Source organism: Nicotiana tabacum, chromosome 5 (genome assembly GCF_000715075.1).
Source record: "Nicotiana tabacum cultivar K326 chromosome 5, ASM71507v2, whole genome shotgun sequence".
Classification (NCBI taxonomy): domain Eukaryota; kingdom Viridiplantae; phylum Streptophyta; class Magnoliopsida; order Solanales; family Solanaceae; genus Nicotiana; species Nicotiana tabacum.
Genome location: NC_134084.1, coordinates 163,231,829 through 163,303,917, shown reverse-complemented (window position 1 = coordinate 163,303,917; position 72,089 = coordinate 163,231,829). Strand labels below are relative to the sequence as shown.

Sequence of the window (72,089 nt, the reverse complement as noted above, 5' to 3'; positions counted from 1 at the left end):
TGTGTGTCATTAAAAGAAAATTCGAAATATATATATGTGCATCGTTCGGTCTAGGTTGTGATTTAACTTACTTAAATATTTTTGTGATAACTATGTGAAAATGTTATAGTGTGGTTGATTTTAATTTCACTATTTTATTTCATTTTTTTGTTTAAAAGAAAAAAAAAGCAAAAGAGTGAAGGAAAATCGGTTTGGGCCCAAAGAAATAAAACAATGCAGGCCCAAACAGACACTCGAGTCCAGTCCAAAACCGGCTGCCCAAGCAGCAATTCAAACGACGTCGTATAAGGGCGTTCGATCTGAGCCATCCGTCCAGGCCAATCCAACGGCTCAGGACCCCTTTCAACGACCCGTTTTCAAACCCGACCCAATAACCAGTCTGACCCAACCCCCCACTTAAACCAAACGACCCCGTTTAACTACCAAACGACCCCGTCTCATTTCTCAGTATCAGATCTAAGCCGTTGAGATCATCTGATCTAACGGCTCAGATCCAATCACCCTCCCCGTATATAAGCCTCCTATCATACCCCGCACCCCCTATACCAACCCCACCCTTCATCGTCCCCAAACCCAAACCTGAAACCCCCCGAACCCTAGCAGCCTCCCTAGTCTCCTTCGCCATTAAAGCCGGCGGCACGAACGCCGGTGACCACCTCCTGAACACCCTAAGACCCCCTCACTCTCCTGAACATGGATCTACTATCCATTTGCCTCGAATCACTTTCGTTCGTCTCGAATCTTCATTTGAAGATTTGAGTCGAACCCGGACCTATGCCAAGTTACCCCATCTTCATACCAGACACCCCCTGACCTTCCTCGTGACCAAACCAAGCTTGGTTTGGTCCGAATCTACCCACAACTCCCTAAAAATCAGATCTGGAGATCCAAAACCTAGAACACTAATAGCCTTGGAATCCGGTCGGTCTTGACAAGGGTTTGAGGTCTAATAGACCTTAATCAAGGTGTTCTCATGTGAGAACACCCTAATTAAAGTTTGTTCGGCCTCAAGAGTTCGAAGTCGAGTCAGATTTGGGTCCGTTTTGATTTCAAACGTTTTCGATAAGTTTCCTTTTCTCTTTGTTTGGTTCTGATTAAGTTATTAGCATGCTTTGTGGTAATTGTTTGTTATTTCCTGATAGTTTCTTAATTTCTTTCTTCTCTGTAAAGACCTTTTATTTGGTCGATTGTGTTCTGGGTATGATTTAAATGTATCCTATGATAAGCATGTCCGATTAGTATAGTCGTCGCATGAATAAACTTATATAGGTTCCCAGTAATTGAACACAAAATTGTCTGATGCCCTTTAGGTCCCTGAACGTATTGTTTATAAGAGCGACTGATTATTACCTGCTATAATTAGTATAGTCGACTCGATAAATGTCGTTGATTAGTTTCTATAACTAATGAGTCGAACGAGCTAATAATGTCGCATGACTAATTGAACGTTGCCACTAACTGAATGCCCCAGCATTGTTTAAAATGGTTGGTTTGCATTGTAAAAATGACTGAAAAGGTTCAGCCAAGGCAGTCTTAAATCTGAACTTTCATCAGTTCAAAAATGCCCTGAGGCTGCAATAGGCAGGGCAGTAATAATCAAGGTTAAGCAGGGGTATTCTGGGGTGTTAAAAGGGCAGAGAGATTAGTTTAAATGAGCTGACAAGTAGGGTACTAATTTAGGATTAAACTAATACCAATGGGGAGCAAGACATAAGAGTATGGGGCTTGAAATGAATAATAAAATGATGCCCATAACTCTTGATTAAACAAAAGACCAGGCGTGGGGAACAAAGGGGCTGGCACCAAAGATGCTTAGGCATGGGCTTAAAGGGTATGGGTATTCTGCCAATTGTCAGGGCAGGCAGCTCAGCTGCACTGGTTCATTTGGCCTATAAATAGGCCATTTGAGAACTTAAAAGGGGCTGGACTTTTGAGTCTTCAGAAAAAAGAGAGAAAAGGCTGGAATTTTTAGTCTTAAAGCTGAAACTTTTAGTCTGAAGAAAGGTTTACTGAGTTTAAAAAAAGCTGAAAACATAAGTTAGTTTCCAAATAGATTGTAACCAAACACCATCTGAAAGTTGAATAAGAATTCATATTGGTCAAGCTGCCTTGGCCAAGTTCTGTCGTCTGCATTGACTGAGCTGTGTGTTGGTTGCTGAACTGTTGGTATTTGCTGCATTGAACACTCTTTTACTTCTGGTGTTTCATTACTCTTCGTCTGGAATTACTGGTTTGGCATTCGACTATTTGCTGGTTTCTTTTGTTCTGGGAATTATTGTTGGTTGTTCGTGGATAGTGGAAAACATTTGGTTGTTGGTTTGTTGCTGTGCTGTTGCTGTGTACCTGTTGTTGCTGTGTTTACTGCATACTGCCCAGCTGATTATTCCTTTTTCTTTGTCCTCTATACCAGGTACACAATTACACTACTAATGTAACTCGAAAGTTTGAGCAATGAGTATAAAAGAGAAGATCTGCAGATGTTGTTTATATATATGTACTGTTGTGTTGAATGTCATGTAATGTCTAATAGCTCATATTTTGGGATACTGAAGTTAGCTTGCAAGCCTAGTTGATGTCAATGTAGGATATCGAATGATAATTGTATATGTATGCTGTTAGATAAAAGTGGTCTCAATGAAGTAGTTTGCATCTCAGATTTAGTTTACTTTGCCATATATGCTGTAACGTATGCCAAACTTGAAAACTGTACACAAGGGGGTTAAGTTCTTCCTTTTCTGATTAATGGTCTCATATAACAAATAAACTACCTGTTAAGACAAAGAACATAAAATTTGTAATATAAACCTCGTGAAGGTCGAGTTCAGGTCAAAACAGGCCAAGCAGGCCTGCTTCGAGCAAGCAGTGGCCCGGGTTTGGCCCATCACACATGGGTTGGATTTGGGCCCATGATTATTTATTCGACTGACTGTGCATGCAGCCTCATCCCTGATTTTAAAGCATTTCCGAATTCTGTTATAAATAACTTGCAAGCATTAATTAATTAGGACTATCTACTGCTTTCAATTAAGAAAGACAAACACGACAAGAAACATAGTTGCTATAGGATATCCTTTTTAAAAAATAAGAACGAGATGATCCTCGATGAAAACAAACAAAACGCGCAGATGTGGGGCCCTTGTTAAATGTATATTATTGAAGCATTTAGTTTCCAGGACGGGTTGCTTAGCAAATCTCACAACCCTCCTAAAATAACAACACGTTAGTCTCTTTAAGATACGCTTTAATAAACCTTACCTTCTTAAACTCGGGTGCACATTTATGTGACCCAAATCCAAATCTCGACGGATTCAAAATGTATTTCTAATCACGGGTACATTGATTGTGACGTGATCCGAGAGGCATATCCATGACGTCGTGAATTCCTTTTAAAAGTAGAATGAGACGAGCCTCGTCAAATAAAAATATACACAGCTGCGGGGCCCTCTAACTGTATATACATTAAAACACTTAGAATTCGGGACAGGCCATTTAGCGAATTTTTCGGCCTTACCCAAAACAACAACACGCTAGTTGCTTTAGGCACGTCTTAATAATTTATTCTCCTTAATTCGGGTGCACATTTATGTGACCCAAATCCAAATCTCAACCGAGTCGAAATATGTCAACAACCATGGGTGCATTGATGTAACGTGGTTCGAGATATGTTTTCACAACGTTGCAATTCTTGATAAAAACAGTAAAATGATAAAAGCGGTTAAAAGTTAAATTTTGCACATAAGTTTACACTTGTATAAAATCAGATAATCAAGCCGAATATAACAGTTGAGCGACCGTGCTAGAACCACGGAACTCGAGAATGCCTAACACCTTCTCCCGGGTTAACAGAATTCCTTATCCGGATTTCTGGTACGCAGACTGTAATATAGAGTCATTCTTTTCCTCGATTCGGGATTAAAATTGGTGACTTGGGACACCCTAAATCTCCCAAGTGGCGACTCTGAAATAAATAAACAAATCCCGTTTCGATTGTCCTTTGATTGGAAAAAACTCTCTCGCGCCCCTACAGGTGCGGAAAAATGAGGTGTGACAGTAATTATTTTGAATGTGGTGCTTTTGGAGATATTAAGATAGTATTCAACGGATGAGTCTTAGACGGTGTGGTTTATGTTTGGGTCTCATGTGGTGAGTCTGGGTTTAGGATTGCGGTAATACGACAAGGAGAAGTATCAATTCGAAGGTAATTCAGAAGGAACTTGGATAAAAAAGACGGCTTGGTAGTAGGTCGGATCGGCATGGTAAGGAATATGATTAGTTCTTTGGGTGCTTATGAGGTAATGAGTTTTTACAGGTGTTTCATGGCAATGCTCTTGGGTTTTAGGTGACCTGCGTATCCTGGTTGAGTTAGGAGGGTTCAGTCCTGATGGTTTGGTTTCATGCAAATGGAATTCGAAGAGTTCTAGATGGTTTTTACCGTGGTTGGAGATGTATATTTTCTACTGGCGTGAGGAGCATGTGATGTATAGCAATTTTCTTCTATATTGAATCAAATGGAAAGTTCTTGGCTAGTGGAGTACGTAGTTGCTTGTGGTATGGAATGAGTTATGAAGTTCTCATATTTGTCATAGGATGGTATGGAATATGTGGTATGTTGTGTAGGGTGAGATTTGCATGTGTAAGGTCACGGTTCAGTTCTGAAAGGAAGGTTATAAATTCTTATGCAACACTGGCAGTTTCAGATGACTAGGTAAATGATATTACAAATTGGTGCGGCTTGATGAGGGTGAACATTTCAGAAAGGGCGATGTGTTTGAGTTAAGGGCACTACCTTGGTATTGTGGCACTCTCTTGTTTGATCGACTGTTAATATTCAAGTTTGCTTGGTGGCACAAAATAATTATAGGAGTATCCCTCAAGAAATGATTGAGCATTAGAGATGTGTTAGATATCCAGGCGGTAGAGTTGAGATCAGATGGGGTGATTCATGTGCTTCATGGATTTGGGAACTGGGAATCCTCATAAACAGGTTATTTCATGGTGGTGGAATGTGAAGAAGTAGGCAAAGCTAGTCAGATGATAGTATGTGCCAGGATTCAATCATTGTGAACTTTCGAAGAGTTATTTATCTATTGTGGACCAGAGTTGATTTGGGGTTCATTGGTAAGCCTATATAGAGGTGTTCCGTACCGAGTCGGATACGTTGACTCTGAACTGCTATTGTTGAGGGATGTGTCATTCGATTGTTATTGAGCTTATTCGTGTTCTGGAGCGATCAATGAGTTACCTTTCCATGTTTTGAAGAGTTATTATTTGCTGGTTATATGCACATATGGTGCGGTTATATGAGGCCTCATAGCGGAATTTGAGAGGGAAGAGTATTGGGTATTGCTCGGTGAATGGCGTATTGGTTATGTTCTTTTGGGTTTTGTGTGGTGTTATGTCATTTGCTTCTCCGTGGATATGGTGATTTACTTTTAATACTGGACATCAAATTATGCGTGGTTGATGATTTTGAGCATGGTGACTTAAGGTATCTCATGTGGACCAGTAATTGGATAAGGTCGCGCATTAAGAGCGAAGTTATGGGGTGGTAGGATCCTTCGAGTTAGATTCGTGTGTTCTGGTTCTACGATGTGTGATGGGTTCTTAGCATTGTGTTGTGGTGGTACTGGTGAGCTTGCGGTACAGCTCTCTTATTTGTGTCATTTTCCATGATTTGAGTACATTTGGGTTGTTGCTTTTTGGTGCACGGATTGTACGTAATGTGGCTTTAGATCGTATTGATGTGTTATGTCACCATAGTAGTCGTGTTGGATGAGATAAGGTCATTGGGAGATAGAATGAATACTATCGGATTCGATTTCAGCATGTTGGAAGGATAATATCGGGTGTCGGCTTAAAAATTTACTATGGTCCTTGCCGAAGGAGAGAGAGCTCCATGGCTGGTTGATCTGAGGAATAGTTGCGACTTTCTGTGTATTTCATTCATCATTGGCAGTATACAAAAGTGTTGGAATGAGGCTTTGGTTTGATAAGAGGCTTATTACCAGAATTGGGTTGTTTGGGCAACTGTTGTGATTAGAAGTTATCGTTATGAGTGTTTGAGTTGCGTGGTATATCATGTGATTTCCATCTTGAATGGTGGTTATAGCTTAATACAGCGTGTTCAGATTTATTCGGTATGTAGATGTGAGGTTCTAATCTTATAGATAATTTTGGAAGTGAAAATTTGGTTCTATGGTTTATGAGCTAGGTTAGATTGTGAAATTTCAGTTACATTATGCGTTATCAGACCTATATGGGATAAGGTGACGTGGAATCACCCTCGGGTATCTGCATGGTAAGATTATACAGTGATTTGTTGGCGTTTGGAACAACTCTAGGCACGTTCGAGGACGAACGTATGTTTAAGTAGGGGAGGATGTAACGACCCGACCGGCTGTTTTGAGCATTTGCATTTCGCTCACCAATTCTCGTGCATGACTAGCCCCATATGGTGTATTATGACTTATGGTTGGTTGGTTCGGGTTCAGAGTGGTCGTGGAGTGGAATGAGATACTTAGGCTCTTATTTAGAAGCTTAAGTTGGAAAAGTCAATCGGATGTTGACTTATGAGTAGATGGTATCGGATGTGAATTCTGATGCTTCGGATAGCTCCGTTAGGTAGTTTTGGACTTAGGAGCTTGTTCGGAATGTATTTTGGAGGTCTGTGGTAGATTTAGGCTTGAATTGACGAAATTGGAAATTCGGCGTTCTCCGATCGGCAATGGAAGTTAGATAGTCCCATTGCTCGAGGACGAGCAAGAGTCTAAGTGTGGGGTGTTGATGTTTAGCTTTAAGCATATATATTTCTATGTATATTGCCTCATATTTTACTTTTGTTTCGTGAATTTGGGATGTTAAATACTATGATTTATATTAATTTGAAGTGTTTTCATGTGTAGGAATGATTCGGGAACAATTTGGGGCGAAACGTGTAAGATTTGAGCCAAAACGAATAAAACCACAAAAATGGGCATTTGGGCGCCACAGGAAGCGCCTGGCGCCACCTGTGGCGCTGTAGACAGAACATAAGTTAAGGGCAGCGCCCTAATGGGCGCCTGGCGCTAGCCAGGGCGCCGATGTCATGATTTTGTCCTATTTTGCCCGGGACACGATTTATTCGGCCCTAGACCTACCCAACACGTATAAAAGAAAGACTAAGCCTATTTTTGAAGGAGGGACGCCACTTTGGAAGAAAATAACACACAAGAAACATCCTGGAGCAAGAACATCTCAAATTTCTTCATCTTTTCTAGTATTTTCAATTATTCAAAACTTATGCAATTGTTTGCTAGTATTATGAGTGGTTAAAAACCTATTGTTCTAGGGTCATGGGTGAAACATGAATGTTGTTGTTTGAAGTTTAATTTGACGAAGTTGATTTTATCATATTAGGTTGTTTATTTAATTCTATTTTTAATTATTTTGTTGAGTAGCTAACAGTGAAATACTATCTGCGAATTTAGAGTTGAACTCGAAAGTGGGAACTCTAGATTTCATATAGAATTAAATAGAGCAAGTTGTCACACCTCCTTTTTCCACCCCCGCGAGGGGTGATGGGAGTTTTTCCAATTAAAGGACAATCGAAATGGGATTTATTTATTTATTTCAGAGTCGCCACTTGGGAGATTTAGGGTGTCCCAAGTCACCAATTTAATCCTGAATCGAGGAAAAGAATGACTCTATATTACAGTCTGCGCACCAGAAATCCGGATAAGGAATTCTGTTAACCCGGGAGAAGGTGTTAGGCATTCCCGAGTTCCGTGGTTGTAGCACGGTCGCTCAACTGTTATATTCGGCTTGATTATCTGATTTTATACAAATATGAACTTTATGTGCAAATTTTATCTTTTTACCGCTTTCATAATTATTATTATTATTTTTACAAGAATGTGAACATTGTTTAAAACACGTCTTTGGATTACGTCACATGAAATGCACCCGCAATCCGGAACACATTTTTATTCAATGTTTTGGGATTTGGATTTGGGTCGCATGAAATGCGCACCCGAGTTTAAGAAGATAACATTATTAAATACGCGCCTAAAGCGACTAGCGTATCATTATTTTGGGTAAGGCCGTGAAATTTGCTAAACGGCCCGTCCCGAAAACTAAGTACTTTAATATATACATTTAACGAGGGCCCCGCTATTTATGTGTTTTGTTTAACGAGGCTCATCTCATTCGTCATTCTTTTAAAGAATTTGCAACGTCGTGGAAATGCACCTCGAACCACATCACACTCAATGCACCCGTGATTAAAGACATATTTCAACGTCGTTGAGATTTGGATTTGAGTCACATAAATGCGCACTCGAGTTTAGGGAGGTACATTATTAAAATCGTACTTAAAGCAACTAGCGTATTGTTACCTTTGGGGAAGGCCGTAAAATTCGCTAGACGGCCTGTCCCGAATTCTAATTCAAACATACCTTTTTTGTGAGGGCCCCACAATCTGTGCGTTTTATTTGGCGAGGCTATCTCATTTTTATTTTAGAAGGATATCCTAAAGCAGCTATATATATTTATTTATTTATTTATTTTTATATTTTTTCGTCCGTCTCTAAATGGAAGAAGAAAAGCTCCTACTTTATTTACATGCTTGAAAAGACCAGTTATTTATTTCACGGATTCAAGCAAACGCAGCCAGAAAATTGCAATCAAACTTTGCGTGAAAGGAAGTTGTTTCATGCCTCATTCTACAAACCGATACTACTGAAGCTGAAATTATAACCAAATACGGAATTGACAGGCAATACGCATTCAAAAGGGACAAAGTATCTTATAACTAATTTGAACCCACATTGTTAGCCGAAATGAACCGTTGGGACTAATTGTTTTCAACTACTTGAAGTTAAGCCAACCTTAATTACTAGTGGTTACGAAAGTTACTTAACTTGCTTGTTAACTTGAATAACCTATTGGGTTAAGGTTCTTGTCCTTTCTACATTTCTTGAATCACGCCACAAGTATGTCAAGCCTACAGATTCTATAAATTTAAGGGCGTGAATTCATACTATGTTCCTATCTGATTATTTGACACTCGAAGCAAACCGTTAATGACTTTGTCAACTCACTATTGCAATACTAAAGCTATGGAGACATACTTTCAACTTGAAACTGAAACCAACATGAGATCTACATTATTTCGGATTTCTTGCCTTTTAGACCAAATGCTGAGTCAAACAAACTCTAATTATATTGAAAGCTATGCCCAGACAATTACCCATTGAAACAACATCCAAACAAACCCAGACATGATTCTAATGGAATACATGAACTATCATACATAGCTTAACATTCAATATACAACTAAAGCAAATTCGAAAGAGGCACTTCAACTCTTCATTTCTATACTCAGGTTTCAATTTTCAGCCTACATTGACAGTGTATCAGTTATGTACCTGAGATTGGAAACAAGAACAAGAAGAGGAAGAAGATCAGCAACAGCAGCTGGGCAGCAGTAAGGCAGTAATAACAACAGCAACAAGCAAACGGACAGCAGTAACAAAGCAGTAACCAAAATAGCCCAATAGTAGATTAAAACCCAACAGTAGCTTCGGAAAATGCCACGCAGCAACACCAAATGCACCAGAAAATCCCAGAATACAACCCAAATGCCCAACAGCAATATAAACCACCACAATATGACCAAAACTTGAGTTTGCAATAGAAGATGGACCAACAGACTTTCAGCAAATTTCCACAACTCTCAATGCAACAGTAACAGAGGTGAATACTGATTCCAACAGTAAAAGTAAAGCAGATTTTTCTTCTTTCAATCTCTCTCTGGTCTCTTAAGATTTGAAAAACCAGCCTATGCTTCTCAAAACTAAATTGACCTCTCAAAGTTGGAAGACCAGCCCTTTTCTTGTTTTTAATGAGCCTATTTATAAGCAGAAATGGCAGGCCCCCAGGCTGCCTTGATTCCTTCAGCCTTTTCCTGCCCATACCCCTTAGTTTCCCATGCCTAAGTGTCTTTTATTGATCCCTACTATGTTGTCCCCCATGCCTGTCCTATTTGTTTTACTCAAGAGTCATGGGAGGGGTTATAATATTCAAATAAACCCATGCCCTTGTGTCTTGTTCCCCATTGCCATTAGATTAATAGTATTTTAAATACCACTTGACATGTTCTTAAGTTAATCCCTGATTAAACTCTGTCAAATGCCAAAATTACCCTTAACCCTTGCATATTACTGTATTACCCTAACTCTTAACAGTCAGTATATAAACCCCCTCTGAATTTAGCTAATAATTACTGACTATTAGCTAATCAGCTTAACCCTGATTACTAACTAATCAACTTAAACTTGATACTGGTTTTAGGTGGGTCAGCTAGATTTCTACAGCTATACCCAACTCTCTGCCTAAGTTCAAACAATGATTCAACAAAATCAAACAAAGGTGCTAATCAAAATGGCAAGAGTTAGTCATATTGGGAGCCAATCCTGACCAACTCACAGCCAAACAATGCAAAAGACTGGGAACAGGAGGTCTAATGAACAGGCTATACAAGCTAAGCTCGAAGCAGTGATGACTAATGAACATGCTTCTATGAAGATCAGGAGGTCACTGAATGAATGAGTAGCCTAGTTCAACAGACAAAACTGAACATATTCAACAGGTTCATTACAAGTTGGCATACAGACTTTGCTGAGCTACTGTCCTGTTTTCCTCTAATTTCAAACAAATTAATTGACGACACTTATTTACACGACTATACAAGCTATAATGGACTGCAGGTAATCATTAAAACACAAAACAAACTAAACATCACCTCAGGAAACACAGAGTTTGACAAAAAATCAGAATCAAACCAAACTAATCATGAAAAACAAATAGAATTCACAAGAGAATAAAAGAAAAGGGCAGAAATTACCTCGGGGATTTGAAATCAAAACTAACCCAGGCTCGAACTTGGAATCGACCATTTTTGGGGTCGAATGGACTTTAATCGAAGTGTTCTCACCTGAGAACACCTCGGTAAAAGTCTATTAGACCCCGAGCTTTTGTTGGTTTGGACAGACCCCTATGGATTCGATTTTTAGGGTTCTTGAGCTCAGATTTGTGGTTCGAAGAGTTCTAGCTAGATTTGAACGAAACCAGCATTGATTAGGGTATGAGGGATGTCAGGGGAGTGGCTGGTGTGAATTTGGGACTCATTAGGTGATTTAGGGTTTTGGCTCGAATCTTTGATCGAAGATTCGAGAACCCTGGAGATGATTCGAAATTAAGTGACTAGGGATTCATGTTCAGGGTGGTTTGTAGGTTCAGTGGTGTTGTTTTGGCAGCCATCGGAGTCTGGGTGGCCGGGTTTAGGGCGGGGAAATCCTAAGGCGGCTAGGGTTTGAGATGGGGGGTCTGGGGACGAGGATGAACAGTAGGCGAGGGGGGTTTGGTTTGGGGCGTGGGGTGATGGATTGGGTCTTATATACGGGGTGGGTGGTTTAGTCCTGGCCGTTGGATCAATTAAGATCAGTGGCCAGGATTAAGGGAACTAAAGAAATACGACGTCGTTTGGTTTTAGCCAGGGGTCGGTCCGAATCCAAACAGCGGGTCGGGTTCAGGGAATGGGTAAGGAAGATGAGATCCTGGTCGTTGGATTGATTTAATCCAACGGCTCTAATTAAAAGGAGCAAAACGACGCCGTTTGAGGCGTCAGGAAGCTTGACCAAATTGGACCGGGCATGGGGCTGTTTTGGGCCTGAATTTGGGTCCACCTAGGGTGGCCCAATCCCTATTTTCCTTTGTTTCAACCATTTTCTTTCTTTTCTTATAATTATCAACACTTAAACAAAAATCCTAAATAATTTATACAATCAAAATTACACATATATTATTTAATACCCATAATTAAAACTAAAATCACAAAAATGCACAGAAACACACAAGCATATTTTAGTGAATTTCTTTTAACCAAATTATGGTTAATTAATTCCTAAATGTACCATTAATTCCTAAATGCATGCCAGCGTATTTTTGTATTTTCAACTATAGCAAGGTGAGCATTTACGGACAGAACAATTATCAAAATGTCGCACAAATTCTCAAAAATTGTACCCGAATGGATTTTGTTTTATTTTTTTTTATTTCTTTTGGAGTAATTTCCGTGAAGCAAAAATCACGTGCTCACAGCTGCCCCTCTTTGTCCGAAAGCACAAAGAGCTTTCGCGCAAAGATAAAGTGAGCGGATACGAGTGATTTTTGCCCTGTTGGAGTACTCAATGTGAAGCATTTTTGAAAAAAGATTTAACCGAACCTTTGTTTCAAAGGTCTCCTACATATCCCTGGCTAAAAGGGAATCAGGTTAATGTAGTTCGGGAAGTTCCGGTAGCTGGGACTACCATGTGACTGTAATGTTTGCTGCTACTGCTGTTGTATGCTGTTACTGCTGCTCTACCGGTTTCCTTATTACATCGTGCTAAAAAGAAAACAAGATGCTAGAATAGACTACGGATCACAAGATCTTATCTATCTTCTAACTTGTTCTTGCTGTCTTGCTTTCTTCTCGGCTGGTGTTTCTTCCGGTGCTTCTCTTTTCTAACAATTGCTGGTGATGACACTGGCCTTTTGCTTTTCCGAATACCAGTATTCATCATTTTGTTCTGTCCGCTGAGGATGCGGCTTTCTTCATTCTGCTGGGGATTTTTTGTTGTAACTGCCTTCCGGTGGGTTACTGCTTGCTCTTGAAAGATATTCCTCTGTTCTACAGGCGGGCTCCTGACTTCTTCAACTTCAACATATGACAACCTCCGTTCTACAGGCGGGCTCCTGACTTCATCATCTTGAACATATAACAACCTCCGTTCTACAAGCAGGCTCCTGACTTCTTCATCTTGAATTTATAACAACCTCTGTTCTACAGGAGGGCTCCTGACTTCTTCATCTTCGACATACAACAACCTCCGTTCTACAGGCGGGCTCCTGACTTCTTCATTTTCAACATATAGCAACCTCTGTTCTACAGGCGGGCTCCTGACTTCATCATCTTGAATTTAACAACCTTCGTTCTACAGGCGGGCTCCTGACTTCATCAATCTTCAACATATAACGGCCTCCGTTCTACAGGAGGGCTCCTGACTTCTTCATCTTGAATTTATAACAACCTCCGTTCTACAGGCGGGCTCCTGACTTCTTCATCTTGAATTTATAACAACCTCCGTTCTACAGGCGGGCTCCCAACTTCATCAATTTTCTCAAAATTTAATTCAGCCTCCACTCTCCAGGCGGGCTCCTGACTTCAACAACTTCTCAAAATTTAATTCAGCCTCCATTCTCCAGGCGGGCTCCTGACTTCAACAACTTTTCTCAAAATTTAATTCAGCCATCATTCTCCAGGCGGGCTCCTGACTTCAACAACTTCTTAAAATTTAATTCAGCCTCCATTCTCCAGGCGGGCTCCTGACTTCAACAACTTCTTAAAATTTAATTCAGCCTCCATTCTCCAAGCGGGCTCCTAACTTCAACGACTTTTCTCAAAATAATTTAGCCTCCGTTCTCCAGGCGGGCTCCTGACTTCAACAGCTTTTCTCAAAATAATTTAGCCTCCGTTCTCCAGGCGGGCTCCTGACTTCAACAACTTTTCTCAAAATAATTTAGCCTCCATTCTCCAGGCGGGCTCCTGACTTCAACAACTTCTTAAAATTTAATTCAGCCTCCATTCTCCAGGCGGGCTCCTGACTTCAACAACTTCTCAAAATTTAATTCAGCCTCCATTCTCCAGGCGGGCTCCTGACTTCTACAACTTTTCTCAAAATAATTTAGCCTCCGTTCTCCAGGCGGGCTCCTGACTTCTACAACTTTCCTAAATTCTATCACCTCCATTCTCCAGGCGGGCTCCTGACTTCTTCAACTTCTTAAATTTTATCACCTCCATTCTCCAGGCAGGCTCCTGACTTCTACAACTTCTTAAAATAAATCAGCCTCCATTCTCCAGGCGGGCTCCTGACTTCCTCAACTTCTTAAAATTTTTTATCACCTCCATTCTCCAGGAGGGCTCCTGACTTCTTCAACTTCTTAAATTTTATCGCCTCCATTCTCCAGGCGGGATCCTGACTTCGACAACTTCTTAAAATAAATCAGTCTCCATTCTCCAGGCTGGCTCCTGACTTCCTCAACTTCTTAAAATTTTTCATCACCTCCATTCTCCAGGCGGGCTCCTGACTTCTTCAACTTCTTAAATTTTATCGCCTCCATTCTCCAGGCGGGCTCCTAACCTCCTCAACTTCTTAAATTTTTTATCACATCCATTCTCCAGGCGGGCTCCTAACTTCTTCAACTTCTTATTGAGAGAAAAATTTCGTAATGAGAGAAAATTTTCTGCCCCAGTTTGATAATCTGCTTTGTGACTCTGTCTTCCCGCGGTCAATAATATTTCTTTTCCCTATTTTAAATCAAAGAAAAATTTGTTAGTTTAACATGGGGTGAGTGGTCGTGCCACTTCTGCTGAGGATGGTTTTTCCCTTTTCTTTCCCTTGCAAAAACTTGCTGGGGAGAATATTGATTGTTGGGGCTGATATTCCCGCTGGGGATGGTTGTCGTTTCTCTTCCTTCCCCACTCCGTGTCGTCCGACCATTGTGGAGCTTAATCGAGAATCTGTCGGAGTTGACCCTGTCTCTCGCAAATCTGCTGCGGATCATCCTGGAATTTGATCCTTAACTTCCCTTGGAAATTTGGACCTCTTAGGATCTAGACCCATTCATCATTTGGTCTTGCGACAAACTTCTTTTCGTTTCGTCGCCTTATCTTTGGCTGGTCCTTTTCGCATTTCGCCTTGCACCATTTTGGCAATTGGTAGTAGACTCTGAAAATCCTTTTTCAAAAAAATAAACTGTTGGGGGAAATAAAATCCAAAAAAAATGAAAGAGTGATAATTTTAAAGATAGAAAAAGAAGTCTTTCTGAACAAACGCTTGGGGAAAAGAAAAGAAAAGAACTTATCTGAAAGATATAACCAATCCCAACGATCATGTCGTGCATTCTGGATCGATCAACCCAGTCTATTTGTATCAATCGATCTTTCGGATGGCCTCATCTCGCTGGGGATAAATGAATATTCGACTTTTGCCAAAGGCGGACCCTTTCCGCCAATCTTGCCTTGTCGCCTCATAGTGCCCTTCGAGGGGTTTTCACTAATAAGACTCTCTCATTTCTCTCAACTCTCGTCGCCTCATGGTGCCTGTGAAGGTTTTCACCAATAAAACTCTCTCATTTTATTTTATTTTTCAGCTGGGGATTGGAGTGTGTCGATACGACGCTCTTTGTTGGGGATTCTCCCGGATATCAATTCATTTCCAGTTTATGATCCTCTTCTCTTCTGGGGATCAGAGTGTTGCTACCGACTTCCACATGCATGAACTTAGCACTTCTCGAATACTGATCGGGAGGTCTTTTTTGGACATCAATATGGGTTTTTTGTGTATGGCTAAAAAAAGAAAAAAGGGGTATCAAAAGGCTCAAAATAATTTTGACGGGTAAAACATTACAACTCTTGGAATCAAACTTTCTTTCCCAAAATTATAAACACAACTTCTGCCCCAGTTTTTCTTGCTTGGAGATTCTTATTTTTGTTACACTATGACCGAGCCGTGAGGCGCCTACGTATCCTTCTTTGAGGAATCAGGTCAAACGTAGTTCCCACGTTCTTTGTTTTTTTTTCTTGTGATTTTTCTTTTGTCTTTATTATTGTTTTTCTCTCTTTTTATCTTTTATTTTAATTAACGATTCCAAAAGAGGGATGTGAAAGAATAAATAAGGCTCAAAAGGGTAAGCAAAGGTTAAAGTGTTTTGATAGAAGAAAGAATTGCCTCCGTCATTTCATCCTCCAATAAATGCCAACCACAAACAAATGTCAATTACAATCAAAAGAGATCATACATAATATCTCTTAACTGCATCGGAATTGATAGCCATGTCGATGCATTTTCCTTCGATATCTGTTAAACATAAAGTGCCATTGGACAATACTCTGGTTACAATGAATGGTCCTTGCCAATTCGGGGCGAACTTGCCCTTTGCTTCCATTTTGTGTGGTAGGATTCGTTTCAACACTTGTTGCCCCACTTCAAATTTTCTGGGGCGCACCCTCTTGTTGTAGGATCTTGCCATTCTCCTTTGATATAACTGGCCATGACACACAGCTGCTAATCTCTTTTCATCAATCAAGCTCAACTGTTCCAAACGGGTTTTGACCCACTCATCATCATCAATCTCAGCCTCGGCGACAATCCGAAGGAATGGAATTTCCACTTCCTCCGGTATCACTGCTTCAGTTCCATACACCAACAAATAAGGGGTTGCACCTACTGAAGTCCAGACGGTAGTGCGATAACCCAACAATGCGAATGGTAATTTTTCATGCCATTGCCTGGATCCTTCTACCATCTTCCTCAGTATCTTCTTGATGTTCTTGTTGGCTAGTTCAACAGCTCCATTTGCCTTGGGACGATATGGTGTGGAATTACGGTGTGTAATCTTAAACTGTTCGCATACTTCTCTCATCAAACTGATGTTAAGATTAGCACCATTGTCTGTGATTATCACTTTCGGGATCCCAAATCTACAGATGATATGGGAATGGACAAAATCCACCACTGCCTTCTTGGTTACTGACTTAAAAGTTTTGGCTTCAACCCACTTAGTAAAATAATCGATGGTCACCAGAATGAACCTGTGACCGTTCGAAGCTGCCGGCTCAATAGGCCCAATGACGTCCATCCCCCATGCCACAAATGGCCATGGTGCTGACATTGTGTGCAATTCCATTGGTGGAGAATGAATCAGATCGCCGTGTATCTGACACTGATGGAATTTCCGCACGAATTTGATACAATCATGCTCCATGGTGAGCCAATAATGCCCTGCTCGAAGAATCTTCTTCGCCAATACATATCCGCTCATATGGGGCCCACAAACTCTAGCATGTACATCTGTCATAACCGTCGTGGCTTGACTGGCGTCTATACATCTCAGCAATCCCAATTCTAGGGTTCTCTTGTATAACACTCCTCCACTGAGGAAGAAACCACTAGACAATCGCTGAATGGCTCTTTTTTGGTCTCCGGTGGCCTGCTCCAGGTATATCCCCATCCTGAGATACTCTTTGACGTCATAAAACCATGGCTCGCCATCCACTTCTTCCTCTATCATGTTGCAATAGGCATGCTGATCGTGAACCCGGATGTGCACTGGGTCAACATGAATTTTGTCTGGGTGGTGCAACATTGATGCTAAAGTGGCTAATGCATCGGCAACCTCATTGTGAACTCTCGGGATGTGTCTGAACTCTACTGATCGAAATCGCTTACTCAGATCATGCAACATTGTCGATATGGTATGAGCTTCAAATCTCGTGTTTCCCATTCACCCTGAATTTGATGCACCAGGAGGTCCGAGTATCCCAAGACCAAGACGTCCTGGACATCCATGTCTGCCGCTAATCGCAAACCCAAAATGCATGCCTCATACTCAGCCATGTTGTTGGTACAATAGAAACGCAGTTGAGCTGTAACAGGGTAATGATGTCCTGTTTCAGAAATAAGCACTGCTCCTATATTCCAACTCCCTTCGCATTTACGGCTCCATCAAAGAAGAGCTTCTAACCGGGCTCCTTAGGTAACTCCAACTCGTCTATCTGCATTACTCCCTCGTCGGTAAAATACATCCTCAACGGCTCGTATTCCTCGTCAACAGGATTCTCAGCCAAGTGATCTTCCAACGCTTGGGCCTTCATGGCTGTCCTCGTCACATAGATGATATCGAACTCCGTGAGTAATATTTGCCATTTTGCTAACCTTCCTGTGGGCATAGGTTTTTGGAAAATATACTTTAACGGATCCAAACGGGAAATGAGATAAGTAGTATATGAGGATAAATAATGTTTCAACTTCTGGGCCACCCAGGTTAGGGCGCAACATGTCTTCTCGAGTTGAGTGTACTTAACCTCATATACTTTAAACTTCTTGCTAAGATAATAGATGGCTTGCTCTTTTCTTCCCGTAATGTCGTGTTTCCCCAACACGCAACAAAAAGAATTCTCCAAGACCGTCAGATAAAGAATTAACGGTCTTCCCAGATCAGGGGGAACCAATACATGTGGATTTGATAAATATTCTTTGATCTGGTCGAATGCCACCTAGCATTCCGCCGTCCATCCTATTGCAGCATCCTTCTTCAACAGCTGAAAAATGGGTTCACAGGTTGCTGTGAGTTGAGCAATAAATCTGCTGATGTAATTCAACCTTCCCAACAGACTCATTACTTCTGTCTTGTTCTTTGGTGGGGCAACTCTTGGATAGATTTGATTTTTGATGGATCCAGTTCAATACCTCGCCGACTGGCAATGAATCCCAAAAGCTTCCCAGATGGAACACCAAATGCACATTTGGCCGGGTTGAGCTTAATATCATACCTTCAAAGTCTTTGAAAGAACTTCCTTAGGTCTGCTACGTGGTCTTCCTGATGCTTGGACTTTATGATTACATCGTCTACGTACACTTCAATTTCTTTGTGTATCATGTCATGAAACACAGTGGTCATTGCTCTCATGTATGTTGCCCCAGCATTCTTCAAACCAAATGGCATTACTCGGTAGCAATAAGTTCCCCACGGCATAATGAAGGCTGTCTTTTCCGCATCTTCCTCATCCATCAGAATCTGATGATACCCAGCATAGCAATCCACAAAAGATCTGATCTCACGCCTGGCACAATTGTCGATCAAGATATGGATGTTCGGTAAAGGGAAATTGTCTTTAGGGCTTGCCCTGTTCAGATTGCGGTAGTCGACGCATACCCTGATCTTTCCATCTTTCTTCGGTACCGGCACCACATTAGCCAACCAATCAGGATATCGAGTGACACGAATAACCTTTGCTTGTAGCTGCTTGGTTACTTCTTCTTTAATCTTCATGCTCATCTCCGTTTTGAACTTCCTCAATTTTTGCTTGACGGGGGGGCATGCCAGGTTAGTGGGCAATTTATGAACCACTAAATCTGTGCTTAACCCCGACATGTCATCATACGACCATGCAAAAATATCTTTGAACTCAATAAGTGTTTTGATCAATTCCTCCCTGATATTTGGTGCAATGTGGATGCTTATTTTAGTTTCTCTGATATCGCCGGCATCCCCTAAATTGATGGCTTCTGTGTCATTTAAGTTGGGTTTGTATTTTTCTTCAAACTGGCTCAACTCCCTGTTTATCTCCTCAAATGCTTCATCCTCATTGTTTTCCGATTCATTATCATAATCGACCTCTTGTATTTTTAGCTCGGAATCAGATTGATCTTTTAGACTAGGTTGAAGATCTGTTGTGCATGCCATGTCATTAGAATCAGTATGAAAAGAACTGTTCAGAGAAAGAAACGAAAGAAGCAAAATTAAAATAAATAAAAAAAGAAGATAAGAAATAAAGAAGAAACTCTTCGTTTTATTGAATTACGGGATAACAAGGTTTCACACTGTATTCGACATAATAAAAAGAAATCTGGATTACAACCCTGGAATAATCCAAAAACAGAAAAGGAAAATCAGAGTCAACTACCAAGACTCCCTCCAAGTAGGAAGAGGAGTAGCCATCCAATTGTTGACCTTGACCTTGGGACCCACAAACTGTATGTTTGCCTTATTGGAACCCTCTCCAGCTTCTATCATGTTGACGTCGGTAAACACTCTTCCAAAGCTTTCATTCAAATCTCCGTTTGGCCTCATCAGAGGTCCAAGAACTTCCGGGACTGGCAACTTTCTGCACCCTGCTTTGACAAATGACCTGGACAGGCGTGGGACTAGTTTAGGAAGGACCCAAACTTTTTTCTTCAATTTGCGGGCTCGCTTCACATACGATGCGGTGGGCTTGAATCCCAACCCAAAAGTTTCAAGGTTCTTGGGAAAAGAAACTGGCTTTATCATTCCCTGCAGATCAGCCCCCAGACCTTTCCCTGGTACAAAACCGCTATTCAACATTTCTGACGCTATCATGACGGTTGCGGCTATGATTCTGAGAAGTGGAAGGCCCTCGCCCTCAGGAATTTTGTCCATCGAGACTGCATCAAAAACCTGATAAACCCATGGGCCCTTATCATCGTCGGTTTCTATGAAAGGCACAATAGTATCACTGGAGGCGTGTGTGCCGTCATCCCCGTGTACCACAATCTCTTGTCTATCCCATTCAAATTTGACCACTTGATGTAGCGTAGAAGGCACTTCCTTAGCTGCATGGATCCATGGTCGCCCCAACAAAAGATTGTACGACACTGCCACATCTATTACTTGAAATTCCATGGTGAACTCGACTGGGCCAATGGTTAGTTCCAGTACGATATCACCTACTGTGTTAATGCCGCCCCCATCAAAACCTCGGATGCAGACACTGTTCTGGTGTATCCTGTCATCAGCAACCTTTAGTTTGTTGAGAGTGGCCAAAGGACAGATATTGGCACTTGACCCGTTATCAATTAATGCTCGAGTGACCACCGATTCTTCTCACTTTACCGTCAGATAGAGTGCTGTGTTGTGTTCAGTACCCTCTACTGGTAACTCATCGTCAGAGAATGTCACTCGGTTTACTTCAAAGATCTTGTGCGCTACTTTCTCCAAATGGTTTACTGAGAGCTTGTCCGGGACATAGGCCTCGTTCAGAATCTTCATTAAAGCCTGGCAGTGATCGTTTGAATGGATTAACAAGGATAGCAACGAAATCTGGGCTGGGGTCTTTCTCAATTGCTCTATAATTGAGTAATCATGTGCCTTCATCTTCTTCAAAAATTCCTCTGCTTCTTCCTCTGTTACAGGTTTCTTTATTGTTTCAGGATTGACCCTTCTTAACTCTGCGGGAGCAAAACACCTTCCCGATCGAGTTAACCCTTGTGCTTCGCATACGTCTTCCACAACCTCCTTCCCCTTATGCGTCACCGTCACTTGACTGTAGTTCCACGGCACAGCCTTCTCACTTGTCATCGGCAATTGTATGACTGGCTTGATAACAACTGATCCCACATGGACCCCTTTTACTACCAACCTTGGTTTGTTTGCTACTCCCTGCAACACTACTCTGACTGACTCTGGCCTCTTCGTAGTAATAGATGACCCTTTCCCTGCTATCACAAAGGGCTTGTCATATACCTCTCCCGAATGTACCACTGCCTTTCTACTGGTCGACTCTTCATTAGTACTGGCACGAATCATCATTATCGTTTGTGAGGGTGTTTTTGGTTTCCCTCCCTCGTGCACTAATTCGATCATGTGAGCTTCATGGTGCACCGGTAACGAATTTTCATTGATGTTGGGCCCCTGTTGCCTGAACCTCGATCCTATTTGTGTGAATAAGATCTTGTATGGCAGTCTTCAACTTCCAACATTTCTCAGTATCATGCCCGGGAGCACCCGAACAATATTTGCAGCTCACTGAATGGTTCAGATTTCCGGGGAGGGGTTTTGGCAATTTGGTTTCAACAGGACTTAGTAGGCCTATCTGCTTCAACTTGTGAAACAGAGTAGTATAGGTTTCTCCCAACGGAGTGAATGTTCTTGGCTTCTACATCCTTTTATTCCTGAAAGCCTAATTTCCGCGGAAGCTCGGTCCTGAAGGATTCCTGTAGGTCCTCGGTGGCGGATATGTGTTTTGTAAAGGTGAATGTGTGTTTTGTGGAGGTGGATATGTATGTTGGGGAGCCGGTACATGCCATTGCGGACGAGTCGGAGGCTGGGTGTAAGTTTGGGTGTGATGGACGGAAAAATGTTGCTCTTGTTGTGGGTAGTAGGGTTGTGGAGGGTTGTATGGATTGTGTGGGTAGGTTTAGACGATGGGGTATGGGTTGGTAATGAGGGGAAGGACCTTTAGATCTGGACGCCCGCCTCTATTGTCGTGACCTCCTCTCTCCTTTTCTTTCCGAGCGCACCTCCCGTGCCGCTCTGAATGGCCTGAGTCGTCGCCTTAATCGCCGAGTAACTCAGGATCTTATTGGACTTAAGTCCCTCTTCTATAATACCTCCCATTTTCACCACTTCATTGAAGGATTTGCCAACTAACGTCACCAAGTGACCGAAGTAAGTCGGCTCTAGAGTTTGTAGAAAGTAATCTACCATTTCTCTCTCTCTCATTGGAGGATCAACTCTGGCTGCTTGTTCTCTCCATCGGAACCCAAATTCCCTGAAGCTCTCTCCGGGTTTCTTCTCAAGCTTTAGCAATGTGAGACAGTCTGGGACTATCTCAAGGTTGTATTGGAAGTGTCCTGCGAAAGCCTGTGCCAAGTCATCCCAGGTGTACCACCTGCTCGGATCTTGTCTTGTATACCACTCCAATGCCGACCCACTCAAACTCTGGCCAAAGTAAGCTATCAGTAGCTCATTTTTTCCCCCTGCTCCCCTCATTTTGCTACAAAAGCCCCGCAAATGTGCCATGGGATCACCGTGCCCTTCATATAAATCAAGCTTAGGCATCTTGAACCCAGCCGGGAGTTGGACGTCCGGGAAAGGTCATAGATCCTTGTAGGCCACGCTGACCTGGTTGTCCAATCCGTGCAGGTTCCTGAAGGATTGCTCCAGGCTTTTGAACTTCCTCATTACCTCATCTTGTTCCAGGGCCTTAACCGGCTTTTCAATCTCTGCCGGTACCTCAAAATAGGGATTATAGGCATGTGGCTTGGGTGCTTTGAATGTGAGTTCAGAGGGGTAATATTGTGTGTCGTGAGCCTGAAACATCGGCTCACTGGATGATCTGTGCAATGGGGCTGGGAGAGGCGCCCCAAAGACGGGAACATTTGGTAGAAGAGGGTTTTGACTGGGTGGTGGAGCTTGGGAATCATAGGCCTCTCTTCCCTGATAGTAGTGATGGCTCGGGAAACTCGTTGAAGGACCGGGAAAGGGATATTCTGACGTGTGTCCTGGTTGGAGAGTAGGAGTAACAGGTATTTCTTGCCCCTTTTGGGCTCTAGCTAAGGCTATCTGCATTTCATTCATTTCTAGCCTCATCTTTTCCATTTTTTCCATGGCTTCCTTTAGCATCTGATTTGCCGTCTTTTCCGACTTAACACCGTTGTCTGAACCAGTCATGCTTTCTGGTATGGGCCCTTTTGATCTTTTTTGATAATGGTACGGTGCCAGTACGCTTTAACAAACTAACTGTCTGAGATTTGTGGAAAACAACAAACTTGTTAGCGTTAGAGTTTAACAGATTTGATAATAGCACATTGGGGATGCAATGCTCCTAGGCAGTAAACCATTTCTAACATGCTTTGCTTCAAACGCATCCGTCATCCCGGCTTTCTTATTTGCCCCTTTAAAGTACTTTGGGAGCCCCTGTATTTTATTTTTATTTTATATTTTTCCTCCTTCTTTTTCTTCTTTTCCTTTCTTTTTAATGGCGGTCGAATCTTATGTGGATTGCCTACGTATCACGTCCCTGCGTGAATCAGACCGGGCGTAGTTCTGCCACAAAGTAAAGACACACAAAAATTCTTTTGGAATCATTTAATTCATCATCAAAATTTGCTATTACAAATTACTTATCTCAAACCAAGGACAGCAATAGTACAGATTCCAAAGTTCTTAACCTGACTCGATGAAAAGAAAAAGAAAACAACATATGGGAAGACAACAAAGCCAATTAAACAAAAACTCTAGTCAAGGGATTAAAATTCCAACTTAGGGGCCCGCGAGGTATCGTTCGGCCTTTCCGCAGACTTTGGTGCCAGGCCTCTTTGCAAGCTTTTTAGTTCCTCCATGATCCGGTGGACATAACCCATGACTGAGGCAAAAAGGATATCACGGGGCATCTCTTCACATGTTAGGCACTTCGTGGTGATGTAGCTCCCTATCTCATTGATCCTACCCCTGATTCTATCCCTCTCTATGCACAGCTGTTCTATCCGTTGATTCTTTAGTCCCAATATTCGAGTATTGTCAATGAGCTGATCTTGGAACCTCTCCATTTGTTCTTCCATTCGGGCTATTGACTCATAGCAGCGTTCTCTATCTGTTCTAGCATCCCGGGCTTGTCTAAGGACCCGATTATTGAGAATGGAGTTTATTTCTGTCAATGTTGTAACACTCATTTCATAGTCCCTTTTTACTTGCCATAGGTGCTCTCTCCGCGCTGCTGTAACCTTTGCCCACCTGACCTGCATTCTTGATACACAAGCCTCGGATCTCTCCAAATCCTCTCGGCTTTTGCTGACCTGACTCCTCAACTCTGCTATCAACCTTTCATTGGACCGACTTTTCTGTTGGTCACCGGCATTCTTTTTGTCTTGGTGGATACGGGCTCTCAGGGCCTTATTCTCTTGAATCAACTTGCTTTTCTCTCCTGTATCAGCATCAATTTGCAAGCTGCTTTGGTATTTTAGCCCCTCAATTTGCTGTTTTAACTTGCCAATCTCGACCCGATATTCCTTCTCTTTTGCTAGCCAACCCCATTGTGCTTGCGATGATTCTACAAAGTCTTGGACGTGAGCTCTCTTAGTTGGTCTCTGGTGCTCAAGCTCTCTTCTGTACCATGTGAGGTATTTTGGCGACACTTCGCCTTTGGCCCGGTCTTGTACACGAGTATCTACTTTCAGGGTTTGACATTCATTCCAGATTCTCCAAACGACTGCTTCAGGGAACTGCCCACCAGGCCCGATTTCAACTACCTGGCCGCTGAGATCCTCTTCTTTTGGGACTATTTGGTATCGCCCCAACTGTCTCAACACTCTGTATGGTGCGTAGGGCTGGATACTTTGGAGACCCATCAACAACAAATGAGATTCGGAGGCTGACATGTGTATGATTTCATCTATGGGTAGCCACCCAAATGCCCATTCTATTTGGTTTGCTGAAACAGAGCGCAGCAGCGTGACCCATTCGGCGACCCCTTCTGGCAAGCTGAACCCGTCGACCCTGGTGGGAAACTCTTCTATACAAGTCTTTTGTGATGACCCATATTTCAGAAACAGAGGGAGATGACATAGATGCTCTATCATCCACATTTGCAGCAGTATATTACATCCCTCAAAGAAACCTCCTCCGGTTTTGCAAACAGTGAGTGCGCGGAAAATGTCTGCTATTATCATTGGTGCCAGAGTGATGTTGTCTTGCTTGAGCAAAGTGCTGATGACCCCAGCGATTTGTATGTTAATTTTCCCATCCTTTCTAGGGAACACCAGAAAACCCAAAAAGGCTATCATAAAAGCAATACACCTATGCCTCTCCCATTTCAGCCGGCTTTCCCCACTGCAGATCTTACTCTCGGGATTGTTAAACCCTCTAAGATGACCGTACCTGTCGTACAGAAATGCCAAACTACAAAACCCTTTTGACAACTCTGGGTTGTGTACCGTTCTGCGGATCTTTACGGTGTCTAGGAACCTGTGTATGGTCACGGTCCTTGGTGCAATGAGATATTGTTCTCTCATAGGGATTTTAGGATATCCGATGTACCCTGCCAGCTCCTCCAGCGTCGGGGTGAGCTCAAAGTCCAAGAAATGAAATACATTGTGTGCCGAGTCCCAAAATGAAATTAAAGCCCTTATAATGTCCTCTCGCGGATCGATGTCCAGCAATCCAACCAAATTTCCTAAGTATATTTTGACTGTATCTCACCCTGATTCTTCCAAGTCGTTCTACCACATGCGTAAGCCCAAAGGAACTCTGTTTATAATGGCCTCAGATGAACTCTTACTCGTGCTCATTCTGCACATTTATTAAGGTGATTTTAGACGAAAGCAAAAAATCTTTATTTTGACTCCAAAACCATTTTTCCGTTTTTCCTTAATTTTGAGAAAAGCAAAACTGACTTTCCCAATACGGCCTTTCAGCTCTTCAGGGGTGAAGATTTTAAGGACGTGGGACTTTAACCGGCCAAAAGGTAAGAAAAATAGCCAAAGGCGACCGTTTGCGCAAAGACAGCCTTCCGGCGTCCCTTTCGGGAACATTCGGCTATTCCCGCAAAATGGCCTCACCCGATATATGTATTTATGAAAGAAGCAATATATGTATATATATATACATGTATATTTTATTATATATCATTATTGGCAAAAACGGGAAGTTGGACCCGATAAGGGTTGCCTACGTATCCCACATCCGGTGAGAATCAAACCGACATAGTTCGGGTAAGAAAATTATCTAAATCACGGATCTCATTCTCTTTCTCAAAAATCAAAATTATTTGGACATTGGTTTTTCTTAAATGAGAAACTCTTAATAATAAATTTTTTTTTCAAAATTCCGTTTATCACCCACCGGCCAACATGCAAATTCGAAGCAAATTAAATGCGATTACAGACAAGATGCCACAAGATGGTCTTTTCGTTCCAGGTTGCTATTCCTAGACGGGCTCAACCCCTATGTTGAGCCCCCTAAGTCAGATGTAACGTGATGCAAATAAGCGTTTTCCTACTAGGGATCCCGCATGAAGTTATGTTTTACTAAGTTGCAAACTGGGCTTTGTTCTAGACCTGGCTTACCCGAGCGGACAACTCGAGTCGAGGAGGGGGCTACGTACTGGGGACCCGCGGGGTCGTCTGGATTTGTAACTTATCCGAGCCTTTTTCTACTTGGGTATGACACTAACAGAATAGGGAGTCTCGACCAGCGAGCTTCTCCCCGGAGGTAAGAAGAGAAGGGTTTCGGCACAATTTATATACAGTTCAGATAATATCAAAGCGGTAAAAGCATCATTTAGCACATTAGGCATATATCATGTAACAGAATCAGATAAAACCAAATATAACAATTTATCTAAGCTCGAATTTCTAACCCTGAACCAGTGGTTCTGGATCTGCTCCCCAGCAGAGTCGCCAGAGCTGTCACACCTCCTTTTTCCGCCCCCGCGAGGGGTGAAGGGAGTTTTTCCAATTAAAGGACAATCGAAATGGGATTTATTTATTTATTTCAGAGTCGCCACTTGGGAGATTTAGGGTGTCCCAAGTCACCAATTTAATCCCGAATCGAGGAAAAGAATGACTCCATATTACAGTCTGCGCACCAGAAATCCGGATAAGGAATTTTGTTAACCCGGGAGAAGGTGTTAGGCATTCCCGAGTTCCGTGGTTCTAGAACGGTCGCTCAACTGTTATATTCGACTTGATTATCTGATTTTATACAAATATGAACTTTATGTGCAAATTTTATCTTTTTACCGCTTTCATAATTATTATTATTATTTTTACAAGAATGTGAACATTGTTTAAAACACGTCTTTGGATTACGTCACATGAAATGCACCCGCAATCCAGAACACATTTTTATTCAATGTTTTGGGATTTGGATTTGGGTCGCATGAAATACACACCCAAGTTTAAGAGAGTAAATTATTAAACACGCGCCTAAAGAGACTATCGTGTTATTATTCTAGGAAGGCCGTGAAATTTGCTAAACGGCCTGTCCCGAAAACTAAGTACTTTAATATATACATTTAACGAGGGCTCCGCAATTTATGTGTTTTTTTTTAACGAGGCTCATCTCATTCGTCATTCTTTTAAAGAATTTGCAACGTCTTGGAAATGCATCTCGAACCACGTCACACTCAATGCACCCGTGATTAAAGACATATTTCAACGTCGTTGAGATTTGGATTTGAGTCACATAAATGCGCACTCGAGTTTAGGGAGGTACATTATTAAAATCGTACCTAAAGCGACTAGCGTATTGTTACCTTTGGGGAAGGCCGTAAAATTCGCTAAACGGCTTGTCCCGAATTCTAATTCAAACATACCTTTTTTGTGAGGGCCCCGCAATCTGTGCGTTTTATTTGGCGAGGCTATCTCATTTTTATTTTAGAAGGATATCCTAAAGCAGCTATATATATTTATTTATTTATTTATTTTTTATATTTTTTCGTCCGTCTCTAAATGGAAGAAGAAAAGGTCCTACTTTATTTAAATGCTTGAAAAGACCAGTTATTTATTTCACGGATTCAAGCAAACGCAACCAGAAAATTGCAATCAAACTTTGCGTGAAAGAAAGTTGTTTCAAGCCTCATTCTACAAGCCGATACTACTGAAGCTGAAATTATAACCAAATACGGAATTGACAGGCAATACGCATTCAAAAGGGACAAAGTATCTTATAACTAATTTGAACCCACATTGTTAGCCGAAATGAACCATTGGGACTAATTGTTTTCAACTACTTGAAGCTAAGCCAACCTTAATTACTAGTGGTTACGAAAGTTACTTAACTTGCTTGTTAACTTGAATAACCTATTGGGTTAAGGTTCTTGTCCTTTCTACATTTCTTGAATCGCGCCACAAGTATGTCAAGCCTACGGATTCTATAAATTTAAGGACATGAATTCATACTATATTCCTATCTGATTATATGACACTCGAAGCAAACCGTTAATGACTTTGTCAACTCACTATTGCAATACTAAAGCTATGGAGACATACTTTCAACTTGAAACTGAAACCAACATGAGATCTACATCATTTCGGATTTCTTGCCTTTTAGACCAAATGCTGAGTCAAACAAACTCTAATTATATTGAAAGTTATGCCCAGACAATTACCCATTGAAACAACATCCAAACAAACCCAGACATGATTCTAATGGAATACATGAACTATCATACATAGCTTAACATTCAATATACAACTAAAGCAAATTCGAAAGAGGCACTTCAATTCTTCATTTCTATACTCAGGTTTCAATTTTCAGCCTACATTGACAGTGTATCAGTTGTGTACCTGAGATTCGAAACAAGAACTAGAAGAGGAAGAAGATCAGCAACAGCATCTGGGCAGCAGTAAGGCAGTAATAACAACAGCAACAAGCAAACGGACAGCAATAACATAGCAGTAACAAAAATAGCCCAACAGTAGGTTAAAACCCAACAGTAGCTTCAGAAAATGCCACGCAGCAATACCAAATGCACCAGAAAATCCCAGAATACAACCCAAATGCCCAACAGCAATATAAACCACCACAATATGACCAAAACTTGAGTTTGCAATAGAATATGGACCAACAGACTTTCAGCAAATTTCCACAACTCTCAATGCAACAGTAATAGAGGTGAATACTGATTCCAACAGTAAAAGTAAAGCAGATTTTTCTTCTTTCAATCTCTCTCTGGTCTCTTAGGATTAGAAAAACCAGCCTATGCTTCTCAAAACTAAATTGACCTCTCAAAGTTGGAAGACCAGCCCCTTTCTTGTTTTTAATGAGCCTATTTATAGGCAGAAATGGCAGGCCCCCACGCTGCCTTGATTCCTTCAGCCTTTTCCTGCCCATACCCCTTAGTTTCCCATGCCTAAGTGTCTTTTATTGATCCCTACTATGCTGTCCCCCATGCCTGTCCTATTTGTTTTACTCAAGAGTCATGGGAGGGGTTATAATATTCAAATAAACCCATGCCCTTGTGTCTTGTTCCCCATTGCCATTAGATTAATAGTATTTTAAATACCACTTGACATGTTCTTAAGTTAATCCCTGATTAAACTCTGTCAAATGCCAAAATTACCCTTAACCCTTGCATATTACTGTATTACCCTAACTCTTAACAGTCAGTATATAAACCCCCTCTGAATTTAGCTAATAATTACTGACTATTAGCTAATCAGCTTAACCCTGATTACTAACTAATCAACTTAAACTTGATACTGGTTTTAGGTGGGTCAGCTAGATTTCTACAGCTATACCCAACTCTCTGCCTAAGTTCAAACAATGATTCAACAAAATCAAACAAAGGTGCTAATCAAAATGGCAAGAGTTGGTCATATTGGGAGCCAATCCTGACCAACTCACAGCCAAACAATGCAAAAGACTAGGAACAGGAGGTCTAATGAACAGGCTATACAAGCTAAGCTCGAAGCAGTGATGACTAATGAACATGCTTCTATGAAGATCAGGAGGTCACTGAATGAATGAGTAGCCTAGTTCAACAGACAAAACTGAACATATTCAACAGGTTCATTACAAGTTGGCATACAGACTTTGCTGAGCTACTGTCATGTTTCCTCTAATTTCAAACAAATTAATTGACGACACTTATTTACACGACTATACAAGCTATAATGGACTGCAGGTAATCATTAAAACACAAAACAAACTAAACATCACCTCAGGAAACACAGAGTTTGATAAAAAATCAGAATCAAACCAAACTAATCATGAAAAACAAATAGAATTCACAAGAGAATAAAAGAAAAGGGCAAAAATTACCTCGGGGATTTGAAATCAAAACTGACCCAGGCTCGAACTTGGAATCGACCATTTTTGGGGTCGAATGGACTTTAATCGAAGTGTTCTCACCTGAGAACACCTCGGTAAAAGTCTATTTGACCCCGAGCTTTTGTTGGTTTGGACAGACCCCTATGGATTCGATTTTTAGGGTTCTTGAGCTCAGATTTGTGGTTCGAAGAGTTCTACCTAGATTCGAACAAAACCAGCATTGATTAGGGTATGAGGGATGTCAGGGGAGTGGCTGCTGTGAATTTGGGACTCATTAGGTGATTTAGGGTTTTGGCTCGAATCTTTGATCGAAGATTCGAGAACCCTGGAGATGATTCGAAGTTAAGTGACCAAGGATTCGTGTTCAGGGTGGTTTGTAGGTTCACTGGTGTTGTTTTGGCAGCCATCGGAGTCTGGGTGGCCGGGTTTAGGTCGGGGAAATCCTAAGGCGGCTAGGGTTTGAGAGGGGGGGTCTGGGGACGAGGATGAACAGTAGGCGAGGGGGGGTTTGGTTTGGGGCGTGGGGTAATGGATTGGGTCTTATATACGGGGTGGGTGGTTTAGTCCTGGCCGTTGGATCAATTAAGATCAGTGGCCAGGATTAAGGGAACTAAAGAAATACGACGTCGTTTGGTTTTAGCCAGGGGTCGGTCCGAATCCAAACAGCGGGTCGGGTTCAGGGAATGGGTAAGGAAGATGAGATCCTGGTTGTTGGATTGATTTAATCAAACGGCTCTAATTAAAAGGAGCAAAACGACGCCGTTTGAGGCGTCAGGAAGCTTGACCAAATTGGACCGGGGGGGCTGTTTTGGGCCTGAATTTGGGTCCACCTAGGGTGGCCCAATCCCTATTTTCCTTTGTTTCAACCATTTTCTTTCTTTTCTTATAATTATCAACACTTAAACAAAAATCCTAAATAATTTATACAATCAAAATTACACATATATTATTTAATACCTATAATTAAAACTAAAATCACAAAAATGCACAGAAACACACAAGCATATTTTCGTGAATTTCTTTTAAACAAATTATGGTTAATTAATTCCTAAATGTACCATTAATTCCTAAATGCATGCCACGCGTATTTTTGTATTTTCAACTATAGCAAGGTGAACATTTACGGACAGAACAATTATCAAAATGTCGCGCAAATTCTCAAAAATTGTACCCGAATGGATTTTGTTTTATTTTTTTTTATTTCTTTTGGAGTAATTTTCGTGAAGCAAAAATCACGTGCTCACACAAGTTCTTGAACCCGGGCATCGGGGAATGGATTCGCAATTAGGATAAACATATACCTAATCGCCTTGCTTGATTGAAATACAGGAATTATAAATGCATTATTGTTAATCTTAATTCCATAGACATATAGGCATTAAGTTAACGTGAATAGGCGAGTAAGGACTTGACAGATTCTTATGAGTAATATCAACCATGTCAATCAACAATCCAGATAAATCAATTAGTTATTTTAAGCCAAGAACGCAACATAATTGTTAGCTAACCCCTGACCCTGGAATATTCTCTCCTGCTGATTGTTATTCGAAATTGCTATTTGTTTGGTTGATTTTTCCATTATTTCATTACTTGATATTTTTAGGTGTAAATTCTTAAATTATCTATTTTGTGATAAATCTCTTGAATCGATAAGTTAATTGAGTTTGAATCAGTCAAAAGTTAGTCATAAGTCTTCGTGAGAACGATACTCTACTCACTACTCTATTACTTGACGATCGCGTGCACTTGCGTAAGTGTTTTTGGTCGCAACAAGTTTTTGGCGCCGTTGCTGGGGACTTAGAAATTAGCTACTTGACTGAATTGATCTTTTATTAGTTATTTATTCAAGTTTTAATTTTCAGTTTACCTTGTTTTTGTTGACACAGGCTCTTCTCTTGAATGCGGAGGAGTAGAAGTGCAAACAATCTCCTTCCTCTTGATCCTGAAATTGAACGAACACTTCACAAAGTGAGGAGGGAAGTCGAAGCTAATACTAGAATAGAAGGAGAGTTGGACATCGTAGTTCAACCAAAGCGAATAGAGATGGCAGGTAACGAAGAGCGTGCGGTGATTGAAGCCGCAAGGACCAGTCTTGCTAATATGACTTACGCTATTGTGAAGCCTGATATCACAGGGCATTTTGAACTCAAACAGTATATGGTGCAGTTGATTCAGTCAACATGGCAATATGTGGGTTTATCTCATGAAGACTTGCAAAGGCACATTCAGAATTTCTTGGAAATTACGGACACTTACAATTATCCGAACGTTTCCAAGGACTATGTCAGGCTGACACTTTTCCCTTTTTCACTACTCGGGGAAGATAAGGAATGGTTGCAAAAGGAACCCGCGAACTCAATCCGCACTTAGGATGATCTAGCAAGGAAATTCTTAATCAAGTTTTTCCCCACTAAGAAGACAAAGTCATTGAGGAGTCAGATTCTTGGGTTCGAACAACGGGATGGTGAGACATTTCGTCAAGCGTGGGAAAGATATAAGAAGCTACTCAGGGACTGCCCACATCATTGTCAGACTGATGAGATATTGGGTCACACTTTTGTTGATGGGCTAGATGATACATCAAAGATGAATCTTGATTCAGCTTGTGGGGGTAGTTGCATGGCTAGACCGTACAGTGAAATCCAACTCTTGCTAAATAACTTCATTGCTAATGATCATAATTGGCAAGGTGATGGTGATTAACGAAGGGCAATTAAACAGAAAGCAGCCGGGTTGATTGAGCTTGATGACTTTTCAGCCATGAGAGCTGTTATAGCAAAATTGGCAAATCAGATGAATAAAATGACAATGCAACAAACACAACCAATGCAACATGTACAACAAATGTCTATTTGCTATGAACTATGTGGCGACAATCATATAAGTGATATGTGCCCCACGAATCCTGAATCCATATACTATGTGGGGTAACAGAGCAGAGGTTCAATGAATCAGCATGCACAATATGGGAACACTAACAATCCAAATTGGAAGAATCATCACAACTTCTCATGGGGTGGAAATCAGCCGAATCAAAATCATTATAGACCCCAAGGAAATTTCAATCAACCTCAGAAGCCACCCCAACAAATGGAAAAGAGTACAAATGATTTGCTAAAGAAGTTGTTGCTTGACAATCAAAAGCTCAGGACCAATTTCAGAAATCTTGAGAGGCAAATGGGGCCGTTAGCAACAAATCAAAATACTAGACCCACAGGCATTCTCCCCAGTGATACAGAGAAGAACCCTCAAGTTAATGAAGTTACACTCAGAAACGGGAGGGAACTAGAGGAAGTGCCAAAGAAGATAAAAGATAAGCATATACCTGAGGGGGAGTTGATTCCTAAGGCGACACATAAATCAAAGAAAAAGGATGCAATTCAGAGCCAGTGGAGGCTGCAAGGCCACCACCACCTTTCCCCCAGAGATTGCAGAAAAAGAATGATGATCGCATATTCAGCAAATTTCTCTCTATGTTGAGCCAGGTTCAATTAAATATTCCACTGGTGGATGTACTTCGTGAAATTCCAAAGTATGCTAAGTACATAAAAGATATAGTGACTCATAAGAGAAGATTGACTAAATTTGAGACAGTTGCATTTACTGAGGAGTGCACTTCAAGGGTCCAAAACAAGCTCCCTCAAAAGCTTAAGGATCCTGGCAGCTTCACCATCCCTGTGTGAATTGGTAATATTGATGTGGGTCGTGCTCTTTGCGATTTGGGGGCAAGCATAAATCTGATGCTCTTATCCTTGTTCAAGCAATTGGGTTTGGGAGCTCCAAGACCAACTACTGTGATGTTGCAGCTGGTTGATAGGTCCATAGCACACCCTGAGGGAGTGATTGAAGATGTATTGCTGCAAATTGGGAAGTTCATATTCCTGCGAACTTCATTATACTAGATTATGAGGCTGACGAACTGGTTCCAATCATATTGGGGCGACCTCTCTTGGCTACTGGTGATGCAATTACTAAAGTGAGAGAGGGAAAAATGATTTTGAGAGTGGATGACGAGGAAGCAGTATTTAATGTCTACAAAACAATTCAACTTCCCATCCACTATGAGGAGCTCTCGATGATATCTGTTATGGAGGTGGACAAGCAATTTCTTGACACGAGTGTATATCTAGACGATTCTCTAGAGAAAGCACTTATGTTGTTCGATAACTTGGAGATTGATAAGGAGGTTTGAGGAGATGATGCATATCCTAGATGCATCTTGTGCTTACATGCAAGGGATACACCCCTTTGAGCCCCTAAATAGGTCAAGTGGACCTCCTCCAAAGCCGTCAATTGAGGAAGATCCAAAATTGGAGCTCAAACCCGTGCCTCCTCACCTTCAATATTCTTATTTGGGCAGTTCTGACACTTTACCTGTTATTGTTTCTTCTGACTTGTCTAAATTGCAGGAAGAAAAGCTGTTGAGAGTGCTACGTGAGCACGAGCGAGCAATTGGGTGGACGACGTCTGATATTCGAGGCATTAGTCCAGCTTTCTGGAGGCATAAAATCCTCATGGAGGACGGACACAAGTCAAGTGTAGAGCAACAACGATGACTAAATCAAATCATGAAAGAGGTGGTAAGAAAAGAAGTGATTAAGTGGCTAGATGCAGGTATTGTATTTCCAATCTCTTATAGCAAATGGGTAAGCCCCGTCTAATGTGTACCTAAGAAAGGAGGGATGACTGTAGTTGTTAATGAAAATAATGACTTGATTCCCACAAGAACTGTCACTGGGTGGAGAATTTGCATAGATTATAGAAAATTGAGCAATGTCACCCGCAAGGACCATTTTGCCCTCCCCTTTATTGACCAAATGCTTGATCGATTAGCTGGCCAGGAATACTACTATTTCTTAGATGGTTATTCGGAGTATAATCAGATTGATATAGCCCTAGAGGATCAAGAGAAAACCACATTTACGTGTCCTTATGGCACGTATGCATTCAAAAGAATGCCCTTTGGTCTCTGTAATGCACCTGCGACTTTTCAAAGGTGCATGATGGCTATTTTTACTGACATGGTTGAAAGATTTGTGGAAGTGTTCATGGATGATTTTTATGTGTTTGGATGTTCCTTTGATAATTGCTTGATGAATCTTGATAAAGTGCTTGCTAGGTTTGAAGAGACGAACTTGGTACTAAACTGGGAAATGTGCCATTTCATGATACGTGAAGGTATAGTCCTGGGGCACAAAGTGTCCAAAAGCGGTTTGCAGGTGAACAAAGTGAAGGTGGGGGCGATTGAAAAATTTCCCCCACCGACATCAGTCAAGGGCATTCGTAGTTTCTTGGGCCATGCAAGTTTTTATCGTCGTTTTATTAAAGAATTTTCCGAAAATTTCTTCTCCCTTGTACATGCTGCTTGAGAAATATGTCTCCTTCAAATTTGATGATGTCTGTCTGAAAGCATTTAAGGAGCTGAAGGGAAGGTTAGTGACTGCAACAATTATCATTGCTCCGGATTGGGAGTAGCCATTTGAGTTGATGTGCGATGCGAGTGACAACTATTGGAGCTGTTTTGGGAAAGGAGAAATAAAATCTTTCACTCCATCTACTATGAGAGCAAAACTCTGAATCCAGCCCAGATGAACTACACAATTACTGAAAAAGAGTAGCTTGCAGTGGTGTGGGCGTTTGACAAATTCAGATCCTATCTAGTGAGGACCAAAGTCATCGTCTGCATAGTTCATTCAGCTATCAAATACTTGTTTGAGAAAAAAGACGCCAAATCGAGGCTGATTCGTTGGGTGCTCCTCTTGCAAGAGTTTGAGTTAGAGATCCAAGATTGAAAAGGGACAGAGAATCAAGTGGCTGATCACTTCTCCAGATTAGAAAATTGGAGCCATGTAGCTAAAGGAGGGTCAATCAAAGAAACATTTCCTGATGAGCAATTATTGGCAATTACCTCAAGCAAAGCCCCGTGGTATGCAGATTATGTGAATTTTATTGCAAGTGGGGTGACACCACCAGAATTGACACCCGATAATAGAAGAAGGTTCCTACGTGATGTGAGGCTATACATGTGGGATGAGCCATTCTTATACAGGCTATGCGCAGATCAATTGGTGCGAAGATGTGTTCCTGAGGAAGAGATGAATGCAATACTACATGACTATCACGCTTCACCATACGGAGGACATCACGGTGGGGATAGAACCACCCAGAAGGTTCTATAGTCAGATTTTTATTGGCCAAAATTATTTAAGGATGCACATGCCTTTGTTAAAAAGTGTGACAAATGCCAAAGAACCGGAACAATCACGAAGAAGCACGAGATGCCTCTGCAAAATATTCTGGTAGTGGAGCTTTTTGATGTTTGGGGGATTGATTTCATGGGACCGTTCCCATACTCTAATGGTCACAGGTACATCTTGGTGGCGGTCGACTATGTTTCTAAGTGGGTGGAGGCCATTGCTCTTCCCACTAATGCTGCAAAGGTTGTGGTAAACTTTGTAAAGAAGCACATCTTCCCATGCTTTGGAACTCCAAGAGTGTTGATAAGTGACAGAGAAACTCACTTCTGCAACAAATTGTTGAATAATGTTCTTGCAAAGTACGGAGTTAAGCACAATATTTCCACTGCTTATCACCCCTTAACGAGTGGTCAAGTGGAAGTTTCAAACAGAGAGGTAAAGAAGATTCTAGAGAAAACAGTAAGTGGAAATAGAAAGGACTGGGCCGGGAAGCTAGACGATGCATTATGGGCATATCAAACTGCATACAAGACTCCCATAGGCACTTCTCCATATAAATTAGTTTATGGAAAGGCGTGTCACTTGCTCGTCGAGCTTGAACACAAAGCCTATTAGGCAATTAAAAAGCTGAATATAGATATGGACTTAGCTGGTGAGAAGAGGTTGCTGCAACTCAACGAGCTAGATGAGTTTCGATTGCACGCATATGAAAATGCCAAATTATATAAAGAAAAGACTAAGATGTGGCATGGAAAGCACATCCAACTTCGAGAGTTTGAGCCGGGTCAGGAAGTTCTCTTGTTTAATTCGAGGTTGAAGTTTTTCACTGTCACACCTCCTTTTTGCCATCCGAGGGTGTATATAAGGGAGTTTTTATAATTAAAGTGACATTATTCGAAATGGGATTATTTTAATTTATCAGAGTCGCCACTTGGAATATTTTATTTAGTGTCCCAAGTCACCGGTTTATTTTAAAATCCCAAATCGAGGAAATTTGACTTTATTTAAAAGTCTGCGAACCAGAAATTCTAGATAAGAAATTCTGTTAACCCGGGAGAAGGTGTTAGGCATTCCCGGGTTCCGTGGTTCTAGCACGGTCGCTTAAACTATTAAAATTGGCCTAATTATCTGATTAATTACAAGTTTTAAACCTATTGTGCATTTTTAGCTTTCTAGCCGCTTTTAATTATTTTAACCGCTTTTTAGAACTTATGGAATTATTTTTTGACAAGTTACGATTGTTGTACACTGGCCATTTTGGAACACACCGCAAACCACGCTACATGAAATGCACTCGCGGTTCGTGACATGGTTATTTTATTATTGTTCAAAGTTGTTATAATCGGGTCACATGAAATGCACACTCGATTTTGGGGATTATGTATCATAACTATGTCACGGGAACCGTACCCATAGTCACAATAATTTATTTAAACGCGCCTAAAGCAAACTACGAAAGTTCAAGGCATTTTCTATACTAATATTTTTATTTATGCGAGGGCTATAAGTTATGGATTTTGTTTGCGTATGGCATACCTCAATTTATTTTAAAGAGTTTTATTATTCGAAGTTGTTACGATCGGGTTACATGAAATGTACCCCCGAATTTGGAAATCATGTATCATGACTATGCCATGGGAACCGTACCCATAGCCGCAATGATTATTATTAATCGCGCCTAAAGCAACTAGCGCATTTAATTATTTTCCTAATCTTTAAGATTATTGTGAGGCTATGAATTATTATCGTAGAGAAAAGATGTGACTTAATCAATTAGCTAATGGGCCAAGAAATGGAGAGGATTGGCAATTGTTTATCAATTGAAGTAAGCCAGTTTTGTGTTCACAATGAAGTGAGCCAGCTATAGCCCTCACTGACTTGAGCAAGCGGTCTATTAATGTGGAAATGGGCCTAGGAGGATTTATTTTGGGGATTTTTTTCTAACTATACCATATATGAAACCTTATTACCCTAAATTGCATAGTTTGTTAATTACCCGCCCAGTCCACACTTTAACTACAATTTATATACCATTCGACTATTAGGCATTAAAAGGGCAGAATATTCCCTAAAACGCGCTAAAATTAAGGAGAGAATCTTGGTGTTAATTGATTCTACATTAAATTCAATTTTTAAAAAGGGAAAGGAGATTTTTCATCTGCGTATTTTTCTCTAGAACTACAATTCAAATTCTCGAGAAAAAAAAAGAACGAACAATTCAAATTTTCAAGTTTCAACAACTCAAAGTTGAAAAAATTTGTTCTTCCATATATTTTCCACCATTGATAGCCATTAAAAAGCTTGAAAGCTTTGAATTCAAATTTAGGTTTTCAAAAATCATTATTTGTTTGGATTGGGTGTTGTTGTAAATAATTCGAAATATGTTTAGGAGTTTATATCTCAATTTTGAGGGGTTTTGGTGAAGATTAGACTTGGTTTTGACTGAATTTCAGATTGAAACTCGTCGAAGAAGAAGAAGAAGACATATTTCTATAAATTGTAGATAAATTGTAGAATTGTAGATAAATTATAGATTGGGAAGACTAAAACTTCTACAAATCTTCTACAATTATGTCGAAAATGCCAATTATGCTACAATTGAAATGGGAATTGGGATATTAAAATTCAATGTATCCAGTTTGTAGATATCTTGTAGATAAATTGTAGATTATTTATATTCAGATTGTAGATGCATTGTTTTCTGTTTTCACAAATCCAAAACAACTAAAGCTTCTACAAAATCTTCTTTAAAAAACAGTCTACAATTTATCTACAATTTTTTTAATTTTTCTACAATTTATCTACAATTTCTACAAAATTACTACATTTATACTACAATTAAACTACAATCTTATGTGGAAAAAAATAATGACAACAAAATTTGCTCTTCATCTACAAAAATCGTCACCGTTTATTGGATTGGTACATTGAACTTTTCCGACTCCGGCAACTTTTCTGACAATCGGACGACTACCTACAAGTCTACCACAAGCAACACACCTTCTGAAATCTCCAATAACGATGGTAAAAAGGAGCAGCGACGGTGGTGCTGACCATGTACTCTTCGATATTTTTTTCCGGTAATTGAAGAACCACCCACAAATGTACTGTGTACAGCTATCAAATCAACACAGCTTCCCTCAACTTATGCTGGCAAAATAGCTTCATTTAGCTACTACAATTTTAGCAATTATTACATGAATTACTAGGTAAGATGAGATTCATCACCCAGCCAACAACTTATTTAGTATCCTTTTTTAATGTTTATAAAAATGGATGAAAAAGCAAAACTGAGTAGAATAAGAAAGAAATGAGAAATAGAAACGGAGAAGAGAAAGAAATGGGAGGGGGAAAACGGGTTGGTCAGATCTTAGTAATTAAGGGGAGAGAGAAACGTAGGATATATGGACACCTTTAATTAAGGAGTAAGAAACTGCCAATTAATTATACCTCTAAATTAATTATGGTATATAAATGATAATTTGGTATGCTAAAATGTAATAAACACAAACCTTAAACATTGAGGGTAATAAGGTTTCATATATGGTATAGGAAGGTAAAAATTCCTTTATTATTTTTTGCCCAAATTCAAATTTTCGATTATTAAAACTCACGGCCCAGTTATTATTCTAGCAACTCTCTAAAGTTTCCTCCTCTCACGTGATTCCTCTACACTACCTCCATGAAAATCATGAATGGTTGCAAAATTGATATTGTAGGAGTGTTCAAATATTCATCCAAATAAAGTGATACAGCAAGAATAATGAAAAGCACTTATTACGGGGAACCCAGCAGAATGCCATAACCTTGATGGATCTAGTAATACTCAAGTTCTAATTCTCATAAAAAAAAATACAAATAGGCTAGAAGTGGGATTGACCAAATGCTCAGTTCTGAAACTTATGCAGTATTAGAAGAAGACGGTTCATGCAAACTATTGTTTTGAGTGAGAATAACAAAAATCAGGAATCGAGCAGATCTTCAAAGCTAAGCAGGAACTTAAGTGTTTAATCATTTACTAAAAGCATAATACAGAGAAGTTTTAAACTAACCTGGGTGAACATAGAAAAACTTGAATGAATCGATTAAAGGAATAATCTTGATTTGTGTCGTCAGCTATTAAATAATATTTGTGTCAAAGATGGGAGACAATAAACAAGAAGAATCTACATCAAGTGTCAACAATACGTCATCATTGGCATCTTCGCTTATGACAAGAATTGTGTCAAATGCGAAATTTGCGGTAGAAATATTTGACGAGTCCGGACATTTTGGGATGTGGCAAGGCGAGGTTCTAGATGTCCTTTTTCAACAAGGGCTAGATCTTGCTATTGAAGAAAAGAGACCAGATGCTATTGCAGAAGAAGATTGGAGAATTATCAATCGTGTTGCTTGCGGTACCATTCGATCCTACCTTGCTAGAGAGCAGAAATATCCATACACAAAGGAAACTTCTGCAAGTAGATTATGGAAAGCACTGGAGGATAAATTTTTGAAGAAAAACAGTCAAAATAAATTGTACATGAAGAAGAGACTGTTTCACTTCACCTATGTTCTTGGTACCACGATGAATGAACATATCACCAGTTTCAATAAGTTGGTCACAGATTTGCAAAATATGGATACAACTTATGATGATGGTGACTTGGCCTTGATGTTGTTGGCGTCACTTCCTGATGAGTACGAGCACCTTGAAACTACTCTACTCCATGGAAATGACGAAGTTTCTCTCAGAGAAGTTTGTTCGGCTTTGTACAGCTATGAACAAAGAAAGCGAGAAAAATAGAAGGGCGGAGAAGGAGAAGCACTATTTGTGAGGGGTCGTCCTCAAAGTCAAACGAGGACAAAGAAGAGAAGATCCAAGTCAAGATCCAGACCCAGCAGAGATGAATGTGCCTTTTGTCGAGAAAAAGGGCACTGGAAGAAAGACTGTCCGAAGTTGAAGAATAAGGCCAAACATAACAATGGAAAGGCCATTATGGATTCAAATGTAGCTGATTGTGATGATTCAGACTTCTCATTAGTTACAATAGAGTCATCAACATCATCAGACATATGGTTGATGGACTCGGCTTGTAGCTATCATATGTGTCCCAACAGGGACTGGTTCGTGGAATTTCAAGAAGGAGAATATGGAGTCGTCCACACAGCGGATAACAGCCCTCTTACCTCATTTGGAATTGGTTCAATACGATTAAGGAACCATGATGGAATGATCAGAACATTAACAGATGTTCGATATGTACCGGATTTGAAGAAGAATCTCATCTCTCTGGGAGCCCTAGAATCAAAAGGGTTCAAAATCATTGCAGAAAATGGAGTGATGAGAGTATGCTCTGGTGCACTAGTGGTAATGAAGGCTAATCGGAAGAATAATAATATGTACCGCTATCGTGGCAGTACAGTTATTGGGACAGCGACAGTGACATCCAGTGACGACAAAGAGGCAGAAGCAACCAAGCTATGGCACATGGGCTTGGGACATGCTGGAGGAAAATCCTTGAAAACTCTATCAGATCAAGGATTGTTAAAAGGAGTAAAGGCTTGCAACTTGGAGTTTTGTGAGCATTGTGTTAAAGGGAAACATACAAGGGTTAAATTTGGTACAGCGATCCATAATACTAAAGGCATTTTAGATTATGTACACTCTGATGTTTGGGGTCCTTCCAAAACACCTTCATTGGGTGGGAAGCACTATTTTGTAACCTTTGTTAATGATTTTTCTCGAAGAGTGTGGGTGTATACAATGAAAAACAAAGATGAAGTGCTGGGAATTTTTCTCAAATGGAAGACGATGGTGGAGAATCAAACAGGCAGGAGGATCAAGTGTATTCGCACAGACAATGGAGGTGAATACAAAAATGATCATTTCAATAAGGTCTGTGAAAATGATGGCATCGTCCGACACTTCACTGTTAGACATACACCACAACAGAATGGAGTGGCAGAACGTATGAACCGGACCTTGCTGGAGAAGGTACGGTGTATGTTGTCCAATGCTGGCTTGGGCAAAGAATTTTGGGCTGAGGCAATTACATATGCTTGCCACCTAATTAATCGTCTACCATCTGCTGCTATTGATGGCAAGACACCATTTGAAAAATGGTATGGAAAACCTGCTGTAGATTATAACTCTTTGCACGTGTTTGGCTCAACTGCATATTATCATGTGACGGAGTCAAAATTGGATCCAAGGGCAAAGAAGACTATTTTTATGGGAATTACTTCTTGAGTCAAAGGATATCGCTTATGGTGTCCTATGACAAAGAAAGTAATATTCAGCAGGGATGTTACCTTTGATGAATCTGCTATGGTAAATAAGGTAACAGAAGATACCAAACAAAATGAAGGTGCTTCTAAGCAGGTGGAGTTTGAGGGAAAATTTATTTTTCCTACACAAGAAGCAGAGGAGGAAACAAATGAAGATTACCCTCTGGAAGAAGAGCCAGTAGAGGAGATTCCAACTCAGGAACCTCAACAACAACTTGAATCAATAGCAACCAGCAGGCCAAAAAGAACAATAACGAAACTTGTTCGTCTCATAGAGACGGTTGCTTGTGCAACCTCAATTGTAGCTGATGATGTTCCTACCACTTATAAAGATGTTGTCCAAAGTTCAGAAGAAGATAAGTGGAGGATTGCCATGAATGATGAAATACAGTCCCTTCATCAGAATCATACATGGAGATTGGCCAATCTCCCGAAGGGAAAGAAAGCAATTGGGTGCAAATGGGTATTTGCAAAGAAGGAAGGATTTCCTAACCAAGTAGATGTTCGCTACAAAGCAAGATTGGTGGCCAAAGGATATGCTCAAAAGGAGGGAATTGATTACAATGAAGTATTTTCTCCAGTTGTAAAACATTCCTCCATTAGAATTATGTTGGCTTTGGTAGCACAATTGGATTTGGAACTAGTTCAGATGGATATAAAAACTGCATTTTTACATGGAAACTTGGAGGAGGAAATCTACATGAATCAACCAGAAGGATTCAAAGTTGCTGGAAAAGAAAATATGGTATGCAAACTTGAAAAATCGTTGTACGGATTGAAACAATCTTCTAGACAATGGTACAAGTGATTTGACGAGTTTATGTTGCGGCAAGAGTACAAGAGAAGCAAATACGATCATTGTGTGTATTTGCGCAAGCTTAAAGATGGTTCCTTTGTATATCTTCTCCTATACGTTGATGATATGTTGATAGCTTCCAAGAATTCGGAAGAAATTGATAAATTGAAGAATCAACTGAAGAAGGAGTTCGAGATGAAGGATCTGGGTGAGGCAAAGAAAATTCTTGGCATGGAGATAATTAGAGATAGACGTTCAAAGAAACTCTGTTTATCTCAGAAAGAATATTTGAAGAGAGTACTACAACGTTTTGGCATAGATGACAAGACTAAGCCAGTTAGTACTCCACTTGCTCCCCATTTTAAGCTAAGTACTACTATGTCGCCAATGGATGAAGCTGAACGAGAGTATATGTCAAAGGTACCATACGCAAATGTTGTTGGTAGCTTGATGTATGCAATGGTTTGCACAAGGCCTGACATTTCACAAGCTGTTGGAGTTATTAGCAGATATATGCACAATCCAGGGAAGGAGCATTGGCAAGCTGTGAAGTGGATTCTACGGTATATTCATAATACTGTAGATATCGGGTTAGTTTTTTAGCAGGAATACAATCAGTCTGTAGTTGGATATTGTGACTCAGATTTTGCGGGTGATCTGGACAAACGAAGATCAACTACTGGTTATGTGTTTACTTTTGCAAAAGCACCAGTTAGTTGGAAGTCTACTTTGCAGTCAACAGTTGCTTTGTCTACAACAGAGGCAGAGTACATGGCTATTACAAAGGTTGTGAAGGAGGCAATTTGGCTTCAAGGATTGCTAAAGGAGCTTGGTGTTGAACAAAAAGGTATCACAATTTTTTGTGATAGTCAAAGTGCTATTCAATTAGCGAAAAACCAAGTTTATCATGCAAGGACGAAGCATATTGATGTTCGGTATCATTTCGTACGAGAAATCATAGAAGAAGGTGGAGTCACGGTGAAGAAAATTCATACTACGGAGAATCCTGCTGATATGCTAACTAAGGTGGTGACTGCGATCAAGTTTCAACATTGTTTGGATTTGATCAACATTGTTGAACACTGAAGATTGAAGATGAAGACACAACCAAAATTTGTTATTGAGAGAGAATTGAAAAATGTGGAATTTTGCCAAGGTGGAGATTTGTTGAAGTTTGGCAAAATGCCAAAGTCCCACATCGGTTGGGAGTTAAGTTTGGGGGGATTTTCCCCCTATAAAAGAAGGTCTAATATTTAGGATTGAAACACACCTCTCATTTGCCTTCTCATCTGTTTAAGGCATTTGTATCTTCTCTCTTTAGTATTATTTCACTTGTATTTTTGGAGTGAAATAAAATATTGGTTGTGTCCGAGGAGTAGGCAAAATTAGCCGAACCTCGTAAATTCTGGTGTTCCCTTTATTGTTGCTTTATTGTCTTATTTATTATTTGGTGGCTGTCATAATTTTTGGTATAGTAGTTGTGACTTATTCACACTATATACATTTGGCTTCCGCAACAATACTTAAATACTTTTCTCTTTCTTATTCATCAAACAAAGGTTCCGAAGTTCCTCCACAGCTTCTTGATTAATCTCTTTTTCTTCCTCTAATCTTATTTTCTCACTTAGTTCCTTTGATTTCTTGCTCAGTTCTTCTCCCAACTTCTTCTCCATTATGACATTTCTTATGGCTTTTGCTATCTCCTCTCTTTTCAGCCCTCCTTTTTCATCTCTCTGAACTTTCAATGCCATGCCATGTTCAACTGCATAATTTGCAGTTATAAACTGATCCATATTAAATGGCATGGCTATAAGTGGAACCCCAAAATGTATACACTCAACTGTAGAATTCCAACCACAGTGATTCAAGAATCCGCCAATACTTGTGTGTCTCATAATTTTGGCATGAGGTACCCATCTTGAAACAACCATTCCTCTCTCCTTAACTCTACTCAGAAACCCCTCAGGTAAAACTTGTTCGACTTCGCTCCCTGGAAACCTAAGTACCCATAAAAAGTTTACGTTGCTTGACTCAATTCCATGAGCAATCTCTTGAATATTTTCCGTTGACCAGACGCTTTCACTTCCAAATACTGCATAGACAGTTGAAAATGGATCTCTCTTGTCGAGCCATTCAATGATGTCGGAATCCTGATCATCCTGAATGCTTTCATCAGTTTGCCCTATGAGTGGACCAACACTTAAAATCTTCTTATTGGTTATAGATGACAGGTACTGCATATATTTAGTCTCAGTTTCCTTCCAATTGTTGATCAAAATGATGTCATTAGACTTTTTGCGCGCGCTATAGACGAGGATTATTTCCAAATATGCCGTTATAGACAATCCAGGAGGTCTATTGGTGGTCCAATTAAGCCATTTCGATTGTGGTGGAATAGCATTCAGTGTATGCCTATCACACAAGATTTATTATTGTATGCCTAAAACTCATTCCTTTCCAGCAATTAATAACATGTGATACACAGTTTGATTTATTATTAAAAATAAGAATTTGAAGATCATATCGTATCCCATATATGATCTCTCGTAAAGTACCAGTACAAGTTTATAATAGATCGATGGGAGGCAGTAGCTTAAAGGTTGGTCAACCGAACACCCTTTAACGAAACATTATACTGTATTACTATATATATAAAAACTTATATCGTGTATATATATGATCAAAAACTATTCTTTATATGTGTGTATTAAAATTTGAACATCCTTCGCAAAATTCCCGGCTTCCGGCTTCGCCATTGAATACTGATGGGACGGCAAAACACAAACTTGATTTTGCATAATTGAGTGCAACGACCTAAGAGACTAAAGTTTGGCATGGAAAGAAAGATTGAGATAGTTTCCATGGATCTCATTAAACCTCTTTCTCCTACTCCCAATCACCTTAGATGCTTCAAATTTTCTGTTCTGGACCAAATGGCACCACCCATGCCTGTTCAGTCATGTCTAATTTTGTTACGGAAGCCAAATGTATATAGTGTGAATGAGTCACAACTACTATACCAAAAATTATGACAGCCACCAAATAATAAATAAAACAATAAAGCAATAATAAAAGGAACACTAGAATTTACAAGGTTCGGCCAATTTTGCCTACTTCCTCGGACACAACCAATATTTTATTTCACTCCAAAATACAAGTAAAATAATACTAAAGAGAAAAGATACAAATGTTTAAGAAGATAAGAAGGCAAATGAGAGGCGTGTTTAAATCCTAAACATTAGACTTTCTTTTATAAGAAAAAAATCCCAACCAAATATGTCACCCAATGATGTGGGACTTTTGACATTTTCAACAATTTTATACTCCTCCTCCCTTAGATGGTGGTGAATCATTTTCCAGCGACGAGCAAACAAGATTATTTCTTTTGAAGAAATCTTTGTCCGTAACTCTTGCTCGTTTTTATACTTTTGCTGGTCGAATTAAGGATCACTCAATTGAATGCAACGACAATGGGGTACCTTTCTACGAGGCTTTTGCTCATTATAATTATCAGTTTGAAGATGTTTTTAGAAAGCCTGATATCGATAAACGTTGACTTATATCCTCTGCTTGTTCAAGTCACTGTTTTTGAGCTTCTCACAAAATTGCTGATGTGCCACATTGTGCACCCTCATCAATGCCTGGTCAGTTACTGCTCGAGATAGCACCGACGACTATGTGATCCCGGATTTTGTTGCAGCTGCAGAATCCCTGCCACCACCTATTCCCCATGTTTCACCCAAGTCTATGAGGTCAGAAATGATCAAAATTTTATTTGATGAACAACGTGTCGCTAAACTTTTTGCCTTTGATGCATCTACTATTGCATCGCTCAAGGCTAAGGCTGTCAGTGATTCTGTACAAGTGCCTACTCGCGTTGAGGTAGTATCAGCTGCGATCTGGAAATGTGCCATGGTTGCTTCAGGGAACGAGAGAAGATCATCTCGATTGGCGCACAACGTAAATATACGAAAGCGTCTTGTCCCTCCATTGCCAAACCATTGTGTAGGAAACGTTGTTACACCTGCCACAGCATGTAAAGGCGAGAATGATGGCTCTGACTTGCCCACTTTGGTCACTTGTATAAGAAAAACATTATCAGAACTGAGTTCCAAATATATGGATTATAAAAAGAATCGAGATGAGGCAATATTGGCTATTCCCTATGACACCGCGGAGCTCTTTGCAGCAATTTTTCGAGGCGAGATAGATCTACATATTAGTAGCTTGTGTGGCTACCAATTTTATGTTGATTTTGGCTGGGGAAAACCTTCATGGGTAAGTCGGATTCAAGATTTTGGTACAAATGCTTGATGGAGTCAGGAGATAGTGGTGGAGTAGACGCATGGGTATGCTTGAAGGACAAAGACAGTATGTCAGTTTTTGAGCAAGAGCTGCTGCTGCTAGCATTTGGATCTGCCAAATAATTGAAGAGCTTGCTGCATCAGCTTAAATTGGTATTGCTTTAGTTCCTTTGTTGTTTCTTTTCATGGGTGGCATTTGTATTTGCTTTTCCGGTTTTAATTTGAGTATGTTTTTTAAATATACAGTGCATGTGTAAGTGTAAGAAAGTATCGCATTTGTGGCATAGAATTGAATGTTACTCTGGTTGGGAATAAACCCCGAAAAATAATATTCATGGTATTAGTGATAAACACGGACCACTAAGTTATGGTTAAATCAGTAAGAATAAAAATGCAGCAAAAATAACACCAAGATTTTACGTGGAAACCCTTCTGAATAAAGGAAAAATCACGGCCAAGAAGAGCAACTGATATCACTATAGCGAAGAATTTTACACTGTGTAGTAACAAGTACAAATACTCTTAAGACCACTACACCCTCAAAAGAAAAAAATACTCTTTTGCTTTTTTCACCTCACTATAATATCTCTCACTCTATTTTTCTTCATAAACTATTTTCTTATAATCTATGGAATACCTTGCTCTCTATCTTTCACTCTTTGTTGGTGTGATGAAATAAGAGTTAAAGCTCTCCTTTTATAGCCAAAAAACTCACTCTGTAAAGCCTACAATATTTGACAATTTGCACACACTTTTTACAATTTCAACAAGGTTGGCTACCAAACCAAACCAAGTCAACAAAATTGGCTACCAAATCATACCAATTCAACAAGGTTGGCTACCAAACCGATATAATTCAACAAGGTTGGCTACCAAACCATTTGAATGAGATGGACACCATCAATCTCCCCCTCTAGTCTCATTCATCTAGAGGAGGTAGCACTGTCTTCTAGTTTGAGTGCATGCCGGCATGCCGACAAGTTCTTTGCATAGCTCGAACTTGTCTCTTGGTACTACCTTGGTCAACATATCTGCAGGATTTTCACTCGTGTGAATCTTTTTGACTTGAAGTGATTCGTTCTCCACTTGCTCACGAATCCAATGATATCTGACGTCGATGTGTTTTGTTCTCGCATGGTACATGGAGTTTTTGCTCAAGTATATTGCACTCTGACTGTCGCAATAGACAACATACTCCATCTATCGCAATCCAAGTTCTTGAAGAAATCTCTTTAGTTATATCATCTCCTTGCCAGCTTTTGTAGTGGCAATATACTCTGCTTCAGTTGTAGAGAGTGCAACATAGTTTTGTAACTTCGACTACCATGAGATAGCTCCCCCTGAATATGTGAACAGGTACCTCGTAGTAGATTTACGATTATCAAGATCACCTGCCATATTAGCATCCGTGTAGCCCTTCAAGATTGAATCAGATCCTCCAAAACACAAGCAATTTCCTACAGTACCTCTTAGGTACCTGAGTATCCACTTGACTGCTTCCCAATGTTTTTTTCCAAGATTTTCAAGAAATCTGCTAACAACACCGACTGCATGAGCTATACTTGGTCGAGTGCATACCATTGCATACATCAAACTTCAGACGGCAGAGGAATAAGGAATCTTGGTCATTCTCTCTTTTTCCTCCGTTGTTGTTGGACACATCTTCTTACTCAACTTCAGATGACCAGGATGGGGTGTGCGAACCAACTTAGCACTTTTCATATTGAAGCGCTCCAGTACACGTTCTATGTACTTCTCTTGTGACAAGTAAAGCTTCATTTTTTTTCTCGAACGAGTAATTCTCATACCCAAAATCTGCTTAGCATGACCCAAGTCTTTCATTGCAAAAGACTTATTCAACTATTTCTTCAACTCGTCAATCTTGGAAGCATTCCTGCCCACAATCAACATATCATCCACATATAGCAAGAGGATGATAAAGTCATCATCAGAAAATCTTTGTATAAACACACAGTGATCTGAAGAAGTTTTCTTGTAGCCTTTCTCCCCCATAACAGACTCAAACTTCTTGTATCACTGTCTGGGAGCTTGCTTCAATCCATATAGACTCTTCTTAAGTTTGCATACAAGATTTTCTTTACCTTTTGTCTTGAAGCCCTCAGGTTGTTCCATATAAATCTCCTCTTCTAAGTCACCGTAAAGAAAAGCAATCTTCACATCCATCTGCTCAATCTCCAAATCAAGACTAGCAGTCAAACCAGGAACTGTCTGAATGGATGACATTTTCACGACAGGAGAAAATATTTCGTCAAAGTCAATACCTTTCCTTTGACCAAATCCCTTGACAACCAATCTAGATTTGTATCTGGGCTTCAAACTATGTTCTTCAGTTTTAACTTTGAACACCCACTTGTTTTTCAAAGCTCTCATGCCCTTAGGCAATTTCATCAACTCATAAGTATGGTTCTCATGCAGAGATTTCATCTCATCTTACATGGCTTCAATCTATTGATCCTTGTGCTCATCCTCTATAGCCTCCGTATAACATTCAGGTTCTCCCCCATCAGTGAGTAATACATACTCATTGGGTGAATAACGGGAGGAAGGAGTACGAGGTCTAGAAGACCTCCTGAGTGGAATATCTAACTCATCCACAGCTTCGTGAGTAGGAGCATCTGCCTCATTAACATTAGCATTGTTATTACCATCACCATCAATATGTTGATTTGGAATATGGTTCTGGGCATCACCATCATCATTGAGTCCACCAACGTCATCCGCATTTGTATGAGGAACTTGATCAAGATTAATTAAACCTTCAGAATTTGGAGATTTTAGCTTCTCCTCTTTGTTAATATCTTCAATGGTTTGATCCTTCACGAAGATAACATCACGACTTCTCACGACCTTTTTCTCAATTGGATCATATAGCTTGTAAACAAACTCATCAAAGCCATAACCAATGAAGATGCGCTGCCTTGTCTTGGCAGTTAATTTTGACCTCTCATCTTTAGGTACATGTACAAAATCTTTGCAACCAAACACTTTCAAGTGGTCATAGGAAATATCCTTGCCATACCAAACTTTGTTTGGAACATCATTTTTGCAAAGCAACCGCAGGGGATAGATTAATAACATGTGTGGCGGTCAACAAAGCCTCACCCCAAAAGGAATTCGGCAACTTTGCTTCAGAAAGCAAACATCTGACTCTTTCCATCAATGTCTTGTTCATCCTTTCTGCTAAACCATTAAGCTGAGGAGTCTTAGGAGGAGTCTTCTGGTGTCTGATACCCTGTTGCTTGCAGTATTTGTCAAACGGTCCACAATATTCACCACCGTTATCAGTACGAATACACTTCAGCTTCTTTCTAGTTTTTCTTTCAACTGAAGCCTGAAACTGCTTAAAGACACCCAAAGTTTACACTTGGGTGTCTTTAGTCTTCGAGATGTAGACCCAAAGTTTCCTAGAGCAATCATCAATAAAGGTAGCAAAATAAAGTGCACCACCCAAAGTCCTTGTCTTCATTGGACCACATAAGTCTGAATGCACCAACCCAAGCAACTCTGTCTTTCTTGAAGGAAGATGAGATTGGAAAGAAACTCTTTTTTGTTTTCCAGTCAAGTAGTGCTCACATTTTTCTAATTTTGCACTTTTAAAATTTGACAACAATTCTTCTTGGCCAGAACATTTAGTCCTTTCTCACTAATGTGGTTAAGCCTCTTATAACGTTGAAGAGTTATGGCTCTCAACGGAATTCACCATATCAACACAGGTAGAGGTCGTAGTCTAGTATAGACCACGACGCTTTTACCCACGAGCCACAATCATGGAGCCCTTAGTAAGCTTCCACTTTCCAGCACCATTAGTACTAACATATCCCTCATCATCCAAAACACCAACAGAGATCAAGTGCAAACGAACATTAGGTGCATGTTTTACATTGTTTAAAACTAGTTTAGTTCCAATACTAGTTTTCAAACAAATCGTTCCAACACCAGCCACCCTAGATACAGTCTCATTACCCATACTCAAAGTTCCAAAGTCACCCTGAGTATAGGATGAGAAAAATTCTTTCCTTGATGTCACATGAGACCACTGTCCACAACCCAGCTGGACTCATCACAAGCAATATTTATCAGATCCGCATCAAGGATGGTAACAAGGTCTTCTGTAGTGACAGTGTCCACACGATTGCCATCTTTTTTGTGTTCTTCATTGTTTCTATTCTCCTTTTTCAAAATCCGACAGAACTTCTTTGTGTGCCCTTTCTTCCCGCAATGATAGTACTCAATATCTTTAAGTCTGCTTATGGATTTGTTTCTATTATGTTCTCTATTTTGAGAACCCTGATTCTTGCTTCTCCCCCTAAAGTCAGTCACCAAGACATCTGATGAGAAGGAACCCTGAGATTTTCTTCTCATCTCTTCATTTAAAAGACTGCTCTTGGCAAGATCCATAGAGATCACACCATCCAGAGCAGAATTTGATAATGAAGTTCTAAGAATTTCCCAAGAATCTGGTAGGGAACCAAGTAGAAACAGGCCTTGAATTTCTTCATCAAATTTAATGCTCATAGCAGATAACTGGTTCATGATTGAAAATTATTCAAATGATTTGTCATCGCGGAATCATCATGGTATTTTAAACCCAACATCTGCTTTATCACAAACATCTTGTTGTTTCCAGTTTTCCGAGCATACAAACTTTCAAGGTGCTCCCATACGGTCCGAGCATGTGTCTCCCCAGAAATATGGTTCAAAACATTATCGTCAACTCACTGTCTAATAAAGCCGCAAACATGCTTATGTAACAAATTCCACTCTTCATCTGATTTATTATTAGACTTTATAGTGGTGAAGGCAGGTTGATGAAAATTCTTGACATAGAGCAAATATTCCATTTTTCCCTTCCAAATGGCATAATTTATGTCATTCAAAGTAACCATTCTACTAGTGTTGGCTTCCATCGTTTATCACAAATATAAATACTATTTATTGGGAGACCAAAGTAATTCTTTTCTGATGTGGAAGTTCAGACTGTGCTGCAACCATAGAGCATACTCAGACAGACCCTTGACTCTGATATCACTTGTTGGGAATAAACCCCGTAAAAATTTACGGTATTAGTGATAAACGCCGACCACTAAGTTATGGTTAAATCAGCAAGAATAAAAATACAGCAAAACTGACATCAAGATTTTACATGAAAACCCTTCTGAATAAGGGGAAAACCATGGTCAAGAAGAGCAACTGATATCAGTATAGCGAGGAATTTTACATTGTGTAGTAACGAGTACAAATACTCCTAAGACCACTACACCCTCAAAAGAAAAAATACTCTTTTGTTTTTTCCACCTCACTATAATATCTCTCACACTCTATTTTTCTTCACAAACTATTTTCTTATAGTCTATGGAATACCTTGCTCTCTATCTTTCACTCTTTGTTGGTGCGATGAAATGAGAGTTGAAGCTCTCGTTTTATAGCCAAAAAACTCACTCTGTAAAGCCTACGATATTTAACAATTTGCACACTTTTCACAATTTCAACAAGGTTGTCTGTCAAATCAAAACCAAGTCAACAAAATTGGCTACCAAATCATACCAATTCAACAAGGTTAGCTACCAAATCAATACCAATTCAGCAAGGTTGGCTACCAAACCATTTGAATGAGATGGACACCATCAACTCTGGTAAGATTCATTCTATTGAATGACTCACAGCACTAAATTCATATGTGAATCAACTTACTAAATGAAGTACCTTGGATAGTTCTACTTCTTTATTTCTTTTTTTGGCTAATGAAGAGATCAAATTTATTTAGGAAATTAAGGTGGATCGTACAAACTGGAACTGATCGCAGTGTATCAGTTCCATAAAAGTTTTTGCGAAACTGAAATAAAGCATAAAGAGGAGAATAATCAGAAAACATGATATTGTTCTCACCTAAGCTATGAGAACCCCAGGTTTTCCCATAGCTTGCAAATATGTCCATCAGTATCACAGCATTTGCCTCCAAGTATATGCGGCGCACTGATGGTGAGTTGGCCATGACATCAGTAAAGACCTGCAATCATTTATTAGGTGAAGTACAATTTGTGAGGATAGTAAGTTTTTAATACCTTTGAATCAGTTTCCACAATCAGTGGAAATGGATTCTGTGTAAATATCAATCCAGCCCTGGTAAGTAATGCTAAAAGTTTATGCATGCAAAATTGAATTAGGTGTAATGTAGCTGGAGAAACCAGCAACCCATGATCCTTCTATTCAGAATAACCCCTCCTGCACCGCCTCATTGAGCTTCTTGATGTAGCCATTTGACAAGGATAGTATGTATAGGGTGTTTAGCGGTCGGTTGGTTTGCATTACAGGCATTTTGGGGCACCGGCGAATGGGCGTTTTGAGTATCCAATTCTGTCCAAGCAATCACAGGTTCAGAGAATGGGGACATCAGTGCATAATGGTAGTCCTGTGGTGTCATCTTATGTTGATGATGTTGATTCTTAAGCCGCGCCCATCAATGGGAGGAAGGTCCTTACTCTGTTTCCAACAGGGGATGATTGATATCTTGGTAATTGTTGATTTTTAGCCTTCTGTAAGCTTCTTCAAATATCTTGTTTAATTGTCCCTTCTATTTATTTGGCATGCTGAAGTGTGTTTGTCTCTGTTGGTTTGGGAGAATGGGTACATTTCCCCCCTCTGAAACGCCAATATAAGTAGAGACCACCACCTTTTAGAAATCTCAGTCCTCAGTTTTCTAGCTTGAGGTGGAAGTAAACTCGTCAAATGCACGAGCCTTGTCATCGTCTACATTTAATGGCTTACAATATGTGAGTAGACCTTTTCTTATATGGTATTAGCTCCTTTGACACCAGTTTTCGCTTCTGTGTAGAAAACCTCACCGGTGCTTCCTTCTTCCTTTGCTGTCTGGTCACAAGTGAATTGATCTACCATTAGATGTTTTTTTGCTTGGTTTCACTATCATTCAGTTTAAGAAAAAAAAAGGCAGCCCGGTGCACTAAACTTCCGCTATGCGCGGGATCTTGAAAGGGCCGGACCACAAGGGTCTATTGTACGCAACCTTACCCTGCATTTCTGCAAGAGGTTGTTTCCCCGGCTCGAACTCGTGACCTCATAGTCACATGGCAGCAGTTTTACTAGTTACGTCACGCCTCTCCTTCTATCATTCAGCAACTTTACCAGCAACTATCATTCAGTATAATGCCAAAATTTACTGAAAACTGAAAAAGAAGATGATGTTAATCAACATTGCTTGGCTTTCTCTATCACTTAGTATAATACCAAAAATATTATTCAAAACTGATATAGAAGAGATGCTCAGTTTCTTTTGAAGTCTACAGAAACATCTTTTGAGTTAGACATTGCTTCAACAATATAGTACCTTACAAAACGATATATCATGAAACGATGTGGAACAACAATCCAAACAGGCTTACAGTAGGTGTTTGTGCATTCACTATCTTCAACTCAAACTATACATGTATACTTGAAAATTTTAAAAAATACAGTTAAAGTCACGTCCCAACCAACAACGTTACATTTTTCGAAAATGGTAACAATATTATATATCTGTAGCATAAAGGATGTGCTAAAGCCATCTTACAATTTAAAAGAACAAAAAACATAGCTTTCTTATAACTCCTATGACAGGTATTCCATGATATCTAACACTAAATCAACATCCTGTATAAAATCATTAGCTGCGCCTTCCTCTGCTAGTCGATCCCTCTCTGGCGGCGCTAGTGCTTGATATATAGCCATGCAAGTGTAAGAAAGGACCCATTGACAAGTTGCAGGTCCAAATCCAGCCATACCATAGGCGAGATTCACAGTAAGTAAACAGAGTACATTCAGTACCCGAAAATCTTTAGGGCCCGGCCTACTCTTGATCAGCACGTAGAAGTAAAAACAAGTTACTGCTGCTACAAGCAGAATAACGTATACGTGAATCTGTTTGTGGTGCAAGTGGCTGAAGAGAGGCGCTACACAGAGCGCGACCAATGGGCCTAGGATATTACAATGACGGCGAGCTCGTATGGGATTCACCCCGTAGTAAGAAATATAACAGCGTCGGAGGAGTACCAAAACTACTTCAGCCAACAGAATGGAAGCAGCTGTACAGATGAGCCATGCTCCCTAGCCAAAAGCAGTGGCGACGAGAAACACCACAAGTGTTGCCCAAATTTTCTGGTGTTCAATGTTCATTTTTTCTTAGCTAAAATGGGTTTAGTTGGTAGTATTAGAAAATGGGTTAGCTGGTGAGAAAGATGAAGCAGAAGGGCGTAGATTTCTGCCTGTTATGTGTTTGTAAAAATGTGGAGATGAAGTTTTAGGGAATATTTGGTGGTGAGAGGAAGAAAATGAACGAAACAGAAAGATGGCAAAATCAACGTCGCTCTGCTGCAGAGGTACGTACGTCTTTTACTGCTGCAGCAATAAAGCTTGTGGGCTTTTGACAACATAAGTAATTGGGAGAAATTCAAAAATAGCCGGATTTACAACTGGTCATTTAAAAATAGCTCAGTTTCAAAAGTAATCAAAATTTAGTCACTTTTCATGTAAAGATAAATCTGAGCAAAAATACTGTTCAAAACCCGAAAAATACGCCAGTATATTAAACTGGAGTTCCAGCATAAGTATGTTTGAACTCCAGCATATTATACTGGAGTTCCAGGATAAGTATGCTGGAACTCCAGCATAATATGATGGAGTTCCAGCATAAGTATACTAGAACTCCAGCATAATATACTGGAGTTCCAGCAAGTATAATTGTCCAGTATAATATACTGGAGTTTGGAGCACCGGTGCTCCAGTCTCCAGTATATTATACTGGAGTCAGCAAAGTATACCAGTCCAGCATAATATGCTGGAGTTCATACACAGGTGCACCGAACTCCAGTATATTATGCTGGACCGGTCTCTGTTGCAGCAAAATAGTGACTATTTTTCATTGACTTCGTAAACGCTGGCTATTTTTAAATGACCAGTCCGAAAACTGGCTATACCGTGTTATTTTTACTATTATAAAGGGAAAATTACCCAAACTGTCACTCTACAAACTTTCCTAACAAAAAATAGCCCAAAAACAAAATATCTACTAAAAAAGGCCCAAATGTCATTTTTTTTTTGGGAATTCGATTATCCATAAACAAATCCTATTGAGCGATCAAGGAAATTAGATTATCCATAAAATATTCAGTGAGCGATCAACTCATGTTTGAGCATGATGAATCACTACGTGCCAACTTGTTATGTTCCACTTTGCGACGTTATATGAGAATGAAAAGTTGAAGCATTTTATTCATCCATGGATGAAGAATAACAAACATAATAATTTTTGCCGATCATGTTTCCAGAAAAAAATCCTCCTCTTTCGTCTATCCTTTTATTATTTAGAACTAATATTGATACACGTATTTTACATGTCAAACTTCTTGAGGATAATTTGGTTTCCCTTCGAGCAATTTATTCAGTTCTAAATTGGGGCAACAAGATCAGTTACCCGTAGTTTAACAGAAATATTTGCATTTAGTTTCAGCAAAACCGTTGTCCCAATATGTTCAACACTTCGGGAATTTTTTGGTCGGTATCAACAAGAATGATACATTTATATGATGACTTTGCCGTAGACCTCAGTGGACACAAACAAATATGTTAGGGGTACTTTTGTTTATTTTAACAATATCTAATTTATTATCAAAATCGTCCCTTTTATCCTTCAATTAACTGTTCAAACAAATTACGCCAAAGAAATTAAACGTAGTGAGTAATAAATACATGAGCGTTGTTCATGTCAAGCATTTTCAGGATGATCTAATATCTTTCTTTTTTTAAATTCTTACTTATTCTACTTCATATACCACTGTATCTTCATCCAAATCCAGAAAGCACAAAGGATTTCCTCTGGTCAGTCAGAGTTCCAATTTTAAGTTCTGTAAAAAGCCAAATATTGGGTGAAATGCAACATAACCCTCAGAAAAGTAAAAGACAATAATCTTCCTGATATTTTAAGGGGGTAATAACAGCAAGTGCATATATGTCATATGAAGTATTACTGCAAAATATACTGAAAGTACTTAATTCTTCCACTTGAACTGATTTTCAAAAAATGAAAGCAAAAGGGACTAATGCAGCACCAAGTTTAATAGTGTCTATCACAATTAACCTAGACCAGGATAACACTAAGAGAGAACAAAAACTACATTCCCAGCGGAAACATCCTCTGAACCATTCTGGACCATTAACTGTGGGTCTGGGTGTAAGCAAAGCTTAGCGGTTGCTGACAGAAAGGGGGCTGCAACAAAACAAAAGGAGGGATTGGATCAGTTAATTAAGTTGCATGCTGTTGATAGAGATCACAGACGTCAAAAAATAATGGATGAATAAATAAAAGAGAGACCAAAGACAAGAACTCTGCATGCAAAATTCTCCACACACATTAAAACAATCAAAAGCGAAGTTCTTTCTGCAAATTTCCTTTTTCATTGGGTTGAGGAGTATTCATAGGAATGCTAATAATACAATATGCAGGCATATTGCTAATAATACAATATGCAGGCATGCACCATGAACAGTGTGGTTGAGTTCCAAAAAGTAGGAGCCCCATAATAATATACACTTATACTGCTATAATATTTGCCGAGAGTGATGGCATTGGTTATTTCTCCCAAAAGGTGCATCCATAGAGATATAGTTAGTCAAAATGCGAAGCCAAGAAAAGAACAAATTACAAGACACTAATATTATCTCAGCATGCATAACAAGGAAGACACTTGGAGCTAATAGTACAACTGCCATAATTAACATATAAGCCACTCCAAAATATATTATTATACATAAACTGCAGTTCTTGAAACATAGGGGCTGTGGTAAGAGGAATAGAGGATAACCGGCAATTAAGATGTTATACTAATGCCATGGGAGACATTAGCCCCTACAAGAGTGCCTCCACATGGCAGTATGGCACTACATTTGCATGCGGCATCAACATAAACAAGCCCATTATTAACACCTAAAGCTAAACGACATATTGCTTTCAACATAAAATCAATACTTTTATTTACTTATTTCTTGAAACATAGGGGCTGTGGTAAGAGGAATAGAGGATAACTGGCAATTAAGATGTTATACTAATGCCATGGGAGACATTAGCCCCTACAAGAGCGCCTCCACATGGCAGTATGGCACTACATTTGCATGCGGCATCAACATAAACAAGCCCATTATTAACACCTAAAGCTAAACGACATATTGCTTTCAACATAAAATCAATACTTTTATTTACTTATAGCTTCTAAATCAGAGTTCTACATACTTCCTCTTCTAAAATACTAAATTATAGTTTGAGATAAGTGGATTTCCTTTTGTTGAAATATTATTTGACAATTACTCATTCTATTACCAAAAAGGGTACTCCCAACAGACTCCTACAGTAAAACAGTTGGCGCTTTATAGTATAAGTCCCAGATTTATGAATCATAATGATTGCCAATTGAATTCCAGTAGGAAATAGCATTCAAGGGACATGAAGCTGATCAGTACCTGAATGAAAGCATGCCTAAGTTGATCATATGAATGTGCATAAATCATGCTCTGGGTTGGCCACTGCATGAATACTCCATTATTGGAGGTCTGATTTAATCCCATGGCATGGTACGGGCCAAGAGCAGGATTCCTGTAGTTTGGTGAAGCTTGAGCATTGGGCAGCTGACTCATCTGAGGAAAAGCAGCATCATAATGCACATATGGGGGCTGAAACTTCTGCACATCAAAAGGTGCCAAGCTAAAGCACTGACCAGTCGGGACACTCTTAACGTATCTGCATCAGTTTGAAAGACAATTAGATGTATCATCTTCAGACACTATTTAATGTTATAAGTTATAGCAGAACAAGGTGCAGCATTTGTATATCATTAACCTGCATAAGTGTGTATATCTACATAGCATCAACTACATTCTAACCTAACTGCTTAATTAATGCAGCATCACCTACCACGTGACTTCTTCAATTCCACTATTCAAACTTGCTACACATATTAGATTACATAGTTAAATTTCAAGCCCCAACTTTTTCCCCACTCGAACCTTAAATAGTGGTGCTGAAAAAATCTAAATGGTAATGCTACTCAAAAGATGAGGAGAACAGAAATTCATGCCAAACCAGAGTACGAGATAGTCTTCAAGACCACTATATTCACTCGCATAAAATTTCACTGCTACTGACTGCTCAAGACGAGTAAATGCACATACACTGCTCCAGTTCTGGTGTATCAACTACACACACACTATAAATCACAGAACAAAAACGCATCGTTCTAAAAGATCCTGTCTAATGACTTTATACAAATAAAGATTGTTAATATAGCTTTTCAACAAGACACGCAATCAAAATCCCATATCAAATCATGCAGTACTTTCAGAAGCACTCTTTTTTGGTTAAGCTACTATCAGAACTCAGAAGAAAACTAACAATATACTAGTCCTTTTTCATATGTCAAATTAATAGACTGCCAGATGTTATTTTGACAATAGAAAATGGTCTAACAAGAGCAAGACCAGCCGCCCAAGCATCCAAACAATAGCCAACTGTCATGACTAGATACTAGCAGAAGTAACTAGATCAGACAGAAGCAGCGTATAAGTTGCATATACAACTAAATCATACAAAATAACACTGAGGACTGAAAGTAAATTCCAGAAACTGAGATGGAGCATTTTTTAATACAAAAATATATCATACAAATCATTAAAGAAGGCATAGCACCCAAGATAACTTACCTAACGTAATTCCTGTCATAATCTGGGTCACTCAACTCTTTCTCCCTGTCCCTAAGGATGGCAACTCGAGATGAAGTACTACTACCTTCCCTGCTGCTGAGGCTTTTCTCCATATCCAAGAGTAACCTATTTGAACATTCATTCTCATCTATGATGTTCTTGATGTCAGAAGCAACACGAGCTAATGTGTCTCTTGACTCCGAGCTAATAGGACTATTAAAAATACGTGCACGTGCCCTGTCATACTCCTCTTTTCTCTCTTCCACAGTTCTTACTGGGCTGCGTTTTGGACCAGATTCACCATCATTTGACGAGGTTTTACTAGGCCTTGGTCGTATTACAATTTTCATCTTCTCATATTTGTCATTGTCAGACTGTTTAGGTGGGATGTCTGACAAACGCACAGCAGGGTATTTGCTTTCAGGCTTTCTTGTCACCAGAATTTTGGCTCCCTGACCATCCACCACATTATCCTGGACCATAGTTTGCAAACCATAGTGTTGAGCAACACGGTGCGCTGCAAGCCGAAGGTAGGAAGTAGGGAAATGTGGGAACTCAAACTGTTGCAAATCAGAATTTTGCAAGAACTTCTGAATATCGAATTCCATTCGTAGAACTGCCAAACAACAAGAAAAAACAGACTTAATTACTTTTTATCTCTAGAGTAATTATTCTACTAAGAGAAACACACTTTTTATCTCTAGAGTAATTATTCTACTAAGAGAAACACAAATACATTCAAGAATGAGCATGTAAAGGTGCAGCATAACCTAGTATAACACCTACCAATAGAACTCCAACACTAACAAATGAAATAGGAACTGATGTGAAGTAACTATACTATCAGGAAAGATAGACTTAGCATATAAAATCAACAGAACAGAATCCATCGGTAGAGAATTAAATTTTTCACTTCTATGATAAATTGCTAATTACCAATTTAAAGCTTTCATAGAGAAATAATCAACATGCATCACACAGCTCTTTCTAGTGCTATAACGGTAAAGGAAGATATGGCATCCACACTATGAGTAGAACAGGGAACCAAACCAAATTTTTAATGCGCATGCAATGTATATTTTACATATAGTATTAAGTCCACATTAAGAAGTTTTAGTCACCCATTATCTCAAAAGCATAAATAAACACAACGCTTAGCTCAATCTGACCATATTTACAAACAGAGAATCAGTTACATACACAACAGATATATAAAGAAGCTCAACTCAGGGGTGTGACCTAGTGGCCAATAGAACCATGAGGGCTCAAGTTCATTTCCCCACAAAAAACACTAGGTGATTTCTTAGCATAAGCCTTGATAGGAGGTAACAGGTACTCATGGAATAGTCGAACGAGCTGGCCCGGCCAACACGTCATCAAATAATATATACTAAGAAGCTCAATTAGATTCAGATCTACAGCAAATCTATCCCACCAAAATTCACAACAATCACAATAAAACCAGATCAGCAAAAACAAAAATAAACCCAATTCTGCACAATTAACCCCAATAAAATCGAAGAAAACAGAAACCCTAAAACTAACCCTAAGGAATAGGAACACATGCCACTAAATTACATAAAATTTGCTTGAAAAGAAAAGGCAAAAAATAAAAGCAATGTTGCGGAGCACATACTGGTGAGACGATGACGTGGGTTTTGAAGAGCTTCAACCAAGAAAGGATCCACCATTGACAAATAAGCAGCAGAAGCTGAATCCATTTTCAGAGAAAACCCCTTTTTTGTCTCTCTAAAAATTACAAGGATTATGTAAAAATTGGAATACAAAAGATTTTTTTTATAAATTTTTTTTTTCTCTTTTCTTCACCCAAGAGAGGGGAAGAAGAAGAGACTTTTCAAAGAGCTCTCAAAAAGGGAGAGAGAATGAAAATAGAAAACCCTATTGGCTCCTTATCCCCTAAGAGGAGGACTACTAGAAGAAAAGAAAAGGGTCTAAATTTGTGAATTTCAATAGGGAGGGATTGGGTTTTGTCTTTTTTGTCTGCTTTTAAAGGAAATAAAAAGATCTTACTGCAAAGGACTACAGCCAAAGTTAGCTAAAATATCTCTTTGGTCGGACCATTGTGTGTGCGCGTGGAAAATTGAGAGCTTGAAATATATATCAAATTAGGGTGAAAAGAAAAAAAATGTTAGCCAATTAAAAGCTTCCTTTTATTTTTTCCAATTTTTTTTATAAATATGTAGGGTAAGTTGGGCGGTCAAAAAGTATAGTAAAATGGTCATTGTTCAAAGAATAAAGTACTCTTTAACACAATGTGCTAAAACTTCTCATAAGACTTTTTATGATGCGAATTTGAACTAGTTGAGTCGATGAATTTGGAACCTTGAGAATGGATCCGTCCTTGATAGGAGCACTAAGACCCCATAGTGAGCTTTATATGACATGAATTTGAATTAATAGGCTCAATGAATTTTGATTATCGCATGTGGAATTTGCAACTTAATTAGATGTGAAATAATTTTGATCTAGTGGAATTTAACAATGTAAATTTGCAATTCTAATATTTTGAAGATAGAAAAGGAATCTTTTCTCAAAGGCACTCCTAACTTAGCAAAGCTACGAATAAGTTTTAGTTCTGGACATTCAAAGGCACTCCTAAATCCTAATCTTAGTTGTGATTTTGAAAATACAAGCCCATGGTCCATGGTGTAATTAAGATTTAAACGGGCTTGAGTTGCTAGACTCCTAAAACCAGTAAAAATAACACGGACTAGCCAATTTTCAAATTGGTCATTCAAAAATAGCCAACATTTGCAAAGTCATTGAAAAATAATCATTATTTTGCTGCAACACGGAAAGTTCTAGCATAATATGTTGGAGATCGGTACACATGTGTATGAACTTCCAGCATATTATGCTGGAACTCAAACACGCAGAAAGTTCCAGCATAATATACTGGAAATTGGAACACCTATGTATGAACTTCCAGCCTATTATGATGGACCGGTATATTATATTGGAACTCCAGTATATTATACTGGAAGTCCAGTATATTATAATCGAACTCCAATACTTATACTGGAACTCCAGTATATTATACTGGAGTTCCAATATATTATGTTGGAGTATTTTTCGGATTTTGAATAGTGTTTTCGTTCAAATTTATCTTTACATGAAAAGTGGCTAAATTTCAATTACTTTAGAAACTGTGGCTATTTTTGAATGACAACTTGTAAATCTGGCTATTTTTTAATTTCTCCCCTAAAACCAATGAAAATAGCCTGGGCTAGCCAGTTTTCGGACTGGTCATTCAAAAATAGTCAGTGTTTGCAAAGTCATTGAAAAATAGACACTATTTTGCTGCAACAGGAACCGGTCCAGTGTAATATACTGGAGATCGGTGCACTTGCATATGAATTTCCAGCATATTATGCGGAACTCCAATACGTGGAAAGTTCCAGCATAATATACTGGAGATTGGAGCACATGTGTATGAACTTCCAGCATATTATACTGGACCGGTATATTATACTTGAACTCCAGTATATTATGCTGGAGTTCCAGTATACTTATGCTGGAACTCCATTATAATATGCTGGAGTTCTAGTATACTTATGCTGGAACTCCATTATAATATGCTGGAGTTCTAGTATACTTATGCTGGAACTCCATTATAATATACTGGAGTTCCAGTATACTTATCCTAGAATTCCAATATATTATATTGGAGTATTTTTCGGATTTTGAACAGTATTTTCGTTCAAATTTATCTTTACATGAAAAGTGGCTAAATTTCGATTACTTTTGAAACTGTGGTTATTTTTGAATGACCACTTGTAAATCTGAGTATTTTTGAATTGGGATTTTTACATACCTATACACTATTGGAAACTTTATTACCCTCTTTACTCAAGTTTTAATTTAATTACCCCATATATACAAATTTACCAATTATATACACTCTAGGAATTAAATGAGTATCCATTTATATTAGGAATCAATTATTTTCCATCCTTATACTCTCCATCATCCGCTCTCTCCGTCTCTCTCTCTCTCTCTCTCTCTCTCTCTCTCTCTCTCTCTCTCTCTCTCTCTCTCTCTCTCTCTCTCTCTCTCTCTCTCTCTCTCTTTCTCTCTACGTCTCTCTTTATCTCTCAATCCCTAATTCCAATAATGTAAAGCAAAGAAAAAAAGAGCAGCAATTCCACCATTGACAACCATTAAAAAGTTTTGAAGCTTTAAATTCAAATTTGGGTTTTCAAAAATATTATTTGTTTGAATTGGGTGTTGTTGCAAATAATTGGGAATTTTTGTTATGTCTCTCTCTATCTCTCAATCCCTAATTCCAGTAATGTAAAGCAAAGGAAAAGAGAGCAGCAATTCCACCATTGACAACCATTAAAAAGTTGTGAAGCTTTGAATTCGAATTTGGGTTTTCAAAAACTATTATTTGTTTGGATTGGGTGTTGTTGCAAACAATTGGAAATATGATTTGGAGTTTATATCTCAATTTTGAGGGTGTTTTGGTGAAGATTAGACTTGATTTTGGCTGAATTTGAGATTGAAACTCGAAAAAGAAGACATGGCATACATAATACTGCAGAAATTGTAGTAAAGTTGCAGAAAAATTATATTCCGTTGTATGAAAGTTGAACAATATTGTATAAAAATTGTATTTAAGTTGTATGATATTGTAGTTGTATATAACTGGATAGAAATAATATATGAAAATTATAGATAAATTGTAGATAAGTTGTATAATATATAATTAGTTGTATGAATTTTGTTTTTACTATGTATAAATCAGATACAAAATATACAAAAGACATATTATATAAAATTAGTATAAAAATTGTGTTTAAGTTGTATGATATTGTAATTGTATACAACTGGGTATAAATAATGTATGAAAGTTGTAGATAAGTTTTACAAGCCTATGACATAAGCTTTGGGATTTTTTGGATCTCTTTTAATTTAGACGATTTGGTATTTAAAATTCATCCAATATAAATGGACCCAAGTTCATCTGTTTTGGATTTCTGCTTCGTCTAATTCTGTCCAGATCTAAGCATATATTCAGAACTCCCTTTGTCAAACAAAAGAAAGATACTGACCCATAATATCAAAGGCGCGGGATACTTGTACTTGCCCTTCAAAATAATGAAATGATAATTATCCTAGTCCAATACAAATTTGTCAGAAAGCAGAAACTTGAGTCTTTTGTGATAAATTTGATTTGTTGAAACGTTAATAGCATTACTGAGAATACAATGATTGAAGGCACTACAGATGATTGCAGAAAAATAAGGAAAGAGAAGAAGAGGAAAAAAAAGATAGGTAAAGGCTGTAACTAAATTCCTTGAATACAATGTATATATTTTGTAAACAAAACTTGTATATGTCGGGTAATTAACTAAACATAAATATTTAGTGTTATAAAGTTTCCAATAATGTATAGGAATGAAAAATTTCCTTTTGAATTTTCCCCCTAAAACCATGGTTATATTCGGACTATTCTTGAAACTATAAGCCCAATACTAAAACGCAAGCCCGAATTGGATGTGTTTGATAATATACCGCAAGTGTACCTATATACAATTTCTAGATTAGCTTTGAATTACAATTTCTAACTGAATGCAGCTTCTTTCACAGAAATTCTTCTATTGCATCCCCATTTGGTTTTCTATACGTATAGTCCCTCTTCCAATAATCAATCCAAAGCTAAACCAAAAAAAATAAAAATACAAATGCCGTGCACCTTGAAAAGAAACGTCAAAGGAACTGAAGCAATACACAAATAAAGTTGATGCAAAAAGGTCTTCAATTATTTGGCGGATCCAAATGCTAGCAGCTCTAGCTCATACTCATGCATCTACTCCACCACTATCTCTTGAATCCATCAATATAACAGAACCTATGCCAAAATCTCGAATTAGACTTACACATGAGGTTTTAATTCCCCAGCCAAAATCAACACCGTAAAATTGGTAGCTACACAAACTACTAATATGTATATCTCTCTCGCCTCGGAAACATGCTGCAAATAACTCTGCGGTGTCATAGGGAATAGCCAATATTGCCTCATCTCGACTCTGTTTATAATCCATATACTTGGAACTCATTTCTGATAATCCTGTTTCTTATACAAGTGACCAAAGTGGGCAAGTCAGAGCCATCATTCTTGCCTTTACATGATGTGGTTGGGTAAAAATACTCTTCGCTCAGACCGTTTTACGTAGCTTATCCCAGGTTGAATTTTTTTGCCTAGGGGATTCAGTGTTGAAATATAAACATATACAGAGCCAACGCAGCGGAAATAAACGAGGAACGTACCTTCAGGGTTGTTCAAGTGATGTGGGGAATTCCTTGGAAGAACCTTGAGAGAAAATTTAAGGAGTCTTCTAGCCTGTGCCTATCGTAGAATGTCAGACTAATGGAGTCACAGGCGTATTTATAGGTAGGCTAGGGACTCTTAGGCAAATATTTTAGCCCTAGGGACTTCTCCATAAATTATAATTACTCTAGGGACTCCTAATATATGGTAATTTCTTTCCATCAAAGAAACTACCATATATGCATAACTACAAAATATTATCTGATATATTATTTCCTTTGGGAACAAGGTAAATAATTTATTACCTTATATGTGGGCCACACTAGAAGTCTCTAGAAGAGACGGTAATTTCTAACATTCTCCCACTTGGCCCACATATTAAAATAAGATAATCCTTTATGAGAGATAAACATATAGTATGGCCATAAACTTCATCACTCAACTAAAAGTTATGCGACAATCACTTTAACTAGAATATATTATTACACAAATCATGGCGGTCATGCTTTTAAACAAACACTTCCTTCCATGTATTACAATGCACAATATATTCTAATAAAGTGTCTAACAACTTTATGAATGAACTTAATATAAGTCATTCAGAGTCCAACTTTATTGATCCAATGATCACAAATAATACATAAAAAATCAAAAGTGTGCACTGTCATGTATATCAAAATAAACATAATGTCTAGACAAACTTTTAGAGAGAAAAGCAAGACTAAATTGAGCTACTAAGCCCCATATGGGGTACATGATCCTTGAAAATATTAGCCGGCAGACCTTTAGTCATAGGATCAGCAATCATTAAAGTAGTACTAACATGCTCAAAATTCACATCTTGCTTCTTCACATAGTCTCTAACCATCAAGTACTTTATGTCGATGTGCTTGCTTCGGCTACCACTTTTATTATTCTTAGAAAAGAAAACTGCAGTTGAATTGTCACAAAAGATTCTCAATGGCCTTTGTCACACCTCCTTTTTCCGCACCCGGGGGCGCAGGGGAGTTTTTCCAATTAAAGGACAATCGAAACGGGATTTGTTTATTTATTTCAGAGTCGCCACTTGGGAGGTTTAAGGTGTCCCAAGTCACCAATTTTAATCCCGAATCGAGGAAAAGAATGACTCTATATTATGGTCTGCGTACCAGAAGTCCGGATAAGGAATTCTGTTAACCCGGGAGAAGGTGTTATGCATTCCCGAGTTCCGTGGTTCTAGCACGGTCGCTCAATTGTTATATTCGGCTTGATTATCTGATTTTATACAAGTATGAACTTATGTGCCAATTTTATCTTTTAACCGCTTTTATCGTTCACTGTTATTTTTATAGGACTCACAACGTCGTGAAAATGTATCTCAAACCGCGTTACAATCAATGTACCCGTGGTCGTCGACACACTTTGACTCCGCTGAGATTTGGATTTGGGTCACATCAATGTGCACCCGAGTTTAAGAAAATTAAATTATTAAAGGCGCGTCCTAAAGAGTCTAACGTATTGTTATTTTAGGAGGATTGTGAGATTTGCTAAACAACCCGTCCTGGAAAACTAAATGCTTCAATAATATACATTTAACAAGGGCCCCGCATCTGCGCGTTTTGTTTATTTTCATCGAGGCTCATCTCGTTCTTATTTTTAAAGGATATCCTATAGCAACTACGTTTCTTGTCGTGTTTGTCTCTATCAATTGAAAACAGTAGATAGTCCTAATTAATTACATGTTTGCGAATTGTTTGTAGCAACATTCAGAAAAGCTTGAAAATCAGAAATGAGGCTGCATGTGCAATCAGCCGAACAAATAATCATGGGCCCAAATCCAGCCCATGCGTGATAGGCCAGACCTGGGCCACTGCTTGTTCGATGCGGGCCTGCCTGGTCTGTTTTGACCTGGGCTCGACCTTCATGAGGTTGAGGCCCTGAATTTGTGCTTTTTATCTTAAAACATGATTTTAAGGGTTATACATGGCAATTTATTAGAAAGGAAAGAACTTATTTACAGTGTACGGATTTCATGCTTGGACTATATCACAGGCTCATACTACACCATTGAACTAAGTAGGAGATACTACCTACTGCCTTGGGCATACTCTCATCATCAACCTATATGCACATTCTAGCATTCAACTACCATGCATTGACATTTATAGGCATGAAGACTGTCTCTAGTACCCAGAACAAAATGTAAAAACTATTACACATTACATGAATATTTAATGTAACAATCTATGTGTAAGAGTCATCCTTCAAGATCTTTCATTTGGATTCATGCTCATTTTTCAATTACATTTCTTGACAGTGCATTGGTTGTGTACCTGGTATAGAGGACAAAGAAGAAAGGGATGATCAGCTGGGCAGTATGCAGTAAACACAGCAATAGCAGATACACAACAACAACACAGCAACAAAAATCAACCAACAATGATGAAGCTCCCGAGTAGTCGAGCAACAAACAACAATCCCAGAAACAGAGTAATGAACCAGCAGAAACAACAGAGTATTCAATGTAAACACCCCAGCAGTTCAACAATCACAAGCAGCTCAAACAGGCAACCAACGGCAATTGGCCAAGACAGCTAAACCAACATAAACTCTTATGTAATTTTCAGACAGTGTTTGGTTACAATATTCTGAGACTTTATGTTTCTTGTTTTTCTTCTCTGAAGACTAAAAAATCTCCAGCCTGTTTTAGTTCTCGAATGGCCTATTTATAAGGCAAATGTCCAAGTGCAGCTAAGCTGCCCTCATGCTGCAACTTGCAGCCTGCCCATACTCTGTTAAACCTATGCTTGAGCATCTATTGATGCCAGCCATTTGTTCCCCACGCCTGGTTTTGTTTAATCAAGAGTTATGGGCTCATTTTATTATTCATTTTAAAGTCCCATACTCTTGTGTCTTGTTCCCCATTGGTATTAGTTTAATCCCAAATTAGTACCCTACTTGTCAGCTCATTTAAACTAATCTTTCTGTCCTTTTAAACACCCCAGAATACCCTTGTTAACCCTTGATTATTACTGCCCTGCTTATTGCAGCATCAGGGCATTTTTGAACTGATGAAAGTTCAAATTCAAGACTGCCTGGACTGAACCTTTTCAGTCATTTTTTACAATGCAAACAAACCATTTCAGACAATGCTGGGCATCCAGTCAGTGACAAGGTACAATTAGTCATGCGACATTATTAGTTCATTCGACTCATTAGTTATAGAAAACTAATCGACGACATTTATAGAGTCGACTATACTAATTATAACAGGTAATAACCAGTCGCTCATATAAACAATACGTTCAGGGACCTAAAGGGTATCATACAACTTTTGTTAAATTACTGGGCCTATATGAATAAATTCATTTGACGACTAATCTAACTGACGATCATGTTTATCACAGAGTGTATTCAGAACACAAACAGAAGACAATCGACCAAATAAAAGGTCTTTACAGAGATGAAAGAAATTAAGAAACTATCAGAAAATAACAAACAATTACCACAAAGCATGCTAATGACTTAATCAGCAGTTAATATAAACGAAAAGGGAAAGAAAAAACTTACCGACAAAGTTTTGAAATCAAAATGGACCCCAAATCAGACTCAACTTCGAACTCTTGAGGCCGAACAAACTTTAATCAGGGTGTTCTCACATGAGAACACCTTGATTAAGGTCTATTAGACCTCAAACCCTTGTCAAAACCGGCCTGATTCCCCAGGTGCATGTGTTCTAAGGTCTGGATTTTCAGATCTGATTTTTAGGGAGTTGTGGGTAGATTCGGACCAAACCAAGCTTGGTTTGGTCACGAGGAAGGTCAGGGGAGTGTCTGATACAAAGATGGTGAGGTTTGGTGTAGATCGAGTTTTGTCTCGAATCTTCAAATCCAGATTCGAGACGATAGGAGATGATTCGAGGTTCGTGGTTAGTGGATTCGTGTTCAGGGGAGTGAGGGGGTCTTAGGGTGTTCGGGAGGTGGCCACCGGCGTTCATGCCGCCGGGTTTTGGTGGAAGGGAAACTAGGGCGGCTTGCTAGGGTTTGGGGGTTTCAGGTTGGGGAAGGAGACGAGTGAGGGGTGGGGTTCGGATAGGGGGTGTGGGGTAAAGGGCTGAGTTTATATATGGGGAGGTTGATCGGATCTGAGCCGTTAGATCAGATGATCTCAACGGCTTAGATCTGATGCTGAGAAATGAGACGGGGTCGTTTGGTAGTTAAACGGGGTCGTTTGGTTTAAGTAAGGGGTTGGGTCAGACTGGTTATTGGGTCGGGTTTGAACACGGGTTGCTGAAGGGGGTCCTGAGCCGTTGGATTGGCCTGGACGGATGGCTCAGATCGAACGCCCTCATACGGCGTCGTTTGAATTGCTGCTTAGGCAGCCGGTTTTGGACTGGGTCTGAGTGCTGGTTGGGCCTGTTTTTGTTTTATTTCTCTTGGGCCCAACCGATTTCCTTCACTCTTTGTTTTCTAATTTCATTTTTCTTTTAAAACAAAAATAAAAAATAAAAATAACAAAATAATAAAATAACGAAATTAAAACTAAGCAACAATGCAACATTTTAACACAATTATCACAAAAATATTTAAGTAAGTGAACTAAAAGCCTAGAACGAACGATGCATATATATGTATTTTTGAATTTTCTTTTACTGACCGAATTATGTTTTAATCATCCTAACATACATATTTTGTATTTTGTTTGTTAATGATTAAATGCAAAAAATGAACAGATCCACAAATGACTAATAACACATGTCACGAAAACTCGAACAATTGTACAGCGAAACCATTTGTCACTATTTTTATTTTCTTTTGGAGTGATTGCTCGTGAAGCAAAAATCACGTGCTTATAGCCTTGAAATGGAATCGACAATCCTAAGGCCGAAAACAAAGTTTTTCAACCATAACGCCTGTGATGTAGCTTTATAACATGATATAAATTCAGCTTCCATTGTGGATGTTGCAACAATGGTCTGCTTGACACTTCTCCAAGACACAACACTTCCAGCAAGAAGGAAAATGTATCCTGAAGTAGATTTACCAGTGTCTTTGCATCCACCCAGATCAGAGTTTGAATATCCAATCACCTCCAATGAGTCAGAGCATTTGTATGTGAGCTTAAAATCCTTGGTTCCTTGCAAATATCTCAAGACCCTTTTACCAGCTTTCCAATGGTCAAGACTAGGGTTACTTTGATATATGCCAAGCATTTCTACCGCAAAAGCAATATCAGGTCTAGTATAGACATGTGCGTACATAAGACTCCCAACAAGGGAAGCATAGGGAGTGCCTTTCATTTGCACATTTTCCAATGCATTTTGTGGACATGGATTC

General features: G+C 39.3%; 3 protein-coding genes across 3 annotated transcripts; 1 reads left to right on the top strand and 2 right to left on the bottom strand.

Annotated features, from left to right (window-relative positions):
- Positions 1-28,639: 28,639 nt before the first annotated feature.
- LOC107808324 (mogroside IIIx synthase-like) lies at positions 28,640-45,656 on the bottom strand. Its single transcript, XM_075253202.1, has 5 exons — positions 45,041-45,656; positions 39,351-39,412; positions 32,021-32,095; positions 28,811-28,952; positions 28,640-28,716 (listed from the first exon to the last, which is right to left on the bottom strand). The coding sequence occupies exons 1-5, from the start codon at positions 45,654-45,656 to the stop codon at positions 28,640-28,642; spliced, it is 972 nt and encodes a 323-aa protein (XP_075109303.1).
- Positions 45,657-46,250: 594 nt separating this feature from the next.
- Positions 46,251-47,730, top strand: LOC107808325 (epi-neemfruitin B 7-O-acetyltransferse L7AT-like). The gene is made up of 3 exons (XM_075253201.1): positions 46,251-46,377; positions 46,755-46,967; positions 47,066-47,730. Exons 1-3 carry the CDS (start codon positions 46,251-46,253, stop codon positions 47,728-47,730), a joined length of 1,005 nt encoding a protein of 334 aa, XP_075109302.1.
- Positions 47,731-57,683: 9,953 nt separating this feature from the next.
- Positions 57,684-62,459, bottom strand: LOC107808326 (uncharacterized). Its single transcript, XM_016632836.2, has 4 exons — positions 62,116-62,459; positions 60,480-61,095; positions 59,244-59,520; positions 57,684-57,996 (listed from the first exon to the last, which is right to left on the bottom strand). The coding sequence occupies exons 1-4, from the start codon at positions 62,198-62,200 to the stop codon at positions 57,943-57,945; spliced, it is 1,032 nt and encodes a 343-aa protein (XP_016488322.1). The 5' UTR covers positions 62,201-62,459; the 3' UTR covers positions 57,684-57,942.
- Positions 62,460-72,089: the final 9,630 nt, after the last annotated feature.

Excerpts from the sequence above, each read along its gene's own strand:
- LOC107808326 (XM_016632836.2), bottom strand. The coding sequence starts at position 62,200 with ATGGATTCAGCTTCTGCTGCTTATTTGTCAATGGTGGATCCTTTCTTG. Across the intron at positions 61,096-62,115 it reads CCCACGTCATCGTCTCACCA|TTCTACGAATGGAATTCGAT; the intron begins GTATGTGCTCCG and ends GTTGTTTGGCAG. Across the intron at positions 59,521-60,479 it reads TATGACAGGAATTACGTTAG|ATACGTTAAGAGTGTCCCGA; the intron begins GTAAGTTATCTT and ends AAACTGATGCAG.
- LOC107808325 (XM_075253201.1), top strand. The coding sequence starts at position 46,251 with ATGGAAAGAAAGATTGAGATAGTTTCCATGGATCTCATTAAACCTCTT. Across the intron at positions 46,378-46,754 it reads ACCCATGCCTGTTCAGTCAT|ATGGTGGTGAATCATTTTCC; the intron begins GTCTAATTTTGT and ends CTCCTCCCTTAG. Across the intron at positions 46,968-47,065 it reads AAAGCCTGATATCGATAAAC|TTACTGCTCGAGATAGCACC; the intron begins GTTGACTTATAT and ends ATGCCTGGTCAG.
- LOC107808324 (XM_075253202.1), bottom strand. The coding sequence starts at position 45,656 with ATGCAGTACCTGTCATCTATAACCAATAAGAAGATTTTAAGTGTTGGT. Across the intron at positions 32,096-39,350 it reads GTTATTGGAGATTTCAGAAG|GATCAAGAGGAAGGAGATTG; the intron begins GTGTGTTGCTTG and ends GTTCAATTTCAG. Across the intron at positions 28,717-28,810 it reads TTTTCTGAAGCTACTGTTGG|ATGCTGTTGCTGATCTTCTT; the intron begins GTTTTAACCTAC and ends ACTGCTGCCCAG.